General features: G+C 33.7%; 2 protein-coding genes across 3 annotated transcripts; both read left to right on the plus strand.

Moving 5' to 3' along the window:
• The first annotated feature begins 19,012 nt into the window (after positions 1 to 19,012).
• LOC135643852 (AP-1 complex subunit mu-2) lies at positions 19,013 to 25,661 on the plus strand. The gene is made up of 11 exons (XM_065161222.1): positions 19,013 to 19,398; positions 19,545 to 19,691; positions 19,775 to 19,837; positions 19,995 to 20,171; positions 20,272 to 20,375; positions 24,162 to 24,269; positions 24,370 to 24,466; positions 24,582 to 24,679; positions 24,786 to 24,927; positions 25,029 to 25,151; positions 25,229 to 25,661. The coding sequence occupies exons 1-11, from the start codon at positions 19,270 to 19,272 to the stop codon at positions 25,325 to 25,327; spliced, it is 1,287 nt and encodes a 428-aa protein (XP_065017294.1). The 5' UTR covers positions 19,013 to 19,269; the 3' UTR covers positions 25,328 to 25,661.
• Positions 25,662 to 38,019: 12,358 nt separating this feature from the next.
• On the plus strand, positions 38,020 to 58,568 carry LOC135643033 (uncharacterized). Of its 2 annotated transcripts, none has more exons than XM_065159550.1 (13): positions 38,020 to 38,456; positions 41,008 to 41,143; positions 42,918 to 43,051; positions 43,416 to 43,617; positions 44,001 to 44,239; positions 44,339 to 44,450; positions 45,759 to 45,903; positions 46,020 to 46,162; positions 53,959 to 54,128; positions 55,831 to 56,133; positions 56,225 to 56,280; positions 56,521 to 56,735; positions 56,982 to 58,568. In XM_065159550.1, exons 1-13 carry the CDS (start codon positions 38,232 to 38,234, stop codon positions 58,172 to 58,174), a joined length of 3,273 nt encoding a protein of 1,090 aa, XP_065015622.1. In that variant the 5' UTR covers positions 38,020 to 38,231; the 3' UTR covers positions 58,175 to 58,568. The 2 variants fall into 2 exon arrangements, with proteins under 2 accessions (XP_065015622.1, XP_065015623.1); XM_065159551.1 differs by having other exon boundaries at positions 38,398 to 38,456; positions 41,008 to 41,088; positions 56,982 to 58,567.
• Positions 58,569 to 69,139: the final 10,571 nt, after the last annotated feature.

Genomic DNA, 69,139 nt, shown 5'->3' on the forward strand with positions numbered 1-69,139 from the left:
CGGCATGACATGATTTTTCCTGCTTTAATTGTCTCATCCTGATCGAAGCATCCTGCGTCACTCAAAACGTAAATTAAAATATAAACACATATCAAGTGGTTTCATCATCAAAATACGAGATTCAACAATCTTCCCCTTTTTGATGATGATAACCACTTGATGACGGAGTTACCCTTAACTCCCAGAGTTTAAACAAACTCCCCCTATCAATATGCCATACTGATAAAACCTTGAATTCAAACTGAATTCAAGTCATTGCAATATTCATCATGAATACTTGCAACACATCATCATGAACTTATGCATAACATCATACTTCTCCCCATTTGTCATCAACAAAAAGGAGAAGTTCCAACTCTAATATGTTTGTAGTATAAGTTCAACTCATTGCATAAAAAACATAATATCAAGTTTTATCATTATGCAGTTTTAAAGCTAGAAAATTTAGCAAGTGTTACATCATGCTTAGAACATTCAAGCTATCAAGTTTTAGATATGCAAGTTTTACAGCATACAAGATAGCACTTTTGGTAATGTTCAAGATAGCAAGTTCTACATCATGCAAGCTAGCAATGTTACAACATTTTAGAATATGCAAGCTAGCAATTAGAGATATTCAAAAAGCAACTATTGCTTCTTAAAATATGCAAGTTTTACAATATACAAGCTAGCAAATTCAAAGATATGCAAGTTGGCATATTTGCTTTTCTTTGCGATAGGTAAGATAGCACTTTTTGCTTCTAGAAATATGCAAGTTAGCAATCTTTGCTTCTCTTTTGAGATGAGCAATTTTTTGCTTCTTTTGCAAAGTTTGAGCTAGCAATTTTGCTTCCGTTGCAAAGTGCAAGTTAGCATGTTTTACATCTTGAGATAGGCAAGATAGCATATTTTTACATTTTCTTGAGATTCCAAGCTAGCAATTCTTGGTGATGTTCAAGATAGCAATTTCTTTCTTCTCTTTTGAGAAGTGTGATTTTTGCTTTCTTTGCAATGAACAAGTTAGCAATTTTTGCTTTCTTCTTGTATTATGCAAGCTAGCATATTTTATTTTGAGATGTGCATATTAGCAACTCTTTCTCTCCCTTTGTCATTGGCAAAAAGAAGGGAAGACCCTTTACGTCAATATCTAAATCATGACAAAGGTGAGTAATCATTCTTATTTTAAAATTCCATAATTGAGATAAACCTTGAATTCAAATTAAGGTAATTTTAATCATGATTCACATCATATGCAATACATCACATACATCATAATAAAAAGCATAAGTATTGCATGCATCATTTTAGCAACAAATCATAGCATTTCATCATATGGCAAGATATCAGCAAGTAAAATTACGATGCAAGTTCTTGATATCTTAACATTATGCAAATATGGCATATGGCAATCATAGCATTTCTATCATCAATTTACCATATATTTCGATGCAAGCTTCTTTTGATATCTTAACATAATTCAAATTCAAATATGGCACTCATAGTATCAATTCATATATTTCTCCCCCTTTGTCATCAATAAAAAGAAGAACGATATAAGCAAATTTTAAACGTAAGTGCGGTAATGATTCATGCCATAACTAGGTTTATGTCATTTTTCAACAATGAGTGATAGGATATCAATTATACAAACATCTCAAGGAAAATATGATATGGAAATAGCTTTCATTACTTCTTCCTCTTTATTTGTTATTATTTTTTTGCATGAAGGAGGAAAGTCACTTGTGAGCTTACTCGAATGAAGTTAAAATTGATAAAATATTAAAGCACACTTCATTTTTATAAGAATCAAGATATGTGTGTGAATCAAATCATTGCACGTAAAACTATTTCTCAAAAGATATAAGAAGGAATCATCAAATCCATTTCTCGAAAGATATTTTTCACATGATAAGTCTATGAGAGATGCATTTGCTAGTTGATTCCATATGTCAAAAATCAATTATATGAATCAAACTCGATATGACATATGTTTATTAAGTCCGGAAGAGAATAATGTATTGAGAAAATCCGATTGTTAGGATCAAGAAGATCCGAAAATAAAATTTAACACTTTCATGCATTCGGACAAGATTTTGCTATAGATTTTCAAATTCAATCATGAAGATAAAACATGCTTATTATCATGAAAATTTTTGTATCCAAAACATATAATTTCCAACATGTTATTAAGGCATGCAATAGTGTAAAATTCTCATCATAGCAATTATATCCTACCATGCATGATCTAAATTTCTCAATTTATTATGAATCATAAAAAAAATTATGGTTCCGAAAAATCATGATTCATTTAGGAAAATTTTCTCTTTAGTAGACGATAAGAAGAAATATAGTAATGATACCAATCATGATTCATTTGGATGGTAGATGGCAAAAAGAAACATTGAGGATAAAAGATCTCGATTTTTATAGAGTAAATCTCAAGTTTTAAATTTTAGAAAATCAAGATAAAGCACATTCAAATTCAAATCATCAACTCAAAATCATTTTCAAGAGATTCATAAAAATATGATAAAATAGATTCATCAAAGTCAATAAGATAGAGAAAAAAAAATTTCAAGAAAAATATTTTTCTCTATTTAGTTGTTTCATACAGGCATGCCTTTGTCCTTTTTGTGCAAAAAAGAATATATATTATCAATCGTTTAGGATCGAAAAATAAATTTCGTCATAAAAACCATCAAGATCAATAATCATGTATAACTTTTAAAATCTCATACATAAAATAGTCAATCATGGTATCAAAACATTTAATATTTTCATTACATCATTATGCATTACTTCAAATCAAACATGATTTCATTTAATCAAAATCAAGAAATAACAATGATATACATTATTACTTCTTAACCACATATAGCATGATTTCATAAGGTATTTTTAATCATTTTTCAATGAAAATTGGAAATCATCAAGAAGAAATTTTTCAAAAACGTACAGAAGATTATCATTACATTTAAATCTTACATTTTATTGTATTTTCATAAGATATGCAATTTTCATTATTATTTTTAAAATTATTGGAAAGGTAAGCATGATAAGCATAATCCTAATTCATTAGCATTTTCATTATATTATTTAAACATGCAATTTTCAAGAGAATTAATTCTATACTAAAAAAAAGAAAATATATTATGGAAAGGATCATGTAATTTCGAAATAAATTAAGGAGGTTTTGATTACCTCGAATGTCGTTAAGGCATAGTTTGCCACCTCGCCTTTCTTGATTTTCTCCACATCTTCGGAGGAGCTCGATTCATCCCACTTTGTGTTCTTCTTGCATTCAAAGCAAGTAGTTCCGTTCTTTTTGTTCTTAAATTTTTGTTTCTTTAATTTTTTAAATTTCTTAGTGAATAGTTCTTGTTCACCATCACTTGAGCTTATACTCGAGTGGTCTTCAAATATTCTATGTCTCAAATCATTCCTATTTTTTGGAAGGTGGTTTTGTTCATCATGTTCATTGTGCACCATTTCATATATCATCAACCAACCGATAAGTTCTTCAAATGAAAAAATATTTAAATCTTTTGTTTCTTGTATTGTCGTTACTTTTGATTCTCAAGCTTTAGAAAGTGATCATAAAAATTTACTAACAAGTTCAAAATTCGAGAAACATTTGCCAAGAGTTTTTAAACCATTGACGACATCCGTAAAATGGGTGTACATGTCAACAATGGTTTCACTCGGCTTCATTCGAAAAAGTTCATAAGAATGCACGAGAATGTTGATTTTGGACTCTTTCACTCGGCTAGTGCCTTCATGAGTGACCTCAAGAGTTCTCCAAATATCAAAAGCCGAATCACACATCGAAACACGATTAAATTCATTTTTGTCAAGTGCACAAAACAAGGCATTCATAGCCTTTGCAGTTAAAGAAAACGTCTTCTTCTCCAAATCATTCCAATGGTTCATTGGAAGAGAGGACATTTCAAAATTGGATTCGACAATGTGCCATAAATTCAAATCCAATGAAAGCAAGAAAACTCTCATTCGAGTTTTCCAATAAGCGTAGTTCATCCCATTGAAAAAGGGAGGACGAATGAGAGATTGACCCTCTTGAAAGTCGAAATGAGCCATTTCTATTTGGGTGTTAAACCAAATTAGAAAACCATGGCTCTAATACTAATTGTTAGGATCAAGAGCACTAAGAGGGGGGGGGGGGGGGGGTGAATTAGTGCAGCGGAAATCTTTCGACGATTAAAACTGCATTCGTATGTTGAAATATGATTCCGACGTAACAGTCATTTCATGCAGATAATAACTTTGAAAGCTTATGAAAACGTATTTGAAGTAAAATAAGGAAGGCAGTTTGTAGTTAAAATAAATAGCACAAAGGAAATGCAAACCAAATTTTAGAGTGGTTCGGTCAAACGTGACCTACATCCACTTTCGGCTTCCTCCTCCGACGAGGTCACTAGCGTCTATTAGAGGCCTTCCTTCAATAGGCGAAGGCCAACCACCCTTTTACAGTTTCACTCCTTTTGACGGGCTTAGGAGACAACCCTTACAGAATTTTCTCTCCTTTCTTGAAAGATCAAAACTTGGAAGAAAAGAGGGAGGAGAATTTCTAGCCTTTTCAATACTTTTGAGCTCTAAAATCACAAAGTAAGATTGGATTTTCGGTGCCCTTTCATGCAAGAAAGGGTGGGGTATATATAGGCCCCAAACTGGTTTGAATTTGGAGCTCAAAAATGTCATTTCCCATATTTCTAGGGTCCTGGCGGTACTACCTCCTGACTGGGGCAGTACAATTGCTTGACAGCTCGGAGACTAAGCCTTTGGGCAGTGCCATCGCTTGTCAGGGGCGGTTGCATCGCCCAGTCTCGCTCAGAGACTAAGCCCAAGTGGTGCCACTGCTTGACTGGGGCGGTTGCACCGCCTAGTCTCGCTCGGAGACTAAGCCCAAGCGGTGCCACCGCTTGACCTAGGCAATTGCACCGCCTAGCTTTCCTGGGAGACCATCTCCTAGGCGGTGCCACCACCGACCCTGGCGGTGCCATCACCTGGCAAGAATTCTGGTCCGAATGGGTGATCCATTCGGCCCAATTTGGGTCTATCAAGGGCCCAATTGCCCCCAGATTAAGTTAATGGGATCACCTCCCATTCCTAACTTAATCTACATGCTAACTATGATATTTCTTAAGACATTTACTGCAACTTGCTCCGATGTGTCAATCGCTTCTTCTGACGAGCTTCTGACGAACCTTCAGCGATGCTTCAGTGGACTTCCGGCAAACTCTTGGACTTGCAACGATCCACTTAGCGAGTTCCGACGAGTTTCTTTGGCAAGCTCCTGGACTTCTTGGATTTGTTCCCGCAGAACCTCCGACGACCGTCCGGACTTCCGTCAAACTCTCGAACTCCCAACGTGATCATAGTCTTGACTCCGGCGTAACTCCTGCTGCATGTCTTACTTCCATCGTAGTTAATCCTGCACATGTAAAACAAAACTTCGATCGAGACAATTAATCCTAAGCAATTAACCAAGTTGTCCGGCATGTCATTGGTCCCTCAACACTTCGTCCGATTATTCGGTGCATCGTCCTCTCCTGCGGCCTATTGCCCAATCGGTCAGTTGACTCTGCAACTCCGATATCCTTGGCGCAATACCCGCTCTTCTTGGCCCGATGCCCGAGTTCACGACCCGAAGCCTTCTATCGATACGTTGATCGATCCACCGGCCCGACGTCCAATCTTCTGATATATTCCTCCAACACAACATGATTTTTTCTGCTTTAATTATCTCATCCTGATTGAAGCATCCTACGTCACTCAAATTGCATATTAAAACATAAACACACATCAAGTGTTTTCATCATCAAAATACGAGATTCAACATTTATTGGACTTATTGGCTTGTTTTTAAAATTCATGACTATGTATAAAATGCTTTTTCAAAATTCTTTGGAATCTAATTAGGTAAAATTATTTTCAAATAAATCTTAACTTTTTTATTTTGATTTTGAATATCTTTTATATCTTATCAATTAATGGGCTAAGTGAGAGAATGTTAGATTATGTGGCCCTTTATAATTGGATAAGATATATAATGGAACTAATTGGATTCTGATGACAGATATTGGCCAATAGAAAAAAAGTTCATATTATAATAGGATTCCTTAAGAGATGCCCTTGATGGGAGTAACTCTTCTAATAACTTATTTTAGATTCTCTGCTCTCGCTTATAAATAGACAAAACCTCTAGGGACTGAAAGACATGTTACACATCTTATAGAGGACGTAGTTAAAAGATTAATGTTTCTCTCTTAACCTCCCTGAACCATCAATCTAAGTGATCCTGTGAAAGGATAGGAAGAGAGGAGAAGGAGAGTCTAGTTCTCCTTGTAGATTGATAGTAATTTTGGATCTAAAGACGGTGCCCTTGCATATCACATAGAGATCCTTTTAAGATGACATCAAAAGGTATGTATCATAAAATCAAATCAAATATTATTTGATTTTAATCCTGGTATAAAAGATTATTTCTGTATTTCATATAGCATATTACAGATTTTGTGCTTACATGTACATGCTATGATATTCGATATGAGAGTGCATGTATATATTACGATGATGTGTGGTATGAGAGTGTATGTATATATTATGATATAAAGTGTAGACGTCCATGAATTTTCTATGTACCCTATATGTGCATATAATCACTTTGGAATATTTCGATATAGAATTTTACTTTATTATTTTATATATACTATGTTTTAGGGTGTGCTTACAATATAGGATAAGAGGTTTCCTATTAAATGCCTTTTGTTGATATTTTAAAATATTATAATATGATATGATACATGCTTACTTAAATAAAACTATAAAGGTTTATATATATTTAGTGATTACTCACTATATATCCTATTTTGTAAGTAAAGATAATATTACCTCACCTAAGTAATTGGGTCATTATGGACTATATTAGGAAAGACTAATAATGTTTTGATACATAGAAGGGAGTCTGACATTGATGATATACAACCGCTATGACTTGCATTGATAGTTGAACTTAATATAGTATTATTGTGTTTATTAGAATTATTGGCTTATTTTTCAAATTCATGACCATGTATAAAATATTATGAACGAGTCGACACTAAGGGGTGTGAATTAATGCAGTAGATAAAACACATCAGTTTGAAAAACTTCGAATGATAAAAATCGATTTCGACTCAAATTGTTTATTTTACTTAGAATAAGTAGAGAAGAAAAAGTTGGGCAATTTGCAATATAGTAAAGTTGAATACTGTAAAGAGAATTTGCAATCAGGAAAGAATATATCAAAATTTATAGTGGTTCGGTCGTCGTGACGTACATCCACTCACGATTCCTCTTTCGTCGAGGCCACTATTATCCACTAACGGTCTTCCTTCAATAGGCGAAGACCAACCACCTTCTTACACCCCTCTTCTCCTTTTCATAGGTTTAGGAGACAACCTTTTACAAGCACTCACTCCTCCCTATACTGAATTCTAAACTTAGAACTTTAGAGGGAATCTCTCAAGTAATTACTATAGTGTTTTCTCACTTTTAAATTCTTTGTGCTTATGTATGTTAATCAGGGATGAGAGGGGTATTTATAAGCCTCAAATTGATTCAAACTTGGAGCATAAAAAGGTCTCATCCTAGGTTTCCCGAGTCTTGGCGGTACCACCACTTGTGTTGGGCGGTACCACCGCCTGTAGCACTGACATTGGGTGGTACCACCGCCCAAACTTGTGGTACCATTGCCTAACACTCACTAAGCGATACCACCACCTGACATAATCTCGGAGACTGTGTCATTGATAGTGCCACCTGTTGGGTCACTATTTGGGCCTTTCACTTAACCTAACATAGTCAATACATAGCCATAACTAGCTCCTAATTGGGTTGGCCCAATTCCAATCTCAATTATGTGCTAACTACGAATTCTATGGCATACACTAAGTAAATCCGGGCCGGTTAGTCTTGGTTTCTTCCCGTGAGCTTCCGGCGAACTTCCGACGATCTCTCGGCAATGTTCTAGTAGACTCCCGGTAAGCTCCTAGACTTCACGACGATCAACTTGGCGAGTTTCGATGAGCTTCTTCGGTAAGCTCCTAGATTTCTCGATCAATTATGGCAGAACTTTCGATGAACATCCGGACTTCCGACGAACTCTCTAACTCCCAACGAAATCTCGTTCTTGACTTCGGGACTTTATTTTGCTTTATGCCTTGATCACTATCGTAGTTAATCCTGCACAAATAAAAACTACTTTGATCTATACAATTATTATAAAGCTTGAATCATGTTGTCCGGCATGTCATTGGTTCATCGATGCTTCGTCCAATTCTTCAGTGCATCGTCCTCTCTTGCGGCCTATTGCCCAATCGGCTAGTTGACCTCCATAACTCCAATTTCCTTAGCCCAATTTCCACTCTTCTTGGCCTGATGCCTGAACTCATGGCTCGAAGCCTTCTACCGATACATCGATCGATCCTCCGGCTCGACGTCCAATCTTCTAACATGTTCCATTCTGGCCCAACATGATTCTTCCTGCTTTGATTGTCTCTCCATGATCGAAGCTTCCTACGTTACTCAAAACGCAGATCAGATAAACACTATCAATTGGTTTCATCATCAAAATTCGAGATTCAACAATCTCCCCCTTTTTTATGATGACAATCAATTAATGACGGTGTTAACCTTAACTCCCCCTATCAATGTGTCATATTGATAGAACCTTGAATTAAACTTGAATTCAAGTCAAAGTAAATTTAATCATGAAAATGTGCAAGATAAAATCATGCATAATCAAATTTGCAATACATCATTCCATCCATGATCATCATTATAACTTCTCCCCCTTTGTCATCAACAAAAATGAGAAGTGCAACTAGCCAATTTTTTAGATATAATTTCAAATCATTGTAACATAATCTCAAGTTTTATCATCATGCAAGCTAGTAATTTTCTTTCTTCTCTTTTGAGAAGTACAAGCTAGCAATTTAGCTTCCTTAAGTTTTTCTCCTTGCAATTTGTAAGCTAGCAAATTTAGTAAGTATTACATCATATTAGAATATGCAAGCTAGCAAATTTATATCATTTTAGAGTATGTAAACTAGCAAATTTTACATATATGAAAGTTAGAAAAATTTTACATATTTTGGAATGTGCAAGATAGACTATTTTTGCATCTTCTTGAAATGTGTAACTTAGCTAATATTGCTTCTCTTGAGATTTGCAAGATTCCACTTCTTGCTTCTCTTTTGAGATGAGCAAGCTAGCAAGTTTGCTTCTTTTCATGATATACATGCAAGCAATTCTTTCTCCCCCTTTGTTATTGGCAAAGAGAGGGGAATAACAATATAGTAGTGTAATTCAGTTCCCTTTACTTCAATCTTCAAATCATGACAAGGATAAATAGTAAAGATAAAGAATCAAGTCATGAATGTCAAAAGATCACATATTATTTTTGACAATTTTCTTCTTTTGTAAATAGAAAGCACGATAGGAAATGATCTTGATTCAAAAATAAAACTCAAGTTATAATTCTAAGAATTCACAAGAAAAATTATGATTTACATGACAAAAAGATTGTTGATTCATGCATTTGAATAAATATTTTTAAACCAACATCACTTCAATTCATCATGCATAATTTCAAAATGTAAAATCATCAAACATGATAAAATCATTTATTTTCAAAACATTCATTATTATTTTTAACTTATTCAATTTGTCAAATCAACAAAATCCCTTTTTCAAGAGATTCAAAGTGAAATGAAGAGATTTAACGATCTCTTAAAATGCTAGTGATTTCGTTTCTCCCCTTTGTCATTGTAAATAAGAAGGAAGAAGGAAATAACATAATGATGCAAATGTTCAAGTCATCACAAAAATACAAAGGTGTCATATGAAAATTACGACATCAAAGATATTAATATCAAATCATGAATGCCACAAGACATAATTGATTTCAATAAATCTCTTCTTTTTATAAATAGCAAAAAGAAACATAGGAGATCAAATGATATAATATCTTGATTTAAGCATAAGAAATTTCAAGTTATAAATCTTGAAAAGTCAAGATAAAGCTCATTCAAATTCAAATCGTCGAACCAAAATCATTTTCAAGAGATTCATAATAAAAACATAGATAGATTCATTAATCTCTCCTTAAAAACTCAATAAGATAGGGAATGAGAAGTCTTCAAGAAAATAAAAATATATTTCCTTTCTATTTCATACAAGCATGCCTTTGTCATTTCTGCCAAATAAAAACATACATCAACGTTTAAAACGAAAGTGCAAGATTTATCACAAAAATCATCAAGTTCAAAAAGTGTAACACATAATTCCAAAACATATGATTTCAAATTATTATTTCAAATCCTCATGTATAAAATAAAATCATCAAGCATGATACAAAATCTTTTAACATTTTCATTACGTCTTACATCATTGTGTCATTAAAACATCAAGCATAATTTCATTAAATATGACATATTTTTAATCAAAATTATCTTGTTTGTTATAGTAATGTATTTTTCTTTTTTATGTATTTCATTTTATGTGATTGATTTCATATACGTATGCTCAAGTTTTTCAAAAAAATCATCCATCATGTTTAAAACCGAAAGCAATACAAAATCATCAAGATACATATAATTGTTTCTTATAACATATAAGGAATAAATGTGCAAGTATTATTACAAAACATGCAATCATCATGATCATATATATATATATATATATATATATATATATATATATATATATATATATATATATATATATATATATATATAACTAATCATGAAAAGCACTAAGTAATTCCATGGTAAGGAAAAGGATATTCGATTGAGTCGCTAACCTTATTGACGAAAGCCGTCAATGAGCAGTTCGCCACCTTGCCCTTGTTGGTTTGCTCCTCGTTTTTAGATGCACTCGTTTCGTCCCAAATCGCTTTAAGTGCTCTTTTCTTTTTTGACAACTTCTTTTTAAGTTTATTTTTATTCTTTAATTCTTATTTAATGAACTTTTTAAATTTTATAGTAAGAAATTCAAGTTCATCATCACATGAGCTTTCGCTCGAGTGGTCTTCATTTGTTCTAAGTGTCAAATCCTTTATGTTCTTTGGAAGGTTGTTCTCATGTTTGTTTTGTGCCATACAACTCATTTTATAGGTCACTAAAGACCCGATAAGTTCTTCGAGAAGGTAAGTATTCAAATTCTGGGCCTCTTGAATGGTCGTTACTTTAGGATCCCAAGCTTTAGAAAGAGATCGTAAAACTTTATTAACAAGTTTAAGATTCGAAAAACATTTCCCAAAAGCTTTTACGCCATTGTTGACATCCGTAAAACAGGTGTATATGTCAACAATAATTTCGCATGGCTTCATTCGAAATAGTTCAAAATCATGCATCAAAAGATTTATCTTAGAATCCTTTACTCTAATAGTGCCTTCGTGTGTGATTTCTAAGTGTATGCCAAATATCGAAAGTCGTTTCGTAAGTAGAAACCCGATTGAATTAATTTTTGTCTAAGGCGTAAAATAAAGCATTCATAGCTCTAGCATTTAAATAAAAAGTCTTCTTCTCCAAATCATTCCAATCGTTTATTAGAAGAGAAGACTTTTGAAAACTACTTTCGATAATATTCCATAAATTCAAATCCAAGGAAAGCAAGAAAACTCTCATTCGAGTTTTTCAATAAGTGTAGTCCATCCCATTGAACAAATGAGGACGAACGATGGAAAAACCCTCTTGAAATCCGAAAAGAGTCATTTCTCTTGGGTGTTAAACCAAATGAGAAATAATATGACACTGATACCAACTGTTAGGAACGAGTCAGCACTAAGAGGGGAGGGTGAATTAGTGCAGCGGATAAAACATGTCGATTTAAAAAACTTCATATAATAAAAATTAGTTTCGACTCAAATCATTTGTTTCACTTAGAATAAGTAGAGAAGAAAAGGTTGGCCAGTTTGCAATGTGGTAAAGTTGAATGCAGTAAAGAGAATTTGTAATAAGGAAAAAACACACCAGAATTTATAGTGGTTCGATCGTCGTGACCTACATCCACTCACGATTCCTCTTTTCATCGAGGCTACCAGTATCCACTAACGGTCTTACTTCAATAGGCAAAGACCAACTACCTTCTTACACCCCTCTTCTCTTTTTCACAGGTTTAGGAGACAACCTTTTACAAGCACTCACCCCTCCCTATACAGAATTCTAAACTTAGAACTTTAGATGAGGGAATCTCTCAAGTAATTACTATAACGTTTTCCCACTTTTAAATTCTCTATGCTTGTGTATGTTAACCAGGGATGAAAGAGGTATTTATAGGCCTTAAGTTGATTCAAACTTGGAGCCTAAAAAGGTTTCATCCCGGGTTTCTCGGGTCCTGGCAGTACCACCGCCTGTGCTGGGCGGTACCACCACCTACAGTAATGACACTGGGTGGTACCACCGCCCAATCTAGCGATACCACCACTTGGGAGACTATGTCCGGGCGGTACCACCGCCTGACACTATCTCAGAGACTGTGCCATCGACGGTGTCACTTGTTGGGTCACTATTTGGACCTTTCACTTGGCCCAACACAGTCCATGCATTGGGCCAACTAGCCCCTAATTGGGTTGGCCCAATTACAATCTCAATTATGTGCTAACTATGAATTCTAAGTCATACACTAAGCAAATCCGGTCCGATTAGTCTTGGTTTGTTTCGGCGAGCTTTTGGCGAACTTCCGACGATATCTCGGCAATATTCCAATGGACTCCCGACAAGCTCCTGGACTTTATGACATTCTTCTTAGCAAGTTCCGATGGGCTTCTTTAGCAAGCTCCTGGACTTCTTGGTCAATTTCGATAAAACTTCCGACGAACTTTCTAACTCCCAACGAAATCTCGTTCTCGACTCCGGGACTTTATTTTGCTTTATACCTTGATCACTATCGTAGTTAATCTTACATAAATAAAACCTACTTCGATCTAGACAATTATTACAAAGCTTGAATCATGTTGTCTGACATATCATTAGTTCATCGACGCTTCATCCAATTCATCAGTGCATCGTCCTCTTCTACGGCATATTACCCAATCGGTTAGTTGACCTCTGCAACTCTGATTTCCTTGGTGCAATTTCTGCTCTTCTTGGCCTCATGCCGGAACCCATGGCCTGAAGCCTTTTGCTGATATGTTGACCGATCCTCTGGCTCGACGTCCAATCTTATGACATGTTCCATTCCGGCCCAACATGATTCTTCCTACTTTAATTGTCTCTCCCTGATCGAAGCTTCCTACGTCACTCAAAACACATATCAGATAAACACTATCAATTGGTTTCATCATCAAAATTCGAGATTCAACTTAAAATACTTTTTTAAAATTCTTTAGAATCCAATTAGCTAAATTATTTTCAAATAAATTTTATTTTATTTATTTTATTTTTGAATATCTTTTATATCTTATCAATTAATGGCCAAGTGAGAGAATGTTAGATTATGTGACCCTTTATAATTGGATAAGATATATAATGAAACTAATTGGATTTTGATAACAAATATTGGCTAATAGAAAAGAAGTACATATTATAGTAGGATTCCTTAAGAGATATCCTTGATGGGAGGAACTCTCCTAATAACTTATCCTAGATTCTATACTGTTAGGATCGAGAGCACTAAGAGGGGGGGGGGTGAATTAGTGCAGCGGAAATCTTTCAGCGATTAAAAACGAAAGCTGCGTTCGTTCGATAAAAACTATTTTGATGCAAAAGCCGATTCTAAGATTACTTATGATTAAGTGCAGTTTACGTTTAAACACAGTTAGCGTCTAAATGCAGTTTGCGTCTAAATGCAGATTGCGTCTAAACTCAGATTGCGTCTAAGCGCAGTTTGCGTCCAAGCGCAGATTGCGTCTAAGCGCAGTTTGCGTCTAAGCGCAGATTGCGTCTAAACACAGTTTGCGTCTAAGCGCAGTTTAAGCAGAAGTATAAAGACAATGTGCTGCTATTGTACAGCTCAAAAAGTAATATGCAGAAAGCAGATTTACGTCTAAACGCAGATTTACGTATAAATGTTGAAACTCGTTCGTAAAATTACAGAAGACAGTTTGCATTTATAAATAGAATCAAAATGTAAATGTAAACTGCAAGGAATCTCGTTCGTAAAAGCGCAGAAGACATTTCGCAGTTATAAACAGATTCAAGACGTAAATGTAAGCTGCAATGTAAAGATCGTACGAAAACACCTATTGACGTCTGAATCCATATTCTGAAAGATTAGCACTTAGAACTTGTTCGTAAAGGCGCAAAGAGCAGTAGTTATGTAGGAGGTTTGCAGTAATGATAAGGTACTCGAAATAAAAGCAAACCAGAGATTTAGAGTGGTTCGGTCAGTCTTGACCTACTCCACTTTTGGCTTCCTCCTCCGACGAGGTCACCGACGTCAACTAGCTGCCTTCCTTCAATGGGCGAAGGCCAACTGCCCTTTTACAGTTTCTCTCCTTTTGACGGGCTCAGGAGACAACCCTTACAGATCCTTTCTCTCCTCTCTTTACAACTCAAGACTTGAAGAACAGAAAAGAGGAGAACTTTTGGACTTTACACAAATTTGAGCTCTTAGAATCACTGAAAAGATCAAGAATTCGGTGTAGATCTGTATCCCTTCAGTGCTGAATGGGTGGGGTATTTATAGGACCCAACCCAATTCAAATTTGGAGCTCAAAAACGATCAAATCCCGGAATTTCGGGATCAGGCGGTTGCACCTCTTGACTAGAGAGGTTGCACCGCCTGGCAGAGCTCGAAGACTGAGCCTCTGGGCGGTGCCAGCTCTGTCAGAGGTGGTGCCACCTTTGTCAGAGGCGGTTGCACCTCTCTGCCAGAGCTCGAAGACCGAGCTCAGGCGGTGCTACCTCTCTGTCAGGGAGGTTGCACCGCCCAGTCTAGCTCGAAGACTGAGCTCTGGGCGGTTGCACCTCTTGGCTGGGGCGGTTGCACCGCCCAGTCTCGCTGGAAGACATAGCCTGGGTGGTGCTACCTCCAACCCTGGCGGTGCCACCTCTTTCACTATTCCAGCTCACTTGGTTTGGCTCCAAACTTGGTCCAAACCAGTCCGAACTTGGGCCTAATTGGCCCCTACTTGGGTTATAGGATTAACACCTAATTCTAACCCTAATTAACGTGCTAACTATGAATTTTAAAGACATTTTCTAAGCTATTACAAAGTCCGCAAGTCAAGACTCCTTCTGGCGAGCTTCCGGCAAACTTCCGGCGGTCTTCCGATGAACTCTCGGAAACCATTCTGCGGACTCCCGGCAAACCCCTAGACTTCACGATTTGATCTTAACGAGTTCCAACGAGCTTCTTCGACAAGCTCCGATCTTTCTCGGTGAGCTCCGCGAACTTCCAACGAACCTTCCAGCGAGCTTCCGAAAAACCCTTCGGCAAGCTCCCAACTCATTCTCGGCTAGTTCCAGTAGCATTCCCGACGAACCTTCGGACTTTCGTCGAACTCTCGAACTCGCAACAAATCCTTCGCGCTTGACTCCGACACTTTGTTTCGCTTTATGTCTTCATCGTTATCATAGTTAATCCTGCACAACAAAACAAAACTTCGATCGAGACAATTAATCCTAAGCAATTAACCAAGTTGTCTGACATGTCATTGGTCCCTCGACGCTTCGTCCGATTCTTCGGCGCATCGTCCTCTCCTGCAGCCTATTGCCCAATCGGCCAGTTGACTCCGCAACTCCGATATCCTTGGCACAATACCCGCTCTTCTTGGCCCGATGCCCGAGTCCACGGCCCGAAGCCTTCTGTCGATACGTCGACCGATCCACCGACCTGACGTCCAATCTTCTGACATGTTCCTTCGGCACAACATGATTTTTCTGCTTTAATTGTCTCATCCTGATCGAAGCATCCTACATCACTCAAAACGCAGATTAAATCATAAACATATATCAAGTAGTTTCATCATCAAAATACGAGATTCAACATATACTCTCGCCTATAAATAGATAAAATCTCTAGGGACTGAAAGACGTGTTACACATCTTATAGAGGACACAGTTGAGATATTACAGTTTCTCTCTCAACCTCCCTGAACCATCAATCTAAGTGGTCCTGTGAAAAGATAAGAAGAGAGGAGAAGGAGAGTCTAGTTCTCCTTGTAGATTGATAGCAATTTTAGATCTAAATGTTGAATCTCAGATTTTGATGATGAAACCAATCAATATGTGTTTTGAGTGACGTAGAATGCTTCGATCAGGATGAGACAATTAAAGCAGGAAAATCATGTTGGGCCGGAAGAACATGTTAGAAGATTGGACGTCGGGCCGATGGATCGGTCGACGTATCGATAGAAGGCTTTGAATCGTGGATTCGGGCATCGGGCCAAGAAGAGCGGACATTGCGCCAAGGATATCGAAGTTGCAGAGTCAACTAGCCGATTGGGCAATAGGCCGTAGGAGAGGACGATGCGCCGAAGAATCGGACGAAGCGTCGAGGGATCAATGACATGCCGGACAACTTGATTAGATACTTAGGATTAATTGTCTAGATCGAAGTGTGTTTTATATATGCAGAATTAACTACGATAGCTTGAAGACATAAAGCAAGTTTACCAGAGTCAAGTTCGATGGGTGTTTGAGAGTCCGCCGAAAGTCCGAAGAATCGTCGGAAGTGCTACCAGAACCAACCGAGAAAGAATCGAGGACTTGCTGAAGTTTTCGGAAGTCCACCGGAAAGATCGTCGGAGGTTCGTGGAGATCACCAAGAAGGTTCGGATACTTGTCAAAGACTCGTTGAACTCGCCACAAGACCGAGAGCCTGCTAGGAGTCCGTTGGAAGAAATCCGAGGGTGTATCGGAACTCCGCTGGAAGTTCATCGGAAGGAAACTCAATGTTGTCGGTTAAAATTTGCTTAGGGTTATGTCTTAATTTCGTAGTTTGCATATAATTTGGGTTAGGATTAAGAGTTAATCCTATAACCTGGTTAAGGGTCAATTGGGCTTGAGTTTGGACTGGTTTGGGCCAAGTTTAGAGCCCAACCAATGAGCTGAAACAATCCAAGTGATGGCACCGTCGGACTGGGTGGTGGCGCCACTCAGAACCCGAGAGGTCCGGCGGTGCCACCGCTAGTACATTATCGGACTGGGTGGTGGCACTGCCCAGAACCCGAGAGGTCCGACGGTGGCATCGCCAGTACACTGTTGGACTGGACGGTGGCACCGCCCAGAACTCGAGAGGTATGGCGGTGGCACCGCCAATACACTATTAGTGTTAGATACTGACAGGCGGTGGCACTGCCAGCACCGGAAAACCCAAAAGCAATTCAAATTTGGAGCTCAAATTTGAATCCTCTTGGGGCCTATAAATATCCGTCAATTCTCAACAGAGACAACATCTTTTTGACAAGTTAGAAAGTGAGAAAAAGCTCTAAAAAAGTCTTGTTTTCAATAGCTTAAGTGTCCACCTACCACTTTCTCTTTGAAAAATATGTAAGAGTGTGAACCACTTGTAAGAAGGTTGTAAGAGAGGTATTTGGTCCTTCCCCTTCAAAGTGATTTGCTAGTGAAAGTTGGGAGCCTCATCGAAGAAGGTTTCGAAAGTGGATGTTGGTCACTTGATCGAACTACTATATATCGTGGTGTTCTTTGAATGTGTGTGTTTAATGTTCTGAACCATTTCTCTACTTAGCTGCAAATCATTCGGTTTTCATCTCCCTACTCTTGACTACCCTTACTCGAGCTATTTTAGCTAAGTCATCATTCGTCGCATCAAAATCTCTACATATTTACGAAATCAACTTCAAACTTACGAGTTTTAATCCACTGCACTAATTCACCCCACCCCCCCCCCCCCCACCCCCCTCTTAGTGTTGCTCCGATCGTAACACTAAAGACAGTACTCTTGTAGATCACATAGAGATCCTTTTCAGATGACATCAAAAGGTACGTATCATAAAACCAGATCTAATATTATTTGATTTCAATCTTGGCATAAAAGATTATTTTTGTATTTCATATAGCATATTACATATTTTATGCTTACATGTATATGCTATGATATGTGATATGTGGGTGCATGTATATATTACGATGATGTGTGGTACGAGAGTGTATGCATATATTATGATATGAGGTATAGACATTCATGAATTTGCTATGTATCCTATATTTGCATATAAACACTTTGGATTATTTCGATATAGAATTTTACCTTATTATTTTATATATACTATGTTGTAGGGTGTGCTTACAACATAGGATGAGAGGTTTCCTACTAAATGCCTTCTATCGATGATTTTAAAATATTATAATATAATATGATACATACTTACTTAAATAAATTATATATCCTATTTTACAAGTAAAGATACTATTATCTTATCTAAGTGATTGGTCAAGAAATGAGCACATATAAGCCCATGTTATTACACATATGGACGATGAGCTTTGAATATTACCATATGCATAACTTTTGAATATACTGTGCACGTATATTTTTATTTTGGTTAGATGTTATAATTATATACATGTTTCAAAATTACTATATATAAAGAAACTCTCTCATTTTATTTAGTAAATTAGTATATTTTATTTTTAAAATTATCTATTTTTTATTATACTTATAAAAAAAATATTTTAGTCAGATGAAATTAAAAATAGGGTGTTATAGTATATCATATTCCTATTTATAAGATGGAAGACAATCGAATCAATTTCATAAATTATGAGATTTATAATAAAAGAATGGATAAATCAAGGCATATGAGATAAGATGACCCCTACTATTAATCAACTGGCACACACCCTTCCTCGTGTGCAAATCACCTTTCAAACACCGGGGAAACTTGATGTGCTGAGTTGGTCAATCGAAAATTCATTAGTCTTCGTGTAATCTGGTCTACTTTCGGTTCCGATCCATCCGAGTTGTGGCTGGCTGAGTCGCACCGGACACGATCGACTCGCCCCCGCCTCGTTCTCTTGCGCACGCATACACAAAACAATACTATTAAAGAGGAGGGAGGGAGGAGAAGCCCTTCGTTTCGGACATCCGCCCGATATCTCGAACGATACCCAAAAGCCAACCCCCCTCTCGCTCACCGTCGTATCGATCGATATCGTTCTCTCTTTGTCTCGATCGCCGCTTCTTCGATCCCTTCGTGCTCGCGCGATAAGGAATTCGAGCGATAGGGATCTTGGGAATGGAAAGTACAGCCAGATCTGGATCCCCGCCCCCGCATCTGATCTGCTCCTGATCCGGGAACTTCTAAGTTCCCGCTCCCAAATCATGGCGGGCGCCGTCTCGGCGCTGTTCCTCCTCGACATCAAGGGCCGCGTCCTCATCTGGAGGGACTACCGCGGCGACGTCTCCGCTGTCCAGGCCGAGCGTTTCTTCACCAAGCTCATCGAGAAGGAGGTGAATCCCTTCCTCGAAACCCTATTTTCTTCCTCCCTCTTGCATGCCTTAGATCCACCCCTGCTGGGGGAAATTGTTGCATTTGGTTTGTCCCGTTTGTTTTTCGAGGTAAGATAGAATCTTGATTTCTGGTTCTGTGGTGACAGGCCGATCCCGAGTCTCACTCGCCTGTGGTGTTCGATGATGGAATCAGTTATATGTTCATCCAACACAACAATGTCTTCCTTATGACGGCTGCGAGGCAGAACTGCAATTCTGCCAGCATCCTTCTCTTCCTGCATCGTGTTGTTGATGTGAGTATTCTTTATAAATGTAGATATCTTATATTAATTAAGTGGATGCTTTATTTTATTATCTTTAATTATATTTATTTCAGGTCTTTAAACATTATTTTGAAGAGCTCGAGGAGGAATCATTAAGAGATAATTTTGTTGTTGTGGTAATTTGAAAAATCTACACTTTGTTTTCTGCTGCGTGGTGCCCGTGCTGTATTGTGTAGGCATTACAATGCTGACCAAATCCAGGAGTTTCTTTTCTTGCTCTATGATTTCATATTATGCTGTCTTGAAATTGTATCTCCTTTGTGATGCGGACAGTATGAGTTACTCGATGAAATGATGGACTTTGGGTACCCTCAATACACCGAAGCTAAGATTCTTAGTGAGTTTATTAAGACAGATGCGTACAGGATGGAAGTCACACAGAGGCCTCCAATGGCTGTCACAAATGCAGTGTCATGGCGTAGTGAAGGGATACGGTACAAGAAAAATGAAGTAGGTCATTTGTTCCTGTTTAATGGATGCTTGCTGGCCACTGTTCATCTCTATCTAATGGGAAAATGTGGTTCTCTTTCTTTCTTTCTTTCTTTTGTAGGTATTCTTGGATGTGGTTGAAAGCGTAAATATTCTTGTCAACAGCAATGGACAGATTATCCGTTCAGATGTTGTTGGGGCATTGAAAATGAGAACATACTTGAGGTGCACCATTCTTTCATAGATTTCTCTTTTTATTTTAATTAGAGTATGTTGTGTGGATTTTTCATCTGTTTTAATGTGATTTATTAAATATGCTGTCCATTTATGTCATTTTAAGCTCACTACTTTATAACTTGTTTTATCTTTTTGACTCTTGAAGGATGAGATACTTTATATGCATGTTAATGTAAAACCACATATAGGTTATGAAGAATTAGATTCCACATAATTCTTGATATGTTCAGCAGAGCAAGTTCAGATACTGACCTACTCCATCAACTTGCTTATGCATTGTTGTCTTTCCTTTAACATGCACAGCACAAAATTAGTATATAAAAATAACGGGAGGCTGCATGATTTTTTTAGAACACATTGTTATTTTGTTAAGAGGGAAATGCCATATACTAGCCATTGGAATGCCAAGCTAGACACTTCCAAGATAATTTAACTTTTGTGGTGTGTTATGGTGGATATGGTCCTGCATATTTCCTTGGTTGTGTTGATGGAAAAGAAAGTCCAATCAGGAAAGGAAATTTTGATCTTATGCATCTCCTTGTAAGATATTATTTTGTTTTAAAGTACTGCTTGAATTATGATGCAAAATCATCTCCCTTGCATCTTCAGTAATATGATTTATCAATGATCTTTTTGGCTTTAGTTTGTGATGTACATCTTACATGAGAAGCAGTTTATGCGCATTAACAAATATTTAATAGATAATAAATGTGAGTGCTTCTGATAATGGAAAAAAGCAACTTTTTTTAATTGATGCAGTAATATTGAAGAAGTGATAAATTTTCAGCGTTAGTTATACATCTTTTCCTTTGAAAATCCCATAGTGGATAAATTGCAAAAGTGAGACAACGCATTGAAAGTAAAATGATATTTACGGAAGTGGTTCAAGTACAACAAGAAAATTAAATCATTCCCCTGGTTCTTTAGTATCTTTGTTTTAACTTTAACTACTTCAATTGCAACTCTGCACTTTTTGAGAATACTGGTACTCGACTACATACTTATTCTAGTTAAAGTTGGAAATTGGAAATCATGTAGAGTGGAGTTTTGAGTTGATTTATTTTATAAGATGTTCACTAAAGTCCTACTTGTAAGTATATTGGACTACCATAACTTACAACGTTTATCCGATATTGTATTAGATTCATTAGAAACTTTGAATGTAATTTTTCTTTCAGATATATATACAACTTCATCATCTCATTTTCCATCAAACTTTAGGATATCATGTTTATAACTAAGATAGAGATTAGTTTTTTTTTTTTTGATAAAAATGGATTCCTTTAGGTAGCTAAATTACAAAACCCTCATGAGAACACTTGAAAAAGTTGTTCTACATGGTCCTGACCCTCTTGGGTGTCTCTTGGGTCACAAAAATGATTGAGACCTAGGCAACCTAATCGAACAAGCCAAAAAAAGCCACAAAGTTTACCTTTCTTTCTATATGCATATTGTACATTGACCATCAAACTATATCTAAAGCCAAAATTTACCATCATTGACTTGACCTTAGATTCTCCAAGGAACAAATAATGATATTTAAGAGTTTGGTAGTATTACTCCACTTTCATGGTCATGTTGGTAACACCCCCACAAACATTCTGACAGGGGCTTCCCATCAACAAGCATATTTTATTTAATTTGAGACCTGATATCATGTTGCTAAAGATGCCCAATTCCTCTAAAGAGACCTATAAGATTTTGAAATAAGTGCCTGTGGTTCTTCATATGTAGCCAATGTGGCTGGGCTCTGATCAAGACACATTACCGATTGTAATGAAATATTGGTAGTTCCCCCCAATATAGCTTCATTGAAAAAGTTACCTTTTGCAAATGGGAGTTGTTGCTAATGTTAAGGCCACTCAGAACATTTGTCTTTGTAGATTGGCCCTAAGCTACCCCCACGATGCACTGGTCCAAACCTAATGATCCTGGTTCCTGTGCAGGTTAAGGTGCGTATTTTTGACATCACTCCGTATTTTGGAAGGTTTTTGGCCTGATTTAAAAAATCAGGTCACTTGCCCTGTTAATCAAGTTAATCATCTCCATACTAATAATCATGGATGACTCCAAATATTGGCCCAAGCCCCATTTTGACCTGCCAAGGAAGAGCAAACTTAATAACATAGGTTACATTTTAATTGGCTGATTGGTCAAAGAACATTAATCTTGTGGGAATTTTCATTTGATAAATTGAATCATGATAAAGAAGTTCAAATGGTATTCCTAATATCCAAGATTTTGTCCACCTACTTGGCCAGAAGAGGAACCTTAGATAACCTCGTGTTAGGCAACGTAAGCATTTTATCTGATCCTAGATAGGTGTAAGTTTCTTTTTTCATTTCCTTTTCCATACGAAGTTTTTTCTTTTAACAATTGTGTTAATCTTTATAAAGAATCCCTCAAGCATGTAGCAGTTGGATTGTCAACAATTTGGAATGTTAGAAAGTGCAGAGCTAACCAAAATGGATAAATTAAGAAAAAAGTTCTCTTTTCTGGCACCAAGTTCACTCGTAGCCTTTTGAATAGAGTCTTAAATTGGCCTTTACCCTCCTTGTTAATGGAAAATGATCCCAACTTACACCATAGGTCACAATGCTTATGAACAACCTGAGATAACTGTAGTATACTTCTAACTGAGGTTTAAAATCTTGATCGTATGAGCCGGTATGAACCGGTATTTATCTGATCAAGTCCTGGTATAAAAAATTGTAGCTTGATATCGGTAAATACAATTCATTGTACTTTCTTTATTTACTATTATTTGGTGGTATATGTTGACATATGAACTACTATACTGATACCATGCTGGTTCAGTTGGTTATCCACCCACTTTTGAGTCCTTTCTTTTAACCTTAAGCCTAGTTTAACTAGGAGTTAAACATAAAAGTTCTTGGAAACTTCTCTGTATTTCCTGAAGTGCTGTCTACAAAAGTAATTTCCCTAATGATGAATAGAGTTAAGAATCCTAGTTACTTGGTTGTCATGATATGTATCTGCACATTGTCAAGATATGTCACATTCTGCCATGCTTCTGATGTTTTAGACAAATGATTACATATCAGATATCTGAGGTACAGGGATTTGACTCAGATTAACAATAAATATTGATATAACTATTCAGTGAAATAGATACTCTCTGGACAAGAAATTAAAGCACCAAACAAAACTCGTGATTTCATTTTCTGGAAACAAACCAAAAAGAAAACATGAGAAGAAGGAACAACAGGAAAGAAGATTAGTTATATCTCAAAAATCAAATAACTACCTCTGTAATATACATAGATATTTACAAATTCAGTTTTCTTGATATGGGATATGGGTAGAGCACAAACATCTGTATTCATATCTGAGAAACTAAGGTAACAGAAATCAAATGCAAATTTTGGATATGTGATGTATATAAAATTGTATTACTCCAGCTACACTTCATTTTGGAAATGATTAGGACAGATTTTTTTGCCAGAATTGATGGAACAAAACATGTGCACTTAATGTGAACAATGACATTTATTTCTTTTCCTGAAACTCAAATGTGACAAATGCTTTTGTGCTCTTGATGTTCTCCCTTCATCTGAAGTACTCCATCTGAAAAAATATAAATTCACTTGATAACATGTTCTTGATGTTCTTTAATCTTATGTACTCAACCTGAACCATGCTGATTCATCCAAAACACTAGCATATGTGGCATATGTAGAATATTGTGTAACAAGCATCATATATATTGAGAATCGAAGTTTGACAATGGAAAATCATGCACAATCTATGCAGTGGAATGCCTGAATGTAAACTTGGGCTGAATGACCGGGTACTTTTGGAAGCTCAAGGCCGAACAACTAAGGGGAAAGCTATAGATTTAGATGATATCAAGTTTCATCAGTAAGTGGTCCTTTTTCTTGTGCTGAGGGTCCTTTCACTTTTTAGTTGTATATGATCACATTTATTTATGAATATTGAGTATTTATACTGTCTGTTTAAGGTGTGTGCGTTTGGCACGGTTTGAGAATGACAGGACAATATCCTTCATACCACCGGATGGATCTTTTGACCTAATGACGTACAGACTCAGCACTCAGGTTAACCTGGATTTATGATTTTGTATGAAATAAAATCCTAAAAGTTCATATTTTTGTTTGATATATAGCTTTGAGGTCATATATAGCTTGCACACTTTTTATCCTGGTCCTTCAGGTAAAGCCTCCAATCTGGGTGGAGGCTCAAATTGAGAGGCACTCGAGAAGTCGCATAGAGATCATGGTGAAAGCAAGAAGTCAGTTTAAAGAAAGGAGGTGTGAGCATACTTTCATTTTGTTATAGATGATTGCACTTGTTATACCTGTTATAACTTGAGCCGTCCATTTATGAAGAGTTTCTGTCTTTGTTTCTTTGACACAGCACTGCAACAAATGTAGAAATTGAGATCCCGGTACCTTCAGATGCCACCAATCCTAACATTCGGACATCCATGGGTTCTGCTACATATGCACCTGAAAATGATGCACTGGTCTGGAAAATAAAATCTTTTCCTGGTGGCAAGGTTTGAGGCACAACTCCTTTTTTGTTGATAAATGGAGACGTCAATCTAATTCTAGTTCAATCTTTCTTCACGACATAAATACAGTCCTTTGCTACATTTAGGAATACATGTGTAGGGCAGAATTTAGTTTTCCCAGTATAACCGCAGAAGAAGCAACTCCAGAGAAGAAGGCTCCTATACGTGTGAAGTTTGAGATCCCATATTTCACTGTGTCTGGAATACAGGTATTTTGATTCTTCACAACTTATGTACTGCAGTATCTGAACCAGTAGTTAATGGATCTACCACATCGGTTGCTTAGGTTCGGTATCTCAAAATAATTGAGAAGAGCGGATACCAGGCCCTTCCATGGGTGCGATACATCACAATGGCTGGTGAATATGAACTGAGACTCATCTAGCTCACTCTAGTCTTCTGTTTGGCATTTGGAAACTGCATGTGCAATACTTCAGGATATTTGAGATGCTGTGCATTCTGGATTTACACGGAGCACACGTGGGACTTATCGTTTACATCTTCGGTGTGCATGGTAGAGATCATCCAAACAACGTTGTTTTTAGTAACTCCTGCTTCTAGTATGTTGTGTGAGAATGACGTGCTTATCCAAAAAGTTCACTGTATTTTTCCAGAGATTGTGTATTGGGCTTGTTATACGCTATAGTTCTCCATATCTTTTTATGAAGTGCCGACAACAAAATATATTTTTGGAAATGGATATTTTCTTGGTTGAATAAGTAACTTCCATCCTCTTTTTGGAAAAAAATTCATCTCTCTTGAAACTACAAAGCTTGTGATTGTTTACAGGTCGAGTTTCCAATCTGTGCCCCAGCCATTGGTTACATTCCCCAATTGTATGATGCCTGATTTCTTTCTCCAATTGTATGATGCCTGCTGTCAATTGGATTAAGTTGATTTGTTGATGAGGCTGAGCTTCTGATCCAAAGTACTTTTATTTGCTGGGTAACTCTAATCAGTCTCAACAAGTTATACAGAGTTACGTCTCTTGAGGAACAATTAGATTGTGAAGTGGGTACTGTAGGGTTTGTGATCACCTGCTTTGGGTTTGAATTAAACCTTGATGATGTTCATTAATTTATCTTCAGATTTCAGTCTACATCTGATTCTGCGGTTCCTTTTGTCTCTTTAATCTTTCACAGTTAAAGAGTATTCTGATTCAGTTCAGGTATGTGTATGTAGAAAACCATGAACTCTTATGTTTACAGATTAAGACTCAGCATCTACTAAAATTTGTCCCAGTAAAAGTAGTAGGATGTTTAATGTTGTTTGGTGATTGTTCTATAAGCTCAAAGATTTTGAGTCCTCAAGATATGGAGGAAAATGTAAGATTAGTTCGTTGCCTAAAGGTTCCATTGGCAAAAACTAAAAGCACGTCTCTCTCTCTCTCTCTCTGCCTGAGAGCAAAAATGGAGTAGAGAAGTAGGCCATGATTGTCGAATAGCTCTCCCCTAACTTGTGATACTCTCCATTAAGATGATTTTATTTTGGCAGCATTTTTGTGGCCCTTTAATTTTATAAAATATCTTTAGTCATCATCAAATAATAAAATTACTCGTTGTGATCTTAGTGATTAAGATTTTCATCACATAAAAGCCTCCTTTTTTTTTATTGTATGAATAAAATTACTTATATTAACCCTTTCCGAATCCCCGAAAGACTCTTTTTTTAAAATTAATAGTATAATATTCACTTCTACAAGCTAATGGATCATTACCTTAGTGGTTCATATACCATAAATTGTACTTAGGGAATTTGGAGGTTCTTATGGTTGAGGAATGATGGATATAACTTTGATTTAGAGTAGTTCCCTCGTACATAAATGAGGTAGTTGGTTGATTAATGTACTTCATAGAATTGGTGATAGATGAAGCCGGGAATTGTGATCAATTGAAAGCTAATCTCCAATGCCAAGTAAAAACAATCTTAACCATTCATTTGAAAGGAATTATATAGACAAAAGATCATACTTTCCCTCACAAACAAAATGCACTTGTAGAACGAAATACTTCAGCATTATCTACCTTTACTTGCTCTCTTTGGTGTTATAAGAGAGAGAGAGAGAGAGTGTAATCACCTATAATTTCTCCCTTAACAAAAATTAATTACTATAAATAATACATTATTTTATTTTTAACTTTATGTTATAGTCGATGAAATAATTAAATTTGATTTCTTTAATCACGTGAATAAGTTAGAAATTTTACTAATTAATTTATTTATTTCATAACGAGTGATTTGAAATTTAGGAAGTAAATAGTTTACATTCCATTTTCGTGTGTGAACTATAAGAAATGAATATTATATTTCTCGAAAAAAAAATTAAAATAAATTAAAATAAGAATTAAATTATTAATTACCTTTTTGGGAGATCTCATCTTCTCTTATATAAAGGAGACTACTCCTCCCTCATTCGTCATCGAGCCTGGCAATGGGAGGATTGAGGAAAGGACTTTCCGGGGAGATGATATCGAGGAAGGGATAATCGAAAAGAGATAGGATCTTTTCTTTTTCAATTAACTTTTATTTATGTTTTGAAATAGAGTATTATTATTTTATGATGCATAATGATGTTTTACTTTTGAAATTTCATGAGTAATAAATAATGATAATTGATTTATGATGTTATAATCATTATTTGATTTATCTCGATCTCTTGAACTAAAATAAATTTTAATATTGATTTAATTATTAAAATTTTTATTTTTGGATTAACATAGTAGTTCTAATTTATTTAATTAGAAATATCTATATTTCAAGAATTATGTGTGAATTTTTATAATGTAATTAATTTTAAATTTAAGATCATAAATTTAAAGTTTTAATTAATGGATTTGAGTCATTCTTTAATTATTTTAAATGTTGAAATCTAATTTGATAAGAGGAGTCTAATTGGAGTGTGACTTGAGTCAAGTTGATCGATTAGATCGAATCAACTTAGCCCATGTGGTCATGTACGACTTAGCTCATGTGACCAAGTACAACCTAGCCCATGTGATTCAGTATGACCCAACTTATGTGGCCGGGTAGGAGCTAGCCCATATGGTAAGGTACAACCCAACCCATGTGGCTAAACATGACCTAACTCATATAGCTATGTATGATCTAATCCATATGGTCATATATGACCCAACCCATGTAGTAAGATAGGACCCAACTATGTGGACAGGCATCGGCCAACTCATACAGCTAGGTATGACCCAATCCATATGGTTAGATATGACCCCAACTCATGTGTCTAGGACCAACTCGCGAGTCAAGCAATGCCTAGTTCAATGGCAAGACTTAGCCCAACTTATAAGTGAGGCTTAGCCTAGTTCATGAAGTTAAGTCTGCCCAACTACGCGATTGGCATTAGATATATCGTCGCTCCTTTTATATAGCCCGTCATACCCCAACTCAACCTAGTACCTAGAACAAGCATATGCAGTGTATGTGGAATATGTATATGCAGTGTATGTGACCCGTCCAAGACTCAGGTGGGTTGGTTCAGTTTGGATTAGCACTATACGACATAGTCCAATTTCCTCCCTCTCTATTGGTTTGAGCTCATTAATTGACTAGATCAAATAGGTTTGATCAGTTAAAGTCGGTTTAGGGTGATTCCAAACTAACTTGACTAGTTTAAACATATTTGATCTAATCGAGATCAATCAAATCTAAATTAGAACAGTCTATGGTGATTCCAAATCGGTTCTATAAGGATTTGAGGTTGGTTCCGTTAGATCATAATCGAATTGAGTTTGGTTTAAGTCAATTGAGCTATTCAAATTAGGGTTTTGGTTGATTAAAAATTATTGAGAGATTGATGTTTCTATGTCTTTATGATTGGATGAATTTAAGAGTTTTATCTAAAGATGTCATTTGAAAATGATTATTGATTTTCTATTTTCTTATGTTTATGATCTTGATACGATGAGTATCATGTAGTAGATGTGACTAGACTAATAGTTCACATTGGGAGTGCAACATGTGAAAGGAGCTACGGGTCCGTCACAGTACGGAGCCACCATTGAACATAATCTAGCAGATTTACATCAAGTATGATCTCTCATAATATTTAATTATATTGATTTCTTGATGTATGCATAAGTGATTGCATGAGTGTAAATGAATGATCATGGATGTTTTTGTATCCCTGCAAAGGGCATGTATGGAGATTCCCTTCGAAGATTAACGAACCGTTAGACGTGATGGTTATACGGTTCCTCCATCCATTATTGGGAGGAACGTGTCCCCACTTGAGCGGGTGAGGAATACCATTTTATTCGTTGTTGGGAGTGCGATATGGATTATATCTATCCACTGTTGGGAGGAATCCATCCCATGAAATATACCTCTCCATTTGCTGTTGGGAGAGTGCATCATCGGGTGATGTACATCTTTGTTATTACGTATGTATTGCATGTGGCTGATGCATGATTTTGTTTATTACGTAAGAAATTATCATTTTTTTTCTAATATATAAATTTTACGATGAATAAATATATTTTTTATTAAATTATTGATCTTTGTTTATATTTTATGAATATTGAAGATTAACTTTATGATTTTTACGAGGTTCCTACAGAGATTGCTAATATATTTTTATTTTTTATTTATTTTTAGAGTAATTTACTACTATGTAATAGATCTGAAACTTGGGTGGAAGAGATATGACCCTATCAAAAAGATGTTATCATTTTTTTTTATTAATAGAATATTTACTACCATAAAGATAAGGATTTGAATTCAAAGACGAACGAAAAGAAAAGAAAAAAATTTATTATGTAGCTTATGAATAATAAATTATTAATTTATTATTATTATTTATAAATCCGAGATGAGAGAGAGAGAGAGAGAGAGAGAGAGAGAGAGTGGATGGACAAAATTGAACTTATGCAAGGTTAAAATACGAAAATAATTATAAAGATACGAGAAAATATATATTTAACCTTGAAACAAGGAGATTATACCACTAATGAAATCGACAAAATCTATTTATATGTATATGTATATATCAAAGATCTATGCTATGAAAGGCAAGAAAAAAGAGACTTTGTTTTGATAGAACTGAAGCTATATGTGCTAGCTTGGAAGAAATCCCAGATCAAGGGACTGCTGACCCTCAACGTGTCAAATAGAGCTAAAGGTCAGGCACTTGGCTAGCACTTGTCACACTTAATCTGTGCAAAAGGTGGTCGGACTGCTCACTGCGGGTCGCAGTCCGATTGGAAGATTTTGCACTCACATACAGAGAGAGAGAGAGAGAGAGAGAGAGAGAGAGGAAAAGAATGATCTGAGAGTAGAAATCCATGGACTTACATCACCCCAGCATATGTATAGAGTGAAAGTCGAAGAGAAGAATAAGATAGGAGGAAGAGGTAAAGCAAACAAAGAGAAGGCAAGACAAGGAATGATCAGAAAGAAAACCATGGACTTACCCACACACAAAACTGATATCTGATGTATACAGTGGAAGTTAATGAGCTAAAAAAGAAAGGCAATGGCAGCAACCACGGGAGGAGGACGCAGGGGTAAGAGTTGGCCTCTTTATATAGAAAGTCTGGGCTCGGGCATTAGGGTTTCAGGCAATGCTGAGAGAGAGAGAGAAGATGATGATGAAGGGGTCGGGCAGCATGAATGAATTTGCAGTAAAATAATGCTGCCATGAGCTGTCAGTCTTATCTGTTTCATGATATGCTCAAAATGAGCAAGTGCTTGCTGACAGACAGCAACAGTGTATGCAACTTGCTGCTTTAAGTATTTATCTGAAACATCTAATCCAATGTACAGTTATTTGGATCCATGAATGCAATGACCAGCTATTTGTATTATGCTTGATTCATGTCACTGCTTTTCCAGCCATGTGAATGCCATGAATGCTCAGCCTCAGATAAGTTTTCTCAGCCCAGCATGCATAGAATGCATTGCCTGAAGTTTCAAAACTGAGGAATATGTGCCAGCAATTAATAAATCAGGAATATTTATATAATTAAGAACTTTAGCATTGTACAAGAAAATAAAAATTATCATCATGAATCTGCATTTGGAATAAGAGTATAAAACAAAATATTAATTGTAATTTATAAATGCATGAATGAAATTACACAAGTTTAGAGATGGAGCATCTGCAAATATGTGCATGTAACCCAAATAAATCATTCATGGATTTACAGTTACTATGTTTGCTTATTCATGCATTTTTAAGATGTACAAGCATTCATGCATTCATGACACAAGCACTAGTGCTAAATACCCCCCCCCCCATCCTCCCCAAAAAACAAATATTAGTTAGATAGAAAAGTTATTTGAAGAAAATAAATTTGAGTTAGGATCCTCTTCCCTCTTCAATACCTACTACTACTCCATATATGAGATTTTTGTTAGGTATTTTAATAATAAGGAAAATATAAAAGAAAAAAACCCAAAATTCAAAATATGTGATGAACAATTTTTTATGCATTTGAATCTCTATGAAATGCTTTTGTGTATTTGAAAATAAAAATAATTTGATAAAGCTACTCCAAAAATCTCTAAATTCCATTCTGAAAAGAGACTTTTGCCAATATTTATTTATGCATTTGAGAGTCCCAAAGAGAGTAGAAAATTGTTTAATTTAAATAATACAACACTTTTGAAAGTTTAAAAAATGGCCAAGAAATGCTTCTTATAGGTAGAAAAAATTGAAATCAGTAATGGAAAAGCAGCAAAATTTTTTGCTGCTGCAATAAACTTTCAAATTTTTAAGAAAAGTAGAACCATATGAAATTGCAACCTTCCATCATATGGAATATTTTTCCAATCTGTAGTTTAGTTGTCTCTCTCACTAGCTATAATATAAGCTCTAAAGAATTGGTATTGGAAGATCTAAAATTCTCTATAATTGTATTTTCGATTTTCAGATTGAATGGAGCGCTTTAATTCCCACATATTTCCATTGTTAAAAGTTCAATCACAATTGCTTCAATAAATCATTCAAGAGAGATGTAAATATTCCTTTGCGACCTGAGTGAATAGGGGTGAGATTACAGAAATAACCTCTTCGGTTCGGTCATTAGAGTAAGACTACATACATATATCTGATACCCAACAACGTTACTTGTTTTAGATGGGTTCACCGTTCACATGCTGTATGTACTACAGGCATTCCTCTTGGCCTTTATGGGGGTGTTAAAGTCTGTGAGAGATCGATCATTTAGATCTATCAAATGTTATCTTAGCTTCGTCAGTGACTCTGTAAGGCTTCATTGATGAAATGTAGACCTTCTCTCTGCTTTTTGGGCCTCAGATGACAGAGAAAACTCCTCGGGACATTGATGTTATCACAACCAGATAAATTTGTACAGTATATGAACTCAAAAACTCAGGAAATGTAATATGAAACTGTCGAAAAATTTCTGCATATGGAGTAGATATGTTTAGCAATAGAAAAATGCCAATGTAAATATTTCTGGATCCCTTAGAAACTTTCAGAGAAAATGAGTCTACAGTAATAAAGTCAATGAAAATCTTGAATAAACAACAAATGATCAGAAGGAATTTAAATTAGACAAGATGATTTCACCCACCAGCATTCAGAGGTAGTAAGTAGGCCACAAAATCCCACATGCTTGTGGTGGTAGCTGATTTGATTCTTTGCATGTGATCATGTACTAGAAAAATAGTAATGATCTCAGCTGTGTATGACTTCATTTCTCCCATCTGTTGCAGAGATCTGTGAACAGGTGGTGCCAAAGGTTGCTAAAAAGCTGTGCAATTAATTAAGAATTAGAGTATTCAGAATATGTTCTTTTTTTTTTTTTTTGGAGAAGATAAAGTTTCTATTAATTTATTGTTTATCTTTGGCCAAGGAAATGAAGGAGTTTTAATGTGTGAAGATTCATGCATGCCTGATCACAAATTTTCACTCAGGCCAAGACCTGTTTTTACTGTCAGTCTATTCATTCATCTGTGATTTGTCTCTTTTTCCCTCTCTACCTGTCCATCAAAATCTTTTGACATTACATCAAATAAATAAATGCATAAATTAAAGTAGAATTCCTTTTGACATGCACAAACCGAAGTATCATTTTGTTGTCTTTCATTAGCAGTAACTCCCCCCCCCACACACACACATATATATAGTCATATTTTGGCTATCATTTTCTATGCTGTCAATTTAATTTGTTCGCAACATATCGGACAAAATCATTGGAATGATGTTCTTCTTGAGATATCATTTTCTCCTGATTTTAGACAATGAAAAGGAGCAATGATTGTACAACCATCTCCATGTCAGTATGCTGTGGCTGTATCTACTTGGTTTCGAGCAGAAGTAGGGAACAAAGAGCATCAGGAAAGCTACCGAACCGAGAGAATTCGATGTAATTGAAGCAGAAAACAAATCAAGTAGCCCACGTTATGAGATCAAACTATTTAGTACATCTCAGAATCAGATCATAAACTTAGTTACTTCATCTGCTGCAATTACAGTAAATTATGCTACCAATAAAGCTTTTCTACTTGAGATGAATGAAATGAAGATACAAAAATGATGCCAACAACCAAATACAAGGGTAGATGGCCAAAGGAAATTGTTCTTTTCCTTGGGTTCATCTTCGGCTATCATTAACTGGACCAGGAGGTCCAGTACCAGTGACCAATCCAAAAGTAATGATCGGTATGGGCTTCTCAATCTAACTCTATCCCTTGATAATCTAGCATAATCCTACCTTTCTCACCATGAGTTGGAGAGTCATTTCCTTGTCATCCCTTGTTTGATGTGGAGTTCATGAAAGACGTAGACTGACAGTGAAGGATGTAGATCTTTAACTCTCTCTCTCTCTCTCTCTCTCTCTCTCTCTCTTTCTGTAGTTGAAGACAGGCAAAATAAGGCTGTCACAGTGATCAGAAAAGAGCAAAGAAAGTGCGTGTGTGATGTTGTTTATAGTAATAACTAGCATTCAAACCAGAAGTTATCATCCAAATCAGCTTTCTTTTTCTTCAAGATTACAACCTGCTGGGATTGAGATTTTATGAGCTCTATATTTTTATATGAATCTACATTGGTGTCTTGAAATATATGAAATGATATGGAGCTCTAGTAAATAATTATAGTGGTTAGTTTGATAGAAATGTGGATGAAAACAAGGAGATGCAGCTGCAATTCTAGATTGAGTGGGAAATCTGAATGAAAGATCTTCTTCCTCCTCTTCTTTTTCAAACCTAATCTGGCATAGCAGCCCCACAGATCACACAATCTTCATCATAAAGAAGTATTTGTCTAGTTAAATGGATTTTGGTGGACATGATTAGAAAAACAAAAGAAAAATCCATGAAAACAGAAGGCATGGCATGCATTAATTGAAGGCCAGTGTCCCTTGCTTTGTTCTTCCCACAAGCTTTCAAATGAGAAAAGTAGGTGATCTAACCTATACATGCATGGGTGCACTGAGCTCTTACTGTTCCTTAAAGCAAATCAAACTGCTTTATTTAGAGTGGCCCCCTACTATTTTTCTATACTTCAAAACATGTGGAACACATTTATTTAATAGAGAGGACAATTATTTCATCTGTCTCTGCCTTCTTTTTAGTTCGTAATACAAACAAGGTATGATCTAACAGTACTCCTCCATGTCACATGCATCTCATTAACCAGACAAAAGAAGACATATGGGTTTCATGTAGGGCCAGTGTGGATCTGATAATGTATGTCAGAAATCCAAGTGCAGTGGGATGTGGTGACACTATTCAAGATCTGAATTATATTGATACTGTTATCTAATGATTCTTAAATTATTTTTTTAGGATATATGAAACTGATGTGATACTCACATCTTGATTCATTTTAATCTTACTTGGATCCATATCTAAGTTATTTGTTTGTCTCAGCATAATATAGTTAAAAAAACTTAGTATCCAATTATATTATTTTTATCATGAAATGGTGTTCATATTTCTATGAAAGATTTCTTTTTTTGTTCTTTAAGTAATCCTCAACTTCTTTTTGTTGGATCATGCTAATGCTAATTCTTGAAGTTGCAAAAGTTCTCATGAAAGTAAACCCTCAAGTTATTAAAAAAATAACAATAATAAAGTGATAAGTGTCAACAATTTAGAGTTGATTAGGTGGATCTTTAATCACTATTCAGATTGATAAAAAGTCATATACTTAATTAAGTTTAGAATAATTAATTGTTTTATTTATAATTTATATTAAAGTTTATTAGGTCCCCTCTATCTCTTTTTATATTACTAAAATTAATTATTTTATCTCTTTTAATTACTGTATTCGTATGTCTCCTAGGCATATATCCATATAATCTTAAACGATTCTCTTTTATCATTCTCTATTAAATTGATATTTAGTTATTCATAAATAAATAAAAAATTTTATTTCATTTCTAGTAGGTCTACACATTCACTTCAATAATTTCATCTCAGCAATATAAATTATATATATATATATATATATATATATATATATATATATATATATATATATATTATTTCTTAACTACTCAACACTCATATTCATGAAGTATTATTAGTTTTATAATTATTTTATATTTTTTAGTTTTAAATATATATGATAATCATATAAAAATCTTAATATCCCTCGTTATTTTAACTATCTCATTTTTACTCTATGAGTAATATTCTTCATCGATCTCTTCACCTCGTTGAATAAACGAACTTAAACCTTTTACTTAAAAAAATATTTTATCTATCCAAATTAACTATATTATTTTATCTATTTCTATTATTACTAAAATTATATCTTATATATTCAGTCTAAAATCTTTATTTTTAAAGATTGTCTCTATAACTTAAGTTTATAATTAATTTTACTTAGGTTTTCATCAATTAACATAATATCATCAACAAATAATATACACCTAACGGATTTATCTTATAAATAACTAATAAGTTCATCCATTATTAATGTGAAAAGGTACGAGATATAATGTAAACTTTTAATATAATTTTATGCTAATAAGGAACTCATGTACTCTTATGGTTCTAACAATGATAGATATATTATCATACATATCTTTAATAACATTAATATAGTTAGTGGTTATACTTTTTTTTTTTCTACAACCTATCATAATAACTCACTAAGAACTCTATCATAGGTCTTTTTAGTTAATAAAAATTATAATATTTTTTTATTAATTATATTAATAAATAAATAGCTTGTATGGTTGATCTTCTAAGAATAAAATTAAATAGATATTTTAATATATTTATTTCAAGTCTCATTCTATTTTTGATAACTTTTTTCCAAGATTTTTATAATATGACTTATAATTTTACTTCTTTTCTAATTTGAATAATTTTGTATGTTACCTTTGTTATAGTAAATTAGTACTAAAAACTCTTTTTCTATTTAATATACATCTTTCTGAATCTCATAATCTTGATAAATAAGTTATTTAACCAAGTCAATCTCTTAAACCTTGAACTTTTCTAGACTTCAATACCGCTAGTTCTAAGCTTATAAATAAATACATGATTATTAAATCTATAATTATTATTTATAGTTAAAACTATATCCTTTGTGGAATATTTATTAAATAATTTATAAAAATAATTTTTACATCTTTCTTTAATTTCATCATCATCAATAAATATTGTTTGATCTTCATTTTAAAGTGTATAATATTATCTAAATCTTTATGCTTTCGGGTTTAGCAATTTGATACATATCATTTTCACTATTTTTAATATCTTATTTATTATAAAAAATATCATAGGTTTTATATCTCATCATACACTAGTTTTTAACCTCTTTTCTCCTCGTAGACACAAAGTTACTATGATTCAATATTTAATCATTGCTTCTAACAAAATTTTTATCTTTCCCCTCCTTTTCTTATTATTTACCTTTTTACGTTAAGCATCCACCAATCTTATTCTTATTCTATGTCTTCTTCTTGTCACTCTTAATCCTCATCAAGCTTTTCTAATATCATTGACCTCAAATTTTATTTTGTCAAATGTTTGTAATAGAATATTAAATGAGATATTAGATTGATAAATATTTAAGATTTATGGAGTCGGTGTTCTAACGAGATAATGAATTTTAATATAGGAAGGAGTTCTTGTGAAGAAGAAAAATCTTGATAATTAGGGTTTGGTTCTCCTATGAGTATCTACGTATTGATAGGGAGAAAACAAGATATAAAAAATACTTTTGATACTTGAAGATTTTTTATCTAGAGTTTCTAAAAAGGATGAGAAAATGATATAAATTCTTTGCAAAGAAATTTATATTGAGTGAGGATAAATAAAGATCTTGTAATTAATCTCATATAGTGAAGAATTTAATTTTTTCATGGATGAAAGAAGAGATTTATCGAACCACATTAATCTTACATTAACTTTCTGGTATATATTTGATTATTGATCCCTAGGTGATTTTGTTTTTTATTTTTTAATTTTTCTTCGATATCATAGACCAAAAGATTTGATGGCCAGAGATACAATAAGAAGAAGTGTGAATTAAAAATATGTACAAAAATTGACAAAATATTCATTAAGAAAGAAATGGATGAGATCGACAAGTATTTTAGGATTTGTAGAGCCAATATCTAATGAGATAAGGAATTTTAATACAACGAGTTCTTATGAAAATATTGATAATTTAGATTTGATTCTTCTATAAAATATCCAATGTATTTTTAGATTTTGATAAAGAGAGAACTATGAATAATATTTCTGATACCGTTTTTAAGATGGGTGAGAAAAGGATGTAAATTTTTTAGAACTTATACACGAGAGGATTTACATAAAAATATGTGCTTTGGTGGAAACCTTAACAACTTATAATTAATCTATCAAACCATATTAATTTTAAGTTGACTTGTATAATAAATACATTCTTAATTATTTATTTTCTGTTTTCGTTTTTTATTCTCTTCCTACCAATAATTTCTTAATATCCGAAAACTAAATAAAAGGTAAAAAAAGAACAGGCAGAATCCAGCAGTAGATTATCCACAGACAACTAACTACCCGATCTTGCCACTACTTTCACGCCCATTCCTCCTCTTCTCTCCTGCAGAGTGAGTGGGTGAACGAGTGCCTCAAGCAGACAAAAACTAAGCATTCATCGCGGTGAGGGAGTCACCCCACTGCCACACACAGACAAACCCACCACCGGGGCAGCTCTGTCCCTTCCAACGTTTAACCAAGCACTCTCTCACTCGTCAGAACTGGTTTCCTTGGCACTCGAGCCTCGAAAGAACAGCGTCTTCGGGGTCATTTACGAGGCCTGGCAGCTCACATACTCTACATTGCTCGCCTTCCTGGGTGCCTCTGAGATGGGTTGGAGCAGGAGAGTCCTGTGTGTCCGTGGATTCTCCTGGATCGTTTCGGCTTTGCTTCTGATGCCCCGGGAAGCCCATGCTGGTGTTGGTTCTGATGCTGCGGTTAGGTTCTTGGAGTCTCCTCCGGCATCCTCGGCATCGTCGAGGGCCACATTTCGGTTTGAGGTCACGGAGAGGAGGAACGGTGGCGCATGCCGCAGCTGCAGCATCACCTGCAAGGTTCGTGGGTTCAATCCCTTCTTCACGCCCATGCACATTGATCTGGAAGCTGAATGTTGTATTAACTGATATGGTAATTTTGTATGCACAAGGCGGTTGCACTTTTGACACTGACAAGGTACATATATCGGACTAGAGTATAAGACTCCTTTTTCTTCTCTTTGAGAGTCTCACAATTTATCAGGATACGTAAAAGCTTCAAGAGTGAAAGATTATATGAAGCAATTAACTATTATAATGAAGTAATTTTATGAGAATTATAAATTTTTCAGGATCCAAGAACTACGAGGATCGCAGACAACATATGAGCTAAATAATGGTGAACAGAAATTTCGTTTCTCTTAAAATTGACTATTGGTAGATTTCTTCTGTGCCTACTTTGGGATTGAAAATTTGCTTGCGAGTTATCAGCTAAAAGTTGCATTAGCATTTAGTGGCCACTAGGTTGTGCTACAGATCATGGAAAGTAGTATTTCGTCTATCTTGAAAGAATTTCTCTGGTTGTAATAACTTTCACTGTCAGAAAACCAACACCAATACAATGTTAGCAAGGTGTTCAACTTGTATTTTGTTAGTTTTGGAAAATTTGACCGGTAAACATGTAAAAGAAGCAGAGTGATAAAAAGGATACAACTACAGAAACAAGTTAAAGAGAGAGGGAATTTTGTTTAGTGAGACTGTTTCAACATTATGTCTGGAATAATTTGGATAAAAACGCACAACACACTTTTGTGTCCTTAGTTAAAGTTAGCTAAAATAGATGGTTAACCTTTTGGTGTCTTGAGCCTCTCATCTCTTTTGATCCTCCTTATAAGACTACTCATTTCCTCAAGAATATCTTATTCGCTGAATGCACACATGTTTTAAGTCAAACAAGTCCTCCAGGTATTCAGGTGCTTTACTTTTCACTGTATTTTGGACATTTTATCTTAAAAATGATTGGTATAGATCTTAAGGCCTACTGTTGGGATTGCATCAACAATGTAGGATGAGACCTGTTCATAAAATAAATGGCTCTTATCTGCTTATATTCAGACATGAGACAGATATCTGAGGCCAAGAGACTAGAGAAGTAGATATCTAGATTTTTAAAGTTGTGATTTCTGCTCTGTGTTCTAGACATGTAAATTTGAAAATTTGCTCTGTTTCAGGATGGTGGAATCTTCAACTTTTACTCAGAGAGTCTAGTCAAGGGTTGGACAATGAACATCTCTGATGTGATTCTGTTTACTAATTAATTTATAAAGATGGTTGAAAGGTTTGTTACAAAATAATATCTAAAATTTTCAGAAGGTGCTGGTAACCTTTTACAGTCTGAGCAAAAAAATATTTTAGTAAATTTTGAATTGAACTTAAAGAAAGGACGAACCTGATACATAAGACTCCTGCCAATCCAGGGTGTGGGAAGGATTAATCATGTGACGAGGGAGATTGTTTCCATTATTTGAACCCTGGTCACCCATGTACTAAATTCGCAATCTTCCTATAATGCCAAGACTTCCCCCCTTCTTAAACTAGATATCCTCAATATATTTTAGTATAGGTGGGAAATTAACTTACATATATCCTAGTAGATTTAGGAGTCTTCTTGATGACTTTATATATAAGAAAAGCCATAAATTTTAATCACTATATATCTTTTATGATTTATGAATAAAATGATATTCCACATGGCAAATTCCATAAGTCTTTAAGGCATAGTTATGGAACCCAGAGAAAAGAAGAAATGGAACCTTGGCCTATCAGTTCAATAATTAGATCGTTTTTAATCCATAATGATTGAAATGCCCTTGATTGTAATTATCCTTTTATTTTATTTTGAGGGCATTTTAGTCTTTCAAGAGAGAAAATTTGAATTCTTTTCTCATCCAGAAGAGAAAATTTCAATAGATATTCCTTATGCCCACCAAAATTTGAGTTCTTATCTCACCCAGAGAGTTGAATGTACTTTTAAACAAATATAGAAGATATAATGATTCATAACTACTTAGAGAAAGACAATTCTAAGTCTTAATTTCAAAATTTTTAGCATTCATGCCACTGTATTTTCCATCAAGGAGTACAGAGTATACACAAGTAATATTGTTTGAGGAAATTGAAAGTATTTGAAATAGACATGGAATATTTTGTGATCAACTGATTAATTTAAAGAGTTGTAGGTAGAGGAAGATGATTTGCAAATTGTATCACTCTTGTTGGTGTGTTTCGGATCACAATTTGTTTTGTTTAGCAAATTTTAATATTTTTAGTGCTTAGAATCCTAATAACTGGTACACATAGAAATTACAATGTTTGTTTCTAGCTTTATTATATGTTTTATGAACATTTTAAAAGTGTTACTATCAGGCATGTGTATCAGCTCACTTCATATGATGTTTTTCCATATCTTATGGTCATGTCATGACTGCTTTGAATTAATAGCTAGAGTACTAAAGAAACAATGAACTCCATTATTTAATCACTAGTTATGACAATTAGTCTAACAAAGAATTTACATATTTGACCAACACTCTGTCTGACCATGGTTGTTTTAAGTTTTAACATAATGCAGCTAGATAACTACAGTTCCTCTGCTTGTGAACCAAAAGAAGTTACGTACTCAGGCTTGCTTGAAGGAGATCATCTGTTTGAGGTCTGCATCAGTGGTTCTCAAAGAGTTCGCTGTGCTAGCTATAAATGGATTGTTGGTTAAGAAACTCCCCTGTCATTCCTGTTTCTCTTTGATAAATTTAGTTTCATTTTGACTTGAAGTTACCATGTTCCTTATATCATCTCTTCTTTCAGTTTTATGTTGAAAATTAGTAAATAATATTGAATAGATGTTGTATTTCGGAAGTTACAAAAGGTAAAAGAAAGAGATTAAGATCTTGGTCAAACACTAGTTTCAGTATCTAGTTGGATGTGTATTTTATCAATATACCAAGCAGTATAATGATCTGTAACATTCAGTGTCACCAGAAATGCTGACCTGTTTACTGATTGGTACAACCAAAACTTAATTTCTTGCCTTAAGAGATATTATATTATCTAAAGTGAAAATCAAGTCAATTGTGTATAATCTAGTCAAATTTGTTAAATATCTTTTGATCAGAATAATTGCTATTGATTTATGTTAAGACTCTCAGGTCTAGATTTTATTAATATTTAAATAAATCCTGGTTTTGTTGAATTGGGAAATCATTTTCTATTATTTTAGTATCTTTAAAATAATCTTTTTTCATTATTTTTAATAGTTACTTTACGGATTCTCAAAGCTCGGTTGAGTGATTTAATGAATATTAGTCATATTTTAAGGATTTAAATCTTGATCTGATGCAAATTTTGGCAATCTATTGGATAGGTAAAACACCAGTTACAAATCTTTACCAATTTTAACTGAAAACATAATTAAAAAATGTGGTCCAATATCGTTCTATGGTTGACTTGGTTACTGTGGTACACATTGTATAGACCTGTATTTAAAACCTTGATTTTAGGTACAGATTGTATTGGGAGAGTTTCCTAAATTAGGTCAGACAATTTAGGAAATTCTTGATGACTTTAAATGAGATTTATGGGTCCCTACAGAGGAATATGTCTACTGTATAGTATAATTTTCATTTATTTTTAAGCCCCAGATTGATTAGGATCTACTTATATGAAGTTTGCTTATTGAAGTTTTTATATTGAGGAAAAGTGGCTTTTGTTTGCTGTTCTGAGTAATAAAAGATAGTTTTGTTTTCTGCTGGATGGCACAGGTATCTCTTTCCTTATTTTCTCTTATCTATTTATTTTCTTGCGTCTTTTTTTTTCCTGATATGATAGCAGAACTGCTGCTATTTTTAGCAATAAAATCCCTTCAATTGCTGTTATCTTGGTGCAACAGGCCATAATCTGTTGAATTTGACTCAAACAATACTGGATCCACCTTCAGTATATGGATATTTATTCCCAACTTTTCATCTGTGTGCTTTTTGTCATCATCTTGTTCAAAACTAAGAGCATGTTGTATTATTAGTTATTTGTTAGCTATCTGGCAACCAAGTAATAAGATGGGTGTATGCTAGTTCCTAATTTCATAATGTTTGGACTTTAAGGTTTTGTCTTGAATTCCTTAAATGGATGGTTTTAACAAGTTATATAAGCATAGCAAGTAATTTCTCTCATGATAAGCAGTTTACCAAGAACTTTCTCTTTGGATACCTAGTTTATAACTCTATGATCAATTTTACAAATTTATTTGAAAAATTCTCTGAAAAGATCTGCATATAAAGCTAGATTGATTCATTAACTTCCGTGCCTGAACATGGCACTGCTTTAGAGGATTATCTACTTTATAATTATAAATAGAATTACATCTGTGATAAGACGTATGTCTCCAACTTGTTTACTAATACCCTTGGTGATTATTTATCCAACCTAAACCATGTTTTTGACAGCTCATGCACTATACATTCTAACTTTGTTGTCCTTTCTCTGCAGATACAATTTCCCCCACTGCATGCATTTCTGCTGCATCATCTTTCACAAATGCTTTGAATGTATCAGTAAATGTTTCTTTCAGTGAACCCTGCACCAATGGAGGAGGATTTAAGTGCTCCTCTAGTAAATGCAATGTGAGTATGCAGAAAACTTGAAAGTTCTACTCAAAGACTAATTATCCCTCTTAGGTTCACTATACAACAAATGTTGTTCTTCATTTTTCACATGGATGTGTAATTTCTTACTTCTTTATTCTCCTGTCACTCTCTTTATACATAATCTTACTATTACCTGTCCAGCATCTAGTTTATCAGTATAATCTGTTCCAAATTTCTGAGTCTTGGATACTTATCCTCAGTAGCTTTAATTATAAACTTGTTTACCATAATGTTGCCAAGTATTAGGATTTAGTCTTGCCATCCTACCTTAATCTCTCATTTTCTCTTTATTCTTTTTCTTTCCCCTTAAGTTTCAGTATCTAATTGCTTCTTCCTATAGCTTCTTGTTTATGGAGCTGGCCATGTTTTACCATCTACTCTCAAGGTTCTTCTTCCTGACCGAGTATTTACCCTTATGGTGGGTATATCAGCTGATGTTCAGTTTGGTCGATTGGTACTGGTCATGGATAAGGGCTTCTGTATGGACAGTGCTGGGAACAGTTTCGAACGAACATCAAATTCAAGTTTCATATTACATTTTGGTATGCTATCTGCTTTATCAAATTTCTAAATCATGGTTCCAACTAATTGCAGTAAGCAATTTTTTTCTGAATATTTTTAAATAAATCTGAGATTACACTAAGTTCTGTATAATAAGCCTAATAAATTATGCCACTTGTAAATTTTATGCCCACTTTGATTTCACGTATGCTATGAGGTGTGAATGAAAAAAAATTTTATATGAAAATTTCAATATTCTCATAGTATTGAGCCATATCAAGAATTATGTTCATGCTGTGCTTTACTTGATTATTTTTCATCAATATTTTATAATGTATTTTTGTAAAGGATAAATTCAAATGCATATATGTTGTCTTTGTTACTGCCCTTTTACCTATCCTCTCTTGCCATTTGTGACTTGCAGATAGAAGGAGTGTCTTCATGAACTTGACAACTCACATCCCGAAGAAGTCACTTCAACTTAATGGCAAGCTTAGAACTGCAGAGGCTACTAACACTTATAAGGGCTTAAAAATATATTTATCTTTTTCAGAGCCAGTTCTTAATTCATCTGAAGAAATTCTAGGCCTTCTTCATTCAACTTCTGGTTCACTTATTCCTACAAAAAGGAATAGCCTTGGAAACCGTCGCTTTGGCTATTTAGTAAGCTGGTTTGAATATTCATGTTAATTATTCTACTGTTATTGATATAATGCACCCTTCTTTTTTAAAATTAATTCCATGACTACCTTTCTTGTTTAGGTACGCAGCATTTCAAGCATGACTGTTGTTACCATAAGTTGTGATACTAACAATATAATCAGCAGACAAGGGACACCAATTTCTCCATCAGATCCAATCACATTCCTCTATGGTATTTTCTTCTCTTACAGGAGTATGAAACTATATTCCAACATTCCAGTTGCATGAAGAAGTCCATCTTCAATTTCTGCCAACTATCATCTGCTCCTAGATTACATTGCAATATCTTTTCTTAATTGGACCATTTCCACAAGTAATAGAACCTCATCATACAGAATAGAACACTGCCACTTACAAAACCTTAAGGCTATGTTTAGAAACACATTTGCATTTTTAATGTGCACTTTAAGAAAAGGGTTTGAGCAAATGTGTAATTGTGGAATGCTTTTAAGTATTTGGTAAATAATATATAATAACAGTATTTTAAATGTGCATTGATGTAAGTGTTATTTAGTAAAATTGTATTTCAAAGGTCAATTGAATTTTTTGTGACAAATTTATCGTTGTAATATATTTAATATATATATTCAAAAGTGAACACATGTTTTTTTATTTAAATAAATAAAATAAATAAAATAAATAAAATAAATAAAATAAATAAAATAAATAAAATAAATAAAATAAATAAATGAATGTATATAATCTTATAAAAAATTTATATGGCCCAAATATATAATAAATGAATAATATATTCATAATAAATAAATATAAAATAATCTTTAAAAGTAAAGAAATAAAATTTTACCTTATAGAAATATAAATCATATTGATTTCTCATTAAATCATTTTGACAATCTTGTAATTTTAGATAAAATCATAGGGTAATTTCAGAATTTGAAAAATTACATTAGCATCCCGTAAATATTGAAATAATAATGCTACCCTGATGTAGCATCAATATTTAAGCATTTTCAATATAACATTTAGATCATATGTGATTTGAAAAAAAAATTATCAAGTACCAATTCACATTTAAAATGTGTATTAGGCCCTCAATTCACATTTCAAATATATTCCCAAACGCACCCTAAGTCCCTAGAACATTAGAGAAGGAATCCGCTTAACCCTACTACACCATGTACAATTGTCAACTAATAAAAAAAAACAACAAGTAAACTTCTAATTTTATCATCCAGATCAACCTTAAGTAAGTGCCTTCCTTGGAATAGGACAAAATAAAGACCACTTTTGACAAGTTGTCTATTGTTAAATTTTCAATAATTTTTGAAGTCAAATAAATTTGAATGTTTCGGACTTTCTATGCATCTATGAGTTGTATCGTTATCCAATGCATGTAATTTGATAATGTAAATATAGATGCTCAAAGGCCTTCTGCAAGGTTAGTGACAACTTTTAACACATCTATGACTTGATCATCATCATCCTTATCTAGTGCATGTTATTTGGTACTGAAATATAGATGCTCAAAGGCCTTCTGTAAGATTAAGTACAACTTCTAACATGAGGACCGGACAACATAAAATACCAGTGCTGATAAAGTTTGTGAAGCCTGTTTTTGACTTTAATTCTTCAGCTATAAGAATTTCTGGAGGATATATACTGAGGTATGTATTTGAATGCTAATGAATTCTTGTATTTGGAGGTTTATCATTCTGTGCTCTAACACAAGTTGGTTTAGTAAAACAAACTACTGATGACTTCCTTTTGACTTTGGGATTAGCTTTCACGAAATAACAATGAGCATATACATCATTGAGATCAATGGCAATGATAGTCTTATATCTGTGGAAGTTCCTGAAAATAAGACAGTAGATATTGCTGGAAACAAGAACCTTCAGTCAAATATTCTACAACTGAAGCACTGTAAGGCTTTCTGTCTTCCATATCAAAAAAAATTCTCATATCATTTGATGATTGTTCCTGTTCTAACTTCAATATATTATAGATCACTTACAAGTTCAGCCTTTTCGTTAAAATGTCAGAATCAATATGCTTTATGCAGACCTGGTAGATGAAGTGAAATAAAAAGAGGCCCTAACAAAATGCATGATTTCCTCTTATGAAAGGAAATATCACTGATACAGAACTGATGTCAATGGGTGATGAGGATTTTAAAATAATTTGTGTTGATATAGGAGGTTTTCAGACAATGCAACTTCTATGTTCTTTGAGTAGTCGGAAAAAGGTTTCTGGTCACTATTGAAAATTTATTGATATTCTTGTTGAGTTGATGGTAGGAATTTTTTGGTCATGGTTGTCCTAGTCTGATTTAGATCGAGTAGTCTGGTTTTTGATAGATGGGGCTCTCTTTTCTGTTCTTCATGGATTTTCAAATCAATGATCTTCAGTGTTGATTTTCAAATGAATGTTCTGTGAGACATACTTCTATTCCACATACACCTTTACCTTGTAAATTATTACTTAAGCTTAAGTGGGTATATAACTATATATATATGATTTCATAATTTTTTTCATTTGTCTATATAATATAAATTCAATTGCTTTTTTCATTTTTGAATGAAATATTCACTTATTTATTTCTCACACATGATTTTCTATTTATTAGGTTGTAATGTTCTTTTAAATATTTTAAATGAATTTCCTACTTCGTCACTTACATGACAGCATACTTCTTTGTACTTCTTTTGTAGTAGTGAAATTCTTGTACATGTGTGTTCTTTTATTTCTTCTAAAGCACTTAATTGTCTTCTTTGTTTAGCTCATTCTCAGTCAAGATCACTTAACCATTTCAAAATTCTTGAGCTAAGTCAATATTTATTTCTTCATCTGTGTATGTTTAGTTGCAGTCCTCAAATAGTATATAATAAGAGAATATTGCTTAAAATGGTAAGAAAATGTCCAAATGAGGCTTGTAAATGTCATGGTTAGACTGTGAGTTGATTAGGATTAATGGTGCACAAAGAGATATGGGAGATCTAAGAAAGCTTTATCAGAAACAGTAAAAAGAGATTTAAATATTCTTGATATAACTAGTGATAGCAAAGAGCTCAATGGTGGGAAGCTAAAGGATACATGGAATTAGCCCAAATAGTTGGGATGTTAGGGTATGTTGCTATTGTTGTATAATAATTTTCTCAATCTATGTTTTATGTGTTGCATTATAAATTTTACTAATAGAGTAAGCTGTAAGAAAATTCTTTGATACCAACTTGATTTTCTAAATCATTATAGTAGAAACATAATAAAAACTAATGTGGAAACGAAATAGCGTACCTCCAACCATTGTTGTCAAGAATTTTTGCAGAGGTTTCTTCTTGAACTTTGGCACTTCTCGGCTCAAAACTTTCGCTTTAGATGGTGTAGGAAAACCTTTTTGCTTCAAAGAGATGATCGAGCTCAGGGACCAAAATTCTCATATATATAGATGTTCTCCCATCAAGAACATTTATTATCACCAACTCATAACGTTCAAGAATTAATTTAAATTTATAACGTTTGGACCATAATGAATAACTTAATGATATTAAATATTTAATAATGTTGGTTATATTTAGAATGAAAAATCAAAATATTTAAAACACAATAAATGAAGAAATTGATTATAATGAATTATGAATCTTAATAAGAACGATTACATTATTATTAAATATAATATTTAATAATAACGGTTACATTCTCATACTTGGTCCATACGTTTAGCTTAATAATTTGAATTAATCTTTCTCGAACAACTTTCTTAAGAAATAAATACATGAATCATAGCGATAAGTCTTCTAAGAGCGAGTATTATCATCCATGTATCACGATGTATTTGGTTTCTTAATCTTAATGTGGTAATATTACTTAATGAATAAACCTTATGTTTATTCTTGGTCCAGTAACAATATATTTTCTTAAAATAATGTGCACGTGAATGAGAAAATTTCATAATATATAAGAGTTTCAATGCAATTACAAAGTGGAACCAAGTCCCATTTTCTCTACATGATCCTTGAATTTCAGAGGTGGCATGCCTTTAGTCAAAGGATTAACAATCATTAATTCAATGCTAATATGCTCAATGATCACTTTCTTTTCTTTTATACGTTCTCTTATGGCTAAATACTTAATGTCGATGTGTTTACTTCGACTTCCACTTTTATTATTTTTACCCATAAAGACAGCAGCTGAATTATCACAGAAAATTCTTAATGGCTTAAAATTAGAAAACATGATTCTAAACCTAGAAATGAAACTCTTAAGCCATACACCATGTGAAGTAGCCTCAAAACATGAGACAAACTCAATTCCATGGTAGAAGTAGTAGTCAAGGTCTGCTTAGCGCTTCTCCAAGAAATAGCTTCATCAGCCATCATAAAAATATATCATGATGTTGATTTACAAGAATCAACACAACCGGCGAAGTCTGAATCTGAGTAACCAATCACATCCAGATTATCTGTATGTCTATACATAAGCATGTAATCTTTGGTTCCTTATAGATACCTCATCACTTTCTTTGCAGCTCTCCAGTGGTCATACCTGAATTACTCTGATATTGGCCTAGCATCCCCACAATAAATGCAATATCAGGTTTAGTACAGACCTGAGCATACATAAGGCTTCCTACGGCAGAAGCATATGGGATGTTTTTCATTGATTCCCTTTCAAAGTTGTTCTTTGGGAATTGGTTCAAATTGAACCTATCACCTTTCACAATGGGAGCAATATTTAGTGAACAATCTTTCATCCGAAATCTTTCTAAAAGTTTATCGATATAGGTTTCTTGTGATAGACCTAAAATGCCTCGAGGTCTATCTCTATGGATCTTAATGCCACTGACATAAGATGCTTCACCCATATCCTTCATGTCAAATTTTTTAGAAATGAATTGTTTCACCTCATGCAGTAAATCCTTATCATTGGTTTTAAGCAAAATATCATCTACGTATAAAACAAGAAAACATATTTTACTCCCACTGACCTTCTGGTATATACATTGATCCATGAGATTTTCAACAAATCCGAATGAAGAAATCACTTTATAGAATTTAAAATACCATTGGCGAGAGGTTTGTTTTAAACCGTATATAGACTTCTTAAGCTTACAAACCAAATGCTCACCAACACTAGAGGAGAAACCTTCAGGTTGTTTTATATAAACCTCTTCCTCTAGATCTCCATTAAGAAATATCATTTTCACATCCATTTGTTGCAACTCAAGGTCAAAATGAGCAACTAATTCCAAAATGATACGAAGAGAATCTTTCTTAGATACATGAGAAAACATCTCCAGATAATTGATTCCCTCCTTTTGAGTAAATCCCTTTACAACAAGTCTTGCCTTATATCTCTCAATGTTGCCTAACGAAATTTTCTTAGTTTTAAACAAGGTTCGCCGTACCGTACCGTACCGGCGTTTCGACCCGGGCTCGGTACCGGTACGGTACGGTATACCGCTCGGTACACCCAGGTGTACCGAGCGGTACACTCACACGCACCGAGCACTGTACACTGCTACAGTGTCGGTACGGTACGGCGCGGTCCGCGTACCGCTGGCCTGTCGGACCGGTACGTACCGCCCGTACCGGGCGGTACAGTCGGTACGGCAAACCTTGGTTTTAAAGACTCATTTGCAACCAATAGCCTTTACTTCATTAGGCAACTCTACAAAATCCCAGACTCCATTGCTCATCATGGAATTCATCTCTTCTTTCGTTGCATCAAGCCACAAATTTGACTCTTTGCAACTCATGGCTTGTGAAAATATTTCAGGATCATTTTTGGCTCTAATATTATAGTCAGATTCTTGTAGGTATACAACATAATCACTAGGATTGATGATTTTTATTTCTAGTAAATCTTCTTATTGATGTACCAATGTTTCCTTGAGGAACTTGTGGTTCATCTAGTTGTTCAAGAGCTTGTTGTAATTCCTGAACTGCTTGATCTATTAGAATAGTATCAACAACTTGTGGAATTTAAATGATTGGTTATTCAGCACTAGTTTGTACTTGAGGAGTGCTATGAACTATAACCAATCTATCATTTAATGTGGAAGGTTGAGATTCTATATGATCATGTGCGGAAACTATGTTCCTGAAATGATCGCTTCATTAATCACATCATCCTCAAGAAATTTAGCATTTCTTGATTCCATAATCCTGGTTGTGTGAGATGGATAATAGAACTTGTAACCTTTGGACTTTTCGGCATATGCAATGAAATAACCACTAATAGTCCTCGGGTCCAGTTTCTTCTCTTGTGGATTATATATCCTGATTTCAGACGGACATCCCCAAAAGCGCATATGTCGCAAACTCGGTTTCCAACCTTTCCATAATTCAAATGGTGTCTTTTGGACAGCCTTGGTTGGAACTCGGTTTAATATATACACAGCCGTCAGTGCTTCAGTCCACAAGAACTTAGGAAGATTGGAGTTGCTAAGCATACTTCACACCATGTCTAATAATGTTCGGTTTCTTCTTTCTGCAACACCATTCTGGTCTGGAGAACCAGGCATAGTGTATTGGGCAACAATCCCATGTTCCTGAAGAAACTTAGCAATAGACCAGGTGCTTGTCCATTTTCAGTATATTTACCATAATATTTTCCATCCCTATCTGATCTCACAATTTTAATTTGTTTACTATATTGGTTCTCAACTTCAGCCTTAAAGATTTTGAAGGCATCCAATGCTTCATTTTTGTTATGAAGCAAATATATATACATATATCATGAGTAATTATCTATAAAGGAGATAAAGTATTTCTGACCATGTATGTCCATATCTGGACAACATATATCAGTATGAATGATCTCTAATATGTCTGAACTCCTATTAGCACCCTTTTTTAGACTTATTGGTCTGCTTTCCCTTAATACAGTCCACACAAGTCTTAAAATTAGTAAAATCAAGAGTACTAAGTACCCCATCTTTAACTAATCTTTTAATTCTCTCTATGGAGATATGTCCTAATCTCCGATGCCATAATATAGAGGAGTCCTCATTAATATTACAGCTTTTAATGCCAGCGTGAACATGCATTGAACTTTGAGTATTATCATTTTGTAATAAAATACGATAAAGATCATCAGACAAAATACCATTCCCAACACAATCAGAATTATATAATAAACGAAATGATATGTATTTAAAATTAAAGGAATACCCAAATGGTATGAGTCTGGAAATAAAAATTAAGTTTTGTGAGAAACTTGGTACATAAAAGGTCCTTTCCAATTTTAAAACAAAACCACTACTTAAGGTTAAAATGCATGTTCCAATTGCCTCAACATGTGAGCCCATCTTATTTCCTGATAAGATGCTTTGCTCACTTCCCATTGGCTTTCTTAGGTTTTGCATACTCTGCAAAGAGTTTGCAATATGAATTGTTGATCCAGAGTCAATCCACCAGGTGTTAATATTAACATTGACTATATTAGATTCATAACACACAACCGAGGTTAGTTTACCTTTCTTTTCAAGCCATTGTTCGAATTTTGTACATTCCTTCTTCATATATCCCTTTCTTTTACAAAAGAAACACTTTGTTTCATTCTTGATATCAGCTTGGGATGGTATTTTGCATTTTTCTTGATGATGAGCATTCTGATTGGTTTGGTTTTTGTCAGTTTTATTCTTCTCGCGAGTGGTTACCACCAATGCACTCTCGCCCAGTTCCATCACTAGCCTCTCATCTTCTTGAACACACATGGTTATTAATTCATTGATTGACAATTTGTCCTTATGTGTATTATATAAAATTTTAAAAGAGCCATATTGAGGTGTAAGGGTGCTCAGAATATAGTGCACCAGGAAGGATTCTGACATATTAACCTCGAGTTTCTTAAGTTGAGTCGTAATATCTCGCATTTGCATTATGTGCTCACGCACACCCTTTATGTTAGTGAGTCTAAGGGATGAAAATTTTATTATTAGGGTACTTGCTAGTGCCTTATCTGAAGTGACGAATTGCTCATCGATAGCTTTTAGCAAGTCTCGGACATTTTCATGTTGGTCAACAGAACCACGTATGCCAGCAGTTATCTTAGTTTTGAAAAACATTACGCTGAGCCGATTGGATCGCTCCTGTCGCTCATATAACGTGATCTCAGTTAGAGTGCTGGTATTAGTGACTATAGGTGGTTCGTCTTTCCTAATAGCATAATCAATATCCATCCACCCTAAATAGAGGAGAATCATCTCCTTCCATATCTTATAGTTATCACCACTAAGTTCGAGAATATCACATCAAATATCAGAGAAATTAACAGTCTGAGAAACTGCATAAAATCAAACATGCTTATGTCAAAATTTGAAGCTTAATAGTCTAAATTATATGTTTTACCAATGTGTAACATGCCAAAAAATATGAATCTCATGACATAAAAATTGCTTATAGGCTAAATTCTTAATTCAAATAGATTCAAATGGTCTTTATGGTAAAACTATCAAATTATATTCTAATTCATAATCCATGTGGGTAAATTATGAAAATAATCTGATATTTTATCCTGATTAATTATATTAAATATAATAAAAGATTTTGTGGGATAACAATTATTATATGAAATATAATCGGTCACTATATGATATCTAATTACTTATGTGATCCTTATTTTAACTTTATATATAATTTTAATTAATTAAGAATGCTGTGGTTAATTCTTAACTAATTAAGATTATATGGATCACTACATATTTTAAACATAAAAAATTGACTCATAAGTATAATTTTATATAACTAAATATGCATACGTAATATGAGCATTTTACCGACTAAAAATGTTGAAAATGATATTTCCTCATGATTTTCAACAAAATATATCAAGAAGTTTCCAAGAAGAAACCAAAATCAAATCATTTTCATAGCATAAAAATGAAAACTCTTTCATATCAAGGCAGAGGTCAATCGGCTCTGATACCAAATGTAAGAAAATTCTTTGATACCAACTTATGTTTCTAAATCATTATAGTATAAACACAATAAAAATTGATGCGGAAACGAAATAGCATATCTCCAACCATTGTTGTCAAGAATTTCTACAGAGGTTTTTTCTTTAACTTTGGCATTTCTCGACTCAGAACTTTCGCTTTAGATGGTGTAGGAAAACCTTTTTGCTTCAAAGAGATGATTGAGCCTAGGGACCAAAATCCTCATATATACAGATGTTCTCCCATCAAGAACATTTATTATCATCAACTCATAACGTTTAAGAATTAATTCAAATTTATAACGTTTGGACCATAATAAATAACTTAATGATATTAAATATTTAATAATAATAGTTACATTTAGAATGAAAAACCGAAATATTTAAAATATAATAAATGAAGAAATTGATTATAATGAATTATGAATCTTAATGAGAACGGTTACATTATTATTAAATATAATATTTAATAATAATGGTTACATAAGCAACAATATTTCACCATAACTGATGCTTGATACCTCAGTAAGCATTTGATTGTGTTCATGAGATAAATTATAATTTACCCATTTTTTCTGAAAATGTATGCATGCACATTTGATTGGTAAAGGACTTGATGCTAAGCAACCTCCTCGGCACTCCTACATGCCTTTGTAATGTAATATTTCAATTTGGACCTTTAAATATGATTACATGAAGGGTTAATAAAATGTCTTATTTTCTATTTATAGTTTGTTATACTGAGCAAACTTCAATTAAGATCTTTTCGCTGCATGTAACAGATACCACACCAACAATATCATCATTTGTTTCTTTAGTTGCTACCAGTGCATTTGCAATAACATCAATGGTTGCAGCATTGCTCACTGTTTCAACTTCAAGCCTCCTATCTTCCGGAGCAGTTTCTAGACAGAAAGCATATCTTGTTTCCGAACCATCAAGGAATCTTTTGGTATAGTACTGAAGCTATTGGAACTTATAAGTTACCAGTATATCAAGTTGCTTTTTCATTTTGATGTTACAAATGAAGCTACAACACTATCTCGGTATTATATGAAGACATATTATGTTCATATGAGTTCCTTTTTCTCTAAATTTTAAAAATATAAAAAAAAAATCAACAATGGCCAAACAAACAGTTAAGAGGGTCAGGCTTATATTAATAATAGAAGTTGATACATTTTAACCTGTGATGTATTCATAATTAACATTTATACCTGATCCTTGTAAAATTTTCTTGTCACTCTTATACACACAAATTTTAGCATTTGACTCATTTGGAAGTTTTAGACCAGGCTATGAATCATGATGTTCTGCTTGCTGATAATTTCTATAATAGTACATGAATGGCAGTGCTCATGGTCAGATTGTTATCTAAAGCTATATATCTTTTTATTGCTTATTAGTCAGCTATAGGCTTGTGTAGATATCATGGGCTACCGCACATGGTGAACATGGCATGTTAATGGGCCAGCCTGATTTTTTTTCATTAGATGCCAAATTGTAATGCATGCATGTCAAAGATTCTAGGTCAATAGGATGGCTAGATTCAAACTCTCATTTTATTATCTTGTTCATAACAACCTCCAATTAAGCTTGTACAAAAGAAAAAAAAAGAGAAACAATAAGCTAAAATCTGACTTTATAGTCATGGATCTGAGACAAACATGCTCTTTGGGATGATGCGTTAATTTAGGAAATTCTATCAACTAATCATTGAGTACAATGTGATTAAACATGGTGGCCTAATGTTCCATAGGTTGAGATAATTATATAACTTAATAGTTTAACACAAATATGATTTTGCTTGACTTGACTGCTTGATATTATAAACATTTAAGGATTTGGACTTTACATATCATTTGAGACTACTATAATAAGAAGTCCTTCCAAGGTAGTAAATCTTGTACCTTCTTAAGATCTCAGCTAAATAGACTAGTGGCTTAAGAATTCTTTTGAAACAACCTATACTTGGAATAGGAATAGAAAATAAGAATCTTATTCAGAACATACCTCTGAAACTCCTTAATATACCAACTAAACATAAAGATGAAAATACATCTGAGAAGTACAAAAAAACGAAAAACGAAAAAGGTATAATTGCTCATAACTCCAGTGCAATCAGCTTTGTGTGCTAATCCATAAGTGGAGTCCAGATGCCTATAAAGAGTTGGTTGTTGAGACCAAAGGCCTGTGAACCCAAGGTTACCTATTTTGAGTTGCCTGATACAGATTGTGTTAGACAAAACTGGAAAAATCCTGGCCGATATCGAGTATACCTATCATGACAATAAACTTAATTGATCTTTCAGATCCACCATTTTTTAGTTATAAAAATGTGCTTAACATTCTTCCAATATATGATGGTTAATCATAAAGTACATTATTATATAGGGTATCAGGATTCTATGGAAAATAATTGCAACCTTAATGCTGGTATGATCTGATAAATTGGAAAATTGCAGCTCCTATCTGACTGATAGATTGTTCTAACATTTTCTTGAAAAATGTATTTTTTTTTTATTGTATACTGACTAATAAAGTAGAAAGGAGAGATATCTGCAGTCCTCTTTTCCCGAAGGGAGCACTGAATTCACATTTACAGATTTTATTATCATAAAGCATACTGATTACTTGTATTTCATTTTCTACAGAGAATTTTGTGCCACATCCAGGTCTTTGCACTCTGTAGATGGTTGGTAGTTAACATGCCCATTGAGTATTATGAATTTTCTAGGGGTATAGAATGGAGTATTCCGTACATTCATCTTCCATGGGAAATGGGCTCCAAGACATTTTTTGAAGGTTCTACATCTACATCCACTACACATTTTGAAGTATGGGATAGGAACAAGTTATATTTTAAATCCTCATCAGTGAGAAACCAAATACTGGAAATGAATTCTTCTGAATATGGAAAGCCACTTACCCCAGGAGAATACATGTCATTTCTTGAGGTCAGGATTTCCTGTCTACACAGGTCTACTTCAATATCCTCAGCAACCATTTGTGTTCTCACTATAAAAGTTTTGACTTGTATATCTGCAGAATCAGAACATGAAACCTGAAGCTGAATTCATTATGATTTCACGAAATTCAGATAGGTAGGTTAAACAAAGACAAGGTAGATCTTATATTTCCTTTTCTTTTCCCGCTTAAATAAAGACAATGACCTGCTAAGTTTGAAGCACATTATCTAAATTCTCAATATCCTGTGATTTTATTTTTGCAAAATCTTAAAGTTACAAGAATATGTCATAGATTATTTTACCTGTATATTTGACTAAATATGTAACCACACCAAAGTCAATACTTCTTGAAACCTTTAGCTGATTTTATTGCAGCGGGTGGCAGTATTTTGGTAGAAACATGTTCTGGTTAGCAGTATTTGGTGGTGGATTGATCTTTCTCCATGTGGTGATTCTTTGCATTTTGAAATTGAGGAAGAACTTAGAAAAGCAGAAAGAGTTTGGAGCTCTTGTGTTCCCAAGGTTTGAGATATTTTTGATATTTCTTGCATTGCCATGTATATGCCAAGCGTCTGCTGCAATAATTAAAGGTAACTGCAGCTAAATATTAAACATATTTTTTCTTATTCTTCATGCATATCTAGATTGACACTGTAATGTGGTTATTTACAGTGGGAGAACTCAGTATAATGTCTAAGAGATTGATTAAATTTATTAATGATATTTAACAAAGTCAGTATAACCTTTGAATAGCTTATCATTTTGCAAAACTGAAGGCATTTTTGATGCTAAAATAACTTTTCTGTGTGACTGACTTCCTCTCTTGTTGAAACAAGGGAGAACATCTACAGGTATAGTTGTTGGAACTGTACTCCTGGGTGTCTCCACATCTTTCCTTATATCATTGCTATTGATCCTCTCACTTGGCATCTCAATGGGTAAGCTTCTGCGGTACAAAGAAGTTCATCAAGAAGGAGAGAAGCTCCGTTGGTACCAAGAGTTCGTCCATGTAGCTCTAGGTCCTGGAAAAAGAGGCCAATGGGCATGGCAAGGTCAACAGAGCTCAATTAATCAAACAATACTAGGCCCCTTATTTGAGGATCTCCGAGGGCCACCAAGGTGCATGCTCACACAAATTGCTGGCGGGGGAAACCAAGGAAAATATGAAGACCGAATAATTGCTTCTGGAGATGAAACTGAAGATGCAGAAGCTCCATTTATCCAGAAGCTCTTTGGCATGCTCAGAATTTACTATACGCTTTTAGAATCAGTTAAATGTGTCTCTCTTGGAGTTTTGGCTGGTGCGTACTCATCAAGAAGACCTTCTAGGACCCCAACCCTGATTATTTTGTCCACCACCTGCTTTCAACTCTTTTTCCTTGTCTTGGAGAAGCCCTTTATCAAAAGGAAGGTTCAGTTTGTGGAAATTATCTCAGTAGCTGGTGAAGTTGGTCTGCTTGGGGCTTGTCTGGCTGTACTGGAGAAGGATTTCTTTGGTGGTAATGAGAGGAGACTTGGATTATTCATGCTGGCAATGTTTATTATCATGTTTACCGCACAGCTGGCCAACGAATGGTATGCATTATACCAACAAGTTATTCGACTGAGCCGAACTAGGGACTCATTCTCTTCAGGGTTAAAGAGAGCTCTTGGTGGAATTCTATTAATTGTGCTACCTACAACAAAGGTGTTGACAGAAATGGTTGAGCAGTCATCCTCCAGCCATGGAGAAGGAGACAGTGGAACTACAGTGTCCCCTGTCGGTCAAGTCCAAGGAGCTTCTGGTACGAACGAGAGATCATGGCTGAGACAACTAAGAGAACTTGCGGAGGCTAGCTTCGGTAGAGAGGATGCAGGAGCCCCTGATGACCCTTCAAGCAGCACTAATCAAAGAAGTGGGTTTCAGAATGCAAAGAGAAGCGGAAGTTCTTCTGTTGCATCATCATCTGGTTTCAAGTCAAAGGCAGACCAAAAGGCAAAGTCAAGAGGGTTGTATAAGGATTTGGAGTCCATGTTCTCATCAAAATGATTTGAGTAATTCACTGATGTTTCACTGCATGGTGACAGGTAATATGAGATTCAACCAGGTAATTTTAACGAAGCAAGTTTATAGCTCAAACAAATTCCTGCAGAGGAAGATAGGGTACCTGATCCATTGAACTTGTGAAGGCCAAACGCAGGTGCTCAGAGTAATATGTAGTTTCAGATCCAAAGTTCAGTGCCGATCATTACCAGCAGCAGAAGCAAATAGTTGATATCTAATATTGATTATTCGATATTAGTGGTGCTGTGCCATTTCATTTACTTCTTTAAGATGTATAGGAACTATCAATTTGTTATGCAACCTGATGAGAAGATAATCTTGTATTCCTTATTTAAATTATGAGATGCATTTCACAATAGATGCTGTTCGGCCTTAAATAATTGTCATCAGATGTTGAACTTTGTGCTATACACAGTAGCCAATGTTTAAGTGCTACTCTCCAACATGATGATATCTTTCCAGATTGCAGTGACTTTGGTGTGCAAATGGTGTCACTGAGTGAAACATTGAATGTGATATCCAGGTTTGCATGTGTCCTACAGTCTATGCTTGTCTTATGAGAAATTTTTTAAAATTGTAAGGAAAAATTTTCTAGTGACACTGCAGCATACTATTCAAATATATATATATATATATATGTATGTATGTATATATGTATATATATATGCATATATATATATACATATATATACATACATACATACATATATATATGTATATATATGTATATATATATATATATATATACATATGTATATATATATATACATGTATATACATATATGTATATATGTATGTATATATGTATATATATATATACATGTATATACATATATATACATATATGTATATATGTATGTATATATATACATATATACATACATATATATATATATATATATATGTATGTATATGTATATGTATATATATATATGTATATGTATATGTATATATATATATGTATATGTATATGTATATATATATATGTATATGTATATATATATATAACTTAATTAAAAAATAATGTAACTCACATGTTCCTTTTGTCAAAAATGTTAAATTTATAAAAAAACCTTAAAATAACTTGCAAAGGCTTAAATTACTTTTCTATTTTAAAACCTTTAAAATATATATTTTAACCCTTAAAAGCATGAAATTATCACTTTTTTTAAATTTACCCAACGTAAGGTGAATTTACACACTTGAATATTATTAGAGAATATTTTCTAAAGTATTTAGAAAATATAATAAAAAATTTGGTGGCTTTAGTTATATTGTTTTTAGGGTTCTACTAAAAAACAGTAAAACTCACATTTAATATTTTATAAATTATTAAATTTTTATGAAACCTAAGAAATAAATTGTAAATGCCTAAATGAGAAAATTTTATTTTTAAACCTTAAAATATTTTTTATTTATTTTAACCCTTAAAAGCATGATATTATGCTTTTTTTTATTTTACTTAATTTAAGGTAAATTTACAACCCTTTGGAACAAAATGCACTTGAATATTATAATAGAAGGTTTATGAAGTTTTCATAATACAAAACAAATTTTGGAGACGAGAATTACATTGTTTTTGAATGAGGTTACATTGTTTTTAGGGTCATATTAACAAAGAGTATAATTTAAAAATAGCATAATGAGTTTACATTGTTTTTAGGGTCATATTAACAAAGAGTGTAATCTTATTTAAAAATAGCACAATGAGTTTCCTTTGTTTTCAGGGCCTTATTAACAAAGAGTGTAATCTTATTTAAAAATGAGACAACTTATATCCTAATTTTTTTAAAAAAATATTAGAAAATAAAAAAAGTCTAAATAACATTTTTTTTTCTATTTCAAGCATTTAAAAGCATGAAATTATGTCATTTTTTTTATTTTCCCTAATTTTTAGTAAGCCTTAAAAAGAACTTCAAAGTCCTAATGACCATTTTATTTTATTTTCTAGCCTTTAAGATAGGTATTTTCATTTACTTCAACCCTTAAAAACATGAAATTATAATATTTTTTTATTTTACTCAATTTAAGATAAATTTACAACTCTTTTGGGATAGAAAGTTACTTGAATATTATTATAAATTTTATTCTGAAGTTTTAAAGACCCCAAAAAATTTTTGGAAACTTGAGTTACACTATTTTTGGGTCATATTCAAAAATAGTGTAACACACATCCTAATTTTTTTAAAAATTCTTTATTTTTTTAAAAAACTTGTAATAACTTACAAAGACCTAAATAATTATTTCAAAAAATAGTATAATTCAATCTTAATTTTTTAAATGATCAAATTTATAAATGACTTAAAAATATCTAAATATTTATTTTATATAATTTTTGTCCTTTAAAATATGTAACTTTTTTTTGCAGCTCTTAAAAGTGGGAAACTAATTTTTTTTTATTTTACCCAATTTAAGGTGAATTTACAACCACTTTGAGACAAAAACCACTTGAATATTATTAGATGATATTTTCTAAAGTATTAAGCATAAAATTTTTTAAAGACCTAACTCACACTATTTTTGAGGTTCTATTCAAAATCAATATAATCCTAATCCACTTTTTATAGAAATCCTTAAATTTTCAGCAAACCATAGAAATAAATTATAAAGGCTTAATGACTGATATTTTTTTTTTAATTATAAGCCTTTGTAAATGTAACATCCATCGTTTCTAAATTTTTGTATAAATTTCTAGTTGTAATGTAAGAATCTATTTTAAATTTGATAAAAGTACCAAAGTATAAATCTGAGAACTTATTCATAAGATTTGGGGATCTGTTCAAAGAGAAAAAAAAAATCTGAGGACTTATATGTAAACCTTGAGGACCTAATCGTAAATATAATAATGCAAGGATTAAACTATAAAATATATAACATTACAAATCCCACCGCTTAAGCCTCTCTGCCTTCATTATGAAGGAACTAGAGAAGGCAGCTGCATGGAAGAATAGAGGAAAAGAGAAAGAAGAAGAAAAAAAAAGGGAAAAAGAAGAAGAGAAATTTGGGGCTTTGGGGTTTTCTTTGCTTAAATCTTCTCATTTGGGGTCATAATTCTCAAAGGAAAGTGTTCTAATCCCATCCTACAGAAATATTAATCTCTGTTCTCATATTAATTTTGAATAATATGAAAGATTTCTACTTAGAACCTGATATTTCTTTTGTTAGACACAAAACCATGGATCTAAAATTTTTCGGTAAACTGACCCCTATAGATTGATTCAGCCATAATTCTTAGCACCAAATATGGATTTAGACAGGACCTTGTTCAAATGAGCCTATGGATGCTGCAAAACAGGGATCAAAATTTCTGACCTTTTGATACTAAAATGCCTATAAGTCCTTGTTGAAAATTTTGATTTGTACCAAACTGACTTCATTTGAAACTAGACTTGTAGATCTTTCTTTTGATATATAGATTGAAAAATTTGAAATTCAAATGCCTATCCTGTTATCTATTGAAACCGACCCGATGAATTCTGTAAAATAGTGATTTTGTTTTTGACATTTGGTTACTAAATCAATGGTAACTCCTTGTTAGAAACCTTGATTCATATGAAACTTATTTCATCAGAAAATAGATTGATATATCTTTCGATAATAGCTTTCTTGAGGGTATTGGAGCATAATTGACAATATGAAGTATTTGTTCAATGTGCCTCTCGAACTCTGTCAAAAATCAAGCTTTGGTCGATTTTACATATTCTATTTTTATTCGTTTGGAAATAGATTTTAGTTAGTTTCCTTTACTCAATTGATGTTTATATTAATGCTTGAATTCTGGTTTGCTCTTGTCTATAAGTTATTTACATTCTTGAAATATATTGTATAACGTTTATGCTATATCGTATTGACTCATATAGGCACATGTATATCCCATTGCTTCGCATTTGTTTTCGATATGTGCCTATTCCAGTTTCATTCCTTTGGATATTGAATTCATCTAACCTTCTTATTTGAATTGAGCTATATATGTTTGCTTGGAATCCGTGTGTACTCTTACTTTAATTTTCTGTTAAATCTGAATACATTTGTGAAAGATTATTGCTTGCATCGTATTGACTCGTAAAGGCACATGTACATTTTGTTGTTCCGCGTGTGCTTCCGATAAGTGCTATTTATTGTTCATACTATCATTTTGTACTATGGTGTTGTGGGATAATGTGAACCTTTGCTAGAAATGGTAAAGAGAGTTATGCATAGAGTCTGCGATGCTCTACCAGCCCTCTCTGACTTGACCTAGACGTGGGTGGATGGAGCTCCCAAACGTGGGAGAGTTCTATCTGGTGGTTATTTAGAAATGGATGAATCACATTCTGTCTATGGTCCCACTACACCTTCTATATGTTTGATATGATATCCAGAGCTTTGGTTATGTATTTCTGTATGTGCTTTGAATAAGAAAGATATGAATGCAACGTCAAATATTACGTTTTAGCTTTTGCTTCGTATCATTCTTTGATATGCTCTGAAATATTTGTACACCATCGATACGCTTTGAAATATTTCATATGCTATTGATATGTTCTGGAATGTCCTATTTGCCATTGATATATTCAGAAACCTTTCATACGTCATTAATAAGCTCCAAAACGTTTCATTGGTTATTAATATGCTCCAATTACTCTATGCTCCATCTGTTATGAACCAAATATGTTTGATTGAAATGACATTTGTGATTCTGCACCTAGTGAGATTACGTCTATGAATTCTTTATATTTTGCCTTATATTTTGAAACCTTATTTGTTTGAAAATTATCCTCTTTTGCTATGGATATGTTAGTCACTTGTTGAGCTTTATATGCTCACTCTATTACTATATAAATTTTTCAGGATAGCTTCTTGCTTGCTTAAATGTTAAAATTGGGCTGAGACAATGGGTAGCTATTTAGAATTATGGGCAAGTCTTGTTGGTTATTATGTTATTGTTGTATAAGCATATTTTATATGTAATGAAATATTATCGATGAATCAAAATGGATATACCGTGTAAAAGTGTTAGAAGATCTCTCTTATTTGGAATTTCAAAATGTTAACTCTAGTTTACGATGATATAAACTTATGGTAAATGATTGGAGTTCTGATTGTATAAATTACTTAGCTTATGAATTTATAAATGTTGTTCATGTTTGTTAAGTTGGCTTGGTTTGTCATAAATGTGAATTATCGAGTGACGTGATATATGATTATAAATTGCACAGGTTTTATAAATGTGAATATGATAGAATGTTTTTCTGTGTCCTCAAATATTAGTTAGGATCCTGGATTGGTTTGTGATGAAAATTTTAAATATCATCGATATTTGAGGGGGGCGTGAAAGAGGTGGTATCAGAGCATGGTTTGAGAATCACTGAAATATTTGATATGTTGACATGCAAAATATATTGTGGTCTAGTGAACTATAGTGATTGGTGAAAATTTTCTTTGATGTATTTTAGGAATCTAGGATGATGAGGACATTTGGTCCTCCTATTTCATTTGTTTCTGATTAATTAAAGGGAATGAAAGGGTTGATCAAGGATACTAATTTAGAGTAGCGCAATGAAAGCATGGTGAACCTAATTTCATTGGTGGTAGAAAAATGGATGATACAAATGGAGAAGATATTTGATGTACAAAATTGTTCTGATGATCAAAAGATTTCTTTTGCCATCTTATATTGGAAGTAGAGGCTGATCATTAATGGGAACAATGAAAAGAATTTTTTAAGATTATTAGAAAGAATGATAAAGACAAGTTTACTAATAAAAAAAATATAATTGGAAATGAATTAAAAAGTGATAACAAGAGGGTCAAGACATTTGAATTTGAAATGGGAAGTCACCACACAAGACTCAATCATGTGTGAATTGTAAGTTAAATTATGAAACAAGTTTATGTTTATGGGTGACTAGAGTCTATTTTGCTTATGGAAAGTTGGATCCTAAAATAAAAGACTGCCCATTGAATAAGAAGAAAGAGTCACTGTCTCCTAAATCATCAACCCATATTAGAGTGTATGCTATCACTGAATATGATTCTAAAACTTCTGAATTAGTGGTCGAAGGTATTATTCATATTTATGAAAGAATGCAAATATTTGTTTGACCATGGGTCCCATCTATGATTTGATTCGTAATATTTTGCTTATCACTTGAGTATTTAACCTAGACCACTACATTATGTGCTATATATAAGTACGATCATTAGAGATTCTTTGATAACAAACTTGAATCTGGTCCTCTTGTCTGATTTTTATTGGAGAACTTGAATTTTTGGCTGATTTAGTTCTCCTAGAGATTTGGAGTTTTGATATTATACTTGGTATGGATTGACTATCTTCTTATCATACCAGTATGGATTATTATATAACATATGATTACTTTTTGTATATTAGATCAGTCTATCTTTCATTTTGAGAGTATTGGATATGATTTATCTCCTTACCTGATGTATCCTAAGATGACTCGCTTGGATTACCTCCAAAAAGAGAGGGTGAATTTGATTTTGATTTGATCCTTGGGATAATCCCAATATCTAAGCCTCTCTATAGAATGGCACTATTTGAATACGTGAAATCGAAAAAGCAACTAAAAGGATAATTAGATAAAGGGTTTTATTTGGTCTAGTGTTTCACCATGGGGTACTATAGTGTTGTTAGTTAAAAAGAAGGATGAAACATTCGGGATTTATATTTTAATTATAGACAATTGAATCAGGTGACCATTAAAAACAAGTATCTCATACTTAGAATTGATGATTTGTTTGATCAACTGCAGGGTGCACAAGTATTCTCTAAGATTGACCTGAGGTCAAGTTACTATCAGTTGAAGATCAAGGAGGAGGATATTCCAAAAACAGTTTTTAGAACTCGATATTGTCACTATGAATTCTTGGTGATGCCTTTTGGTTTGACTAATGCCCCTGCAGCTTTTATGGAACTAATAAATAGGATATTTCAACCACTCTTGGATGACTGTGTAATTATATTCATTGATGACATATCAGTGTATTCAAGGAGTAATTAGGAGCATGAGGAACACTTGAGAAATGTATTGTCCATACTAAGAGAAAAGAAGTTGTATGCAAAGTTTAGCACATGTGAATTTTGGTTAAATGAAGTTGCTTTCTTAGGCCATGTGATTTCAGAGAAGGGCATATCTGTTGATCCAAAGAAAATAGAAGCTATAGTTAAATGGGAAGTACCAACAAATGTAACAAAAGTTAGAAGCTTCTTGGGTATAGCAGGTTATTACAAGAGATTTATGGAGGGATTTTCTCGAATCGCTCTAGCTCTCATCGAACTCACTAAAAAGAATGTGAAATTTATATGGGATGATGATTGTGAGCAAAGTTTTCAAGAGTTAAAAAGAAGATTGACTAGTGCCCCTATTCTCACTATTCCAAGTGGTAGTGAGGGATTTGTAGTTTATACTAATGCTTCAAGAAAGGGCCTTGGATGTGTTTTGATGCAGGAAGAGAGAGTGATTGCTTATGCTTCTAGACAACTAAAAGGTTATGAATTGAATTATCCAACTCATGATTTGAAATTGGCAGCAATTGTTTTTGGCTCTAAAGATTTGGAGACATTATTTGTATAGGCAACAATTTGAAATCTTCACTGATCACAAGAGTTTAAAATATATTTTCACTCAGAAAGAGTTAAACATGAGGCAACGAAGATGGATAGAACTTCTAAAGGATTATGATTGTGCCATCTATTATCACTCGGGCAAAGCCAATGTTGTAGTTGATGTACTTAGTAGAAAATCTATAAATTTTATGGCTAGTCTGGTCGTGAAGCAATGAAAGTTATTAGAAGAAAATTTTGATTTGAATGCTACGAGGAAAGAGTAAGACTCAATGATATTGATGACCTCCATTCAAGTGCAATCTGATTTTACTCAACAAATTAAGGAAGGATAATTATGAGATCTATGTTTAATCTACTTGAGGATTTGCTTAGAGCCTATGTTATGGATTGGAAAGGAGAATGGGATAAAGATATTTCACTTATTGAGTTCACTTATAATAATAGTTATCATTCAAGTATTCAGATGACTCCTTATGAAGCTTTATATGGGAGAAAGTGCATAACACCTATATGTTGGGAGGAAATTGGTGATAGAAAGTTGTTAGCACCAGACAAAGTATAAGAAACTACTGAGAAAATTCAAGTTATGAGGAAAATGTTGAAAACTGCTCAGAGTCGTTAAAAGAGTTATGCTGATAATAGAAAATGAGATATTGAGTTTGAAATAGAAGATTTTGTATTCTTAAAGGTCTCCCCTTCCAAAGGCATTGTAAGGTTTGGGAAGAAAGGAAAGTTAAGCCCAAGATTTATTGGACCTTTTGAGGTCCTTGAGAGGGTTGGTTCTGTCGCTTATAGGATTGCCTTGCCACCATCGTTGTACCATATCCATAATATATTTCATGTTTTGATGATTAGAAAGTATATACTTGATCCTTCTCATATCATTAAGTATGAGCTAATGGAGATCGATAAAGATTTATCTTATGTGGAAGAGCCTACTCAGATTGTTGATAAGAAGGAAAAGATCCTAAGGAATCGGGTTATCCCTCTGGTTAAAGTAATTTGGAGACATCATTCTAGAGAGGAAACAACCTGGGAGCTAGAGGAGGAAATAAAAAAGGTTTATCCTCGTCTTTTCATTGATAGAGGTATGATAAATTTAGAGGACTAAAATTTTCTTTTAGGGGGGGAGAGTGTAACATCCCTCATTTCTAAATTTTCATATAAATTTCTAGTTATAATATAAGAATCCATTTTAAATTTGATAAAAGAGCTAAAGTATAAATATGAGAATTTATTAATAAGATTTGGGGAATTGTTCAAAGAGAAAAAAAAAATGAGGATCTATATGTAAACCTTGAGGACCTAATTGTAAATATAATAATACAAGGACTAAACTATAAAATGCATAAAATTACAAATCCCATCGCTTAAGCTTCTCTAGCTTCGTTCTAAAGGAACCAGAGAAGGTAGCTACATGGAAGAACACAGGAAGAGAGAAAGAAGAAGAAGAAAAAAAAAGGGGGGGGGGGAGAAGAAGAAGAAAAATTTGAGGCTTTGGGGTTTTCTTTACACAAATCTTCCCATTTGGGGTCTTAATTCTCAAAGACAAGTATTTTAATCTCATCCTATAGAAATATTAGTCTTTGTTCTCATATTAATTCTGAATAATTAGAAAGATTTATGCTTAGAATCTAATATTTCTCTTATTAGATACAAAACCATGGATTTGGAATTTTTTGATAAACTGACCCCTATAGATTGATTCCGCCGTAATTCTTAGCACCAAATGTGGATTTAGGTAGGACCTTATTCATTTGAAATTAACTCTTATACCTTTCTTTTGACACTGATATTGAAAATTTTAAACACCGAATACTTACCCAAACTTCTGTTTCAAATGAGCCTATGGATGCTGCAAAACAGAGATCGAAATTTCTAACCTTTTGATATGAAAATGCCTATAAGTCCCTGTTGCCAATTATAATTTATACCAAACTAACTTCATTTGAAACTAGACTTGTAGATCTTTCTTTTGATATATATATTGAAAAATTTGGAATTCAAATGTCTATCCTATTATCTATTGAATCCGACCCTATGAATTCTGCAAAACAGTGATTTTGTTTTTGACCTTCGGTTACTAAATCAATGGTAACTGCTTGTTAAAAATCTTGATTCATACAAAACTTATTTCATTAGAAAATAGATTAATATATCTTTCAATAATAGCTTTCTTGAGGGTATTGGAATATAATTGATAATCTAAAGTATTTGTTCAATGTGCCTCTCGAACTCTGTCAGAATTTGAGCTTTGGTCGATTTCGCATATTCTGTTTTCATTTGTTTTGAAATAGATTTCATTCAGTTTCCTTTACTCAATTGAGGTTTATATTAATGCTTGAATTCTGGTTTGCTCTTATCTATAAGTTATTTACATTCTTGAAACATATTGTGTAACATTTATGCTATATCGTATTGACTCATATATGCACATGTATATCCCATTATTTTGCATTTGCTTTCGATATGTGCCTATTCTAGTTTCATTCCTTTGGATATTGAATTCATCTAACATTCTTATTTGAATTGAGCTATATATGATTGCTTGGAATCCATGTGTACTCTTGCTTTCATTTCCTATCAAATCTGAATATATTTGTGAAAGATTATTCTTGCATCGTATTGACTTGTAAAGGTACATGTACGTTTTATTGTTCCGCGTGTGCTTCTAATATGTGCTATTTATTGTTCATACTGCCATTTTGTACTATTGTATTGTGGGATAATGTGAACCTTTGCCAGAAATGGTAAAGGGAGTTATGCATAGAGCCTGCGATGCTTTGCCGGCCCCCTCTGACTTCACCTAGACGGGGGTGGATGAAGCTCTCAAACGTGGGAGACTTTTGTCTAGTGGTTATTCAGAAATAGATGAATCACATTCTGTCTATGGTCCCACTACACCTTCTATATGTTTGATATGATATCCAGAGCTTTGGTTATATATTTTTATTTTTGTATGTGCTTTGAATAAAAAAGATATGAATGTAACGTCAAATATGACGTTTCAGCTTCTGTTTCGTATCATTCTTTGATATACTCCGAAATGTTCATACACCATCGATACACTTTGAAATATTCCATATGCTATTGATATGTTCTGGAATGCCCTATTTGCCATTGATATGCTAAAAAACCTTTCATATGTTATTGATAAACTCCAAAATGTTTCATTGGTTATTAATATGCTCCAATTACTCTATGCTCCATCTGTTATGAACCAAATATGTTTGATTGAAATGACATTTGTGATTTTGCACCTAGTGAGATTACGTTTATGAATTCTTTATATTCTGCTTTGTATTTTGAAACCTTATTTGTTTAGAAATTATCCTCTTTTGCCATGGATATGTTAGTCACTTGCTGAGCTTTATATGCTC

This window comes from Musa acuminata, chromosome BXJ3-7 (assembly GCF_036884655.1).
Source record: "Musa acuminata AAA Group cultivar baxijiao chromosome BXJ3-7, Cavendish_Baxijiao_AAA, whole genome shotgun sequence".
NCBI lineage: Eukaryota > Viridiplantae > Streptophyta > Magnoliopsida > Zingiberales > Musaceae > Musa > Musa acuminata.

Coding starts and splice junctions, on each gene's coding strand:
- LOC135643852 (XM_065161222.1), top strand. CDS start 19,270: ATGGCGGGCGCCGTCTCGGCGCTGTTCCTCCTCGACATCAAGGGCCGC. Junction 19,692..19,774: donor TCCTGCATCGTGTTGTTGAT/GTGAGTATTCTT, acceptor TATTTATTTCAG/GTCTTTAAACATTATTTTGA. Junction 20,172..20,271: donor TACGGTACAAGAAAAATGAA/GTAGGTCATTTG, acceptor TTTCTTTTGTAG/GTATTCTTGGATGTGGTTGA.
- LOC135643033 (XM_065159550.1), top strand. CDS start 38,232: ATGGGTTGGAGCAGGAGAGTCCTGTGTGTCCGTGGATTCTCCTGGATC. Junction 38,457..41,007: donor GCTGCAGCATCACCTGCAAG/GTTCGTGGGTTC, acceptor AACATAATGCAG/CTAGATAACTACAGTTCCTC. Junction 43,052..43,415: donor GCTCCTCTAGTAAATGCAAT/GTGAGTATGCAG, acceptor TTCTTCCTATAG/CTTCTTGTTTATGGAGCTGG.